Here is a 72,089-nt window from a genome sequence, read left to right on the forward strand (position 1 = left end):
GTATATCGGGTAGAAAACTTGCCTGAGCGACTGGGGGTTACGAATGGCTCGGGACGAGTCTGGTAACCTATAAACAACAAGTAAGTTGGAATTAAACCAAAGTAACTTGTAAATCTATACTCTAACCAACTCAGACTCTAACGCTCGTTTGCGCTTACTGATTCTCTTAAGTCACTCGAGTACCCTCGGCTCCACCATTTTTAATAATTTAACCTTTACGAGTTTTAAGGCGATTCCTTCGCGAGTGTCTTACCAACTGCCTAACACTCTTACCATAATTGTTTCATACATTAATTAACCCTTTTTGGTCTTTAACCTATGTTTCAAAGTAAGGCGAGGGGAAAAGTTTCGTTCGCGAAACGCCGTTACTTGAAACGGTCGTTTCTCCTAAACCGTGCATCGGAATCGAACGAACTACATATCAAAACGAAGCTCGTAACATGAGCTATCTAAACATGGCAGTGGTCATAATCTAGCAGGGGGTTCTCGGGTCCTAATGCTATGCACAAAAACAGTCCAAAGAAAATCGGACGTTACAACGGCTATGTTTACGCGATTTCCCAATTTTTAACCATTCAAAACCAACCACAAACCAACCTCAAATCCAACATACAACCAACATCCATCCTCATCACATCATAACAACCCCAACAAATCCACATTAACCATTTATACTTATTCCTCACATGAACTCAAAGCTTTACTTAGGTTCTTTAACTAATTACCAAGATTTACAACTCCAACAATGCAACAAAACCAACTAATCTCTACAAACTCAACCAAACTTCAACCAATCAAGCATCATGCTTCACATATGCTATATCAAACACATTCAATCCTAATTACTCAAAACTAAAGCTAGGGTTTGTAGTTTATACCTTCCTTGGAGAGTGGAGAATCAAGAGAATGGCTTGGAATCACCTTTAAAGCCCTTATCCAAGCTTAATCTAAACAAAACTTCAAGAACACAAATTTTAGTTCTTGAAAACACTATTCACCATCTTCTTTCATGATTTATAGAAAAAGATTGGCTTGGAATTAGAAGCTTAAACTTATAGGAAGTATGTAACTATCCATGGGGAAGCTTAGATAATTACCTTGCTAAATAGTAAGTGGAGGAGCTTGGACTTTCATTTTTTAAGAAAACCACCCGAGAGCATGAAGAAGAAGAAGAGAGAATTTTGTGTTTTGGCTTGATTTGCTTTTGGTTGGTTGATTTTTGTTGTTTGTTTTAGTGAATTACCTAGTTGCCCTTGGTTTTGTGTGGTTAAAAAGTCACCACATCTCCTTCCTTTCTTGTCATGCCTATGTCACCTTGCACATGTCATAATGCTCCCACTTGTCCACACCTTGTGGTTTGATGATGTCACAATCCCTGGCTTCTTGTACAAGCTTGTCTCTTGGTCACTTATTTGTTTTACGGTTCGCTTATCTTTCGTTCTCGTTTATCGTTTGAGGGATCATACCCGGGATCTTATTACTTAGGTTCCCTTAACCTTTCTCAATATATTATATTCCTTTTATGATCCTCTCCTATAATCCTTTAATTTAAATCCTTTTTATCCTGTTACCTTTTTCTCAAATCTTTCCGTATCTAGTGTATTTCCGGGAAAAATCAAAGTGTTCGGATTTGGATTCTGACGATCTTTACATACACTTATATCCCATATAAAGTACTAATAAAATCTCAGAATATCCATATCAGAACCCCTACATAGTGTGGCATGAAAAGTTTTCTCATTCAGCAAAAACACTATTCATAAGGGTTTCAAAAATTTCCCAAAAATTGGGGTTATTACATGGTGGGGTGAATGTGGAGTAATAATCATGTTAATTTGGTTTTTATTTGGCCAAAATTGAGTGGATTTGAGATTTTACAAGAGTAACCTTCCAATATAGTTAGGTAGATTTGCATGTAAGGGTAAAGTGGTAATTTGGTTAGTAGAATGAAAGTGAGTGGGGTTGGAAATGTCTTCCTTGCCCCTTAGTTGAATTGGAAGAGTATTTGCATGCAAGGGTAGCCATGTAATTTGCTAATTATAACAAATAAAATTTATAAAGATTTATTTTTATATAATAAAATACAAGTTCAAAAATTATAAAATTTATACCATAAAATAACTTGGATTTTTAGAGACTTTATAAAATCATTTTCAAAATTTGTGAACAAAATACCTTTTAAAAGAAATTTTTTCCAAAGCTTAGAATATTCCTTATAAATCAAAAATAAAGAAATTAAATAAACTCTTGCTTTGAAAAATCATATACTACACAAAGCAAATTTATAATGCAGAAATTTTCACTCACACTAGCGTACAATCATTGAATATATTTTCATTTGACTTTAATATTATACCCAATCCACAAATAATATTACATAAAATGCCGGTCGTAACATGAAAATAACTGTGGTGATCTATGTTATTTTAGATGAACAGTTTCTGTGTCATATTGTACAAATTCTGAGGACAAGTTCTGATTGCATGTTCTGATGATTAAGTTCTGAAGAATCTATATCAGAATTTGTGTGAGGACTGTTGTGAATATGTTGTGTACTTGATGATTACCTAAACAAAATATCTAAGTAGATTTTACTTAGTGAAATAATGTAGCACTCAACGGATAAGAATTATAGTCCCGACGGATAACTCATTATAGTCCCGACGGATGATTAACTTATTATCCATCGAGTGAGTAGCTTATGTAATAATAAGTTTGTAGCACAGTGTTGTATGCACCTTTGTATAGAATCTGGAGTAGCATATAAGTCATGTTGACTTTAACTAGATATGCAGAATAGGTTAATTAACTGTACATAAGCAATGTCTTGTAATTCTGTATAAGTGAAATGAAGTCAAGTGCCAAAATAGCTACCAACGGATGATTAACAAAGCTTCGACGGATGACCAAAATAGCTAACAACGGATGCTTAACAAAGCCTCGACGGATGATCAATTAAGTCATCGACGGATGATCAATTAAGTCATCGACATATGATCTGAAAGTCGACAGATGATCATATCAAGAATCAAACATCATTTGAACAGTGAAAGCTGACACACAGCCGTTGAGTTGGATACAAGTACACTGTGGAAGCCCATTAACTGGGTAATAGAGGACGAAAAGCAGCAAAGATCAAGACTGTTAGATTTTATATTTGTTCAGTTCTTTTGACTTTGTAATCTTGGTAATATATAAACCAAGAGAGTAGCAAATAGAAAAATAACTGAGAGAGCTAAGAAACAACAACAGAGAAATCTTTGTAAGCACTATCTTTAGCATTTCCTGTGTTCTTAGCACTTCTATTTGTGTAAGCAGCTGTGAGCATTTCTGCACACAGAGTCCTCTCGATATATTAAATATATCTCTGGTGGAATTGTTTAAATCCACCAGAAAGTTTTTAAAGACTCTTGTTTTTAATTACTTATGTTTTGATTCATTCAAGTTTACATTCCGTATTGTGCTAATCAAAACAAATATATCCATAATCGAGTTGAACATTTTTATTTCAAGAAAAAGGTTCAAGAATTCCATTCAACCCCCCTTCTGTAATTCTTGCTATATTGTTAAGGGACTAACAATTGGTATCAGAGCAAGCTCTTAATCTACAAAGAGTTTAAAGATCAAAACAATTCAGCAAGATGAACAAGAAAGATGTTGGAGTCAAGATTCATTTTCTTGATAAAGATAATTACCATCATTGGAAGGTAAAGATGCATCTTCATATGCTTTCTCAAGATGAGGCCTATGTGGACTGCATAGAAAGAGGCCCTCATGTTCCAATGAGAGCTGCAACAGGAAATGAACCATCTGTTCCAAAGCCAAGGCATGAATGGTCTGATCCTGATATTGAACAAGTCAGGAAAGATAAAAAGGCCATGAACATTCTGTTCAATGGTGTTGATGCAAACATGTTTGATAACATCATCAACTGCAAGACTGCCAAGGAAGTTTGGGACACAATACAGATAATCTGTGATGGTACTGAGCAAGTAAGAGAAAATAAAATGCAGCTCCTGATTCAGCAATATGAGCATTTTCACAATGAAGAAAGTGAGTCACTCACTGACATTTTTAGTAGATTCCAAAAGCTACTAAATGCTCTTAAATTGCATGGAAGAGTCTATCAGACTAAAGACTCCAATCTGAAATTTCTCAAATCTCTTCCAAAGAAATGGAAACCAATGACAGTCTCATTGAGAAACTCACAAGATTATAAGGAGTTTACTTTGGAGAGACTGTATGGCATTCTGAAGACCTATGAGCTTGAGATAGAGCAGGATGAAAGAATGGAGAGAGGAAAGAAGAAAGGAGGATCCATTGCACTAGTGGCTGAACTGGAAAAGGAGAAGGAAGTGAAGATGGAAGCTGTGGAATCAACTTCAAAGGCCTGTGAAAGCAAGGGTAAAGGGCTAGCTGCAGAAAGTGAAGATTCATTGAGTCAAGATGACATGGAGGACATTGATGAGCACCTAGCATTCCTTTCAAGAAGATTTGCCAAGCTCAAGTTCAAGAAGAACTTTGGAGCTGCCAAGCCAAATAGAAACATGGTGGATAAATCAAAATTCAAGTGTTTCAAATGTGGCTTGGCAGGGCATTTTGCAAATGAGTGTAGAAAGTCAGATTCCAGTAAGAAAAGATTTGAGTCTGTGGATTATAAGCAAAAATACTTTGATCTACTCAAACAGAAGGAAAGGGCTTTTATTACACAAGAGAATGACTGGGCAACTGATGGTTTGGATGAAGATGAGGATGTCAGCTATGTCAATCTAGCCCTTATGGCCAAGTCTGATGAAACAGAGACAAGTTCCTCAAGCAATCAGGTAATCACTAAAACCTTGCACCTTTATCTAAAGCTGAGTGTAATGATGCAATAAATGACATGTCTACAGAATTGTATCATTTGTGTGTTACACTTAAGTCCCTCACTAAAGAAAATTCTAAAATCAAAGAAAACAACTTGTTTTTGAGTGAGAGGAATAATGTGCTTGAGTCTCAGTTTGTTGAGTTTGAGAAACTAAAAATTGAGTGTAGAATTGCCAAGGAGGAATTAACTGAGTCCTTGAAAAAGGAAGAAATTTTAAAGAAGCAGCTCGATCGTGAACATGAGGTGATTAAAGCATGGAAAATATCCAGAGATGTTCATGCTCAAATCACCAAGGTTCAAGGAATTGAGTCTTTTTGTGATGAAGCCTGGAAAAAGAATAAGGAGAAACTAGAACCTATTTTGGTAGATGGATTGCTGACAGATGTAGACTCGACGGATGATGAGAACTATCCGTCGGATAAAAAAAGCGTTATCCGTCGAATGATAAAAATCCTCATCCGTCGGCTGTAAGCAAACCCATTAGCAAAGCCAAATTAACCAAGCTAAATGAAAAGTATGGGTCTGTTTCCAAGAACTTTGTTTCAGGAGAGTCAAGTCAAGCCAAGAAAGGGAAGAAGGCTAATGTTGGTCACATGACTGTCAAACAGTTAAGTGACAGACTTGAGAAGATAGAGGTAAAAACAGAGACTAAAAGGAAAAACAATAGGAATGGTAAAGTAGGGATTAACAAACATAATAACTACACACCTGACAAATATGCTCCTAGAAAAATCTGTGTCAAATGTGGTAGTGTAAATCATTTGTCTGTTAAATGCAAATCTGCCATACCTACTCCCATATCTGTTCAGCCTCAATTCTCTAACATGAATGCCATGCCTCCCATGCCTGTTAATGCTATGCCTACATAGAACATGAATGCACAGTTTGCTAATATGCCATTTGCACCTAATCCATATTATGCTGCATATAATATGCCTCAAATGCCATTTAGCATGCCTTACTGGAATAACATGTTTGCACCAAGCATGCCATTTCCTGTTAGCCATAACATGCATGATAATTTTGTTGCATCTAGTGGTTTCAAAGGCCCAACCCAAATGACTAAGGAAGAATCTGAAATTCCTAAGTCAAATGAGTTAAGACCTAAGAAACAGAAGAAGAAAGCTAACAAGGCAAGACCCAAGGAAACTTGGGTACCAAAATCAACTTGATTTGATTTTGATGTGTGCAGGGAAACAGAAGGAATCTTTGGTACTTGGATAGTGGTTGTTCAAGACACATGACTGGTGATTCTACCCTGCTCACAGAGTTTGAAGATAGAGCTGGCCCAAGTATCACTTTTGGAGATGACAGCAAAGGTTATACTGTGGGATATGGCTTGATTTCAAAGGACAATGCCATCATTGAAGAGGTTGCCTTAGTGGATGGTCTCAAACACAATCTGTTGAGTATCAGCCAGCTTTGTGATAAAGGCAACTCAGTAACCTTCAACAAAGAAACTTGTGTTGTGATTAATAATCAAAACAACAAAGTGGTTCTCACTGGTGTGAGAAGAGGAAATGTGTATCTAGCTGACTTCAACTCAACTAAAGCAGAATCTGTAACTTGTCTTCTCAGTAAAGCAAGTCAAGATGAAAGTTGGCTATGGCACAAGAAGCTATCCCATTTGAAGTTCAAGACCATGAATGAGCTGGTAAAGAAAGAGCTAGTTAGAGGCATTCCTATGGTGGAGTTTACAAAGGATGGACTGTGTGATGCCTGCCAAAAAGGGAAGCAGATTAAAGCATCATTCAGGAAGAAACTTGATTCAGCAATTGAAGAGCCTCTACAACTGCTTCACATGGATTTGTTTGGACCAGTCAATATATTGTCAATCTCAAAGAAAAGATTTTGCCTAGTAATTGTAGATGATTTCTCAAAGTTCTCTTGGACCTATTTCCTAAAGTCCAAGGATGAAGCTAGTGAAATCATCATCAATCACATAAGGCAAGTTAACAATCATCCTGATTTCAAAGTTAGAAGAATCAGGAGTGATAATGGAACTGAGTTTAAGAACTATGTCATGAGAGCATTTTGTGAGGAAAATGGAATCTTGCATGAGTTCTCAGCAACAAGAACTCCACAACAGAATGGAGTAGTGGAAAGAAAGAATAGATCTCTTATTGAAGCTGCAAGGACAATGCTTGAAGAATCAAAACTACCAACATACTTCTGGGCTGAAGCTGTAAACACTGCATGCTACACTCAGAACATCTCTCTGATTAATCAAGCAAGATGCATGACACCTTATCAATTGTTCAAGAACAAGAAGCCAACTCTGAACTTTCTTCATGTCTTTGGCTGTAAATGCTATATTCTGAGAAATCAAACTGATCAAAATGGGAAGTTTGATGATAAAGCAGATTAAGGAATTTTTGTTGGATATGCTGTTGGTAAAGCATATAGAGTCTACAATCTAAGAACCAACATTGTTGTTGAATCTATACATGTTGTGTTTGATGCAGAATAAGCTTGAATTAAACACTACTGAAAAGTCTGCGGATATTTCAAGTTATAGAGGCATGGTTGGCTCACTTCTGTACTTAACAGCTAGTAGGCCAGATATAATGTTTGCTACATGTTTGTGTGCTAGATTTCAGGCTGATCCTAGAGAGTCTCATTTGATAGCTATTAAGAGAATCTTCAGATATCTCAAAGGAACACCAAACCTTGGCATTTGGTATCCTAGAGATTCTGGCTTTGATCTAACTGGTTATTTAGATGCAGATTATGCAGGTTGTAGAATTGATAGAAAAAGCACAACAGGAACCTGTCAATTCTTAGGAGACAAGCTTGTGTCCTGGTTCAGTAAAAAGAAAAATTCAGTTTCTACTTCTACAGCTGAAGCTGAATATATTGCTGCTGGTAGTTGCTGTGCACAGATTTTATGGATGAAAAATCAATTGCTAGACTATGGTTTGCAAGTTGAAAGGATTCCTATTTTCCGTGACAACACAAGTGCAATTGCCATCACTGAAAATCCAGTGCAATATTCAAGGACAAAGCATATAGACATCAAGTACCATTTCATAAGGGAACATGTAATGAATGGTACTATAGAGTTACATTTTGTTCCAAGTGAGAAGCAACTTGCAGATATTTTTACCAAGCCACTGGATGAATCCACCTTTTCTAGGTTGGTAAGTGAGTTATGTATGCTTAATTACTCTTGAATTTATCTGAATTATTTTGCAAGTTGAAAAGTAGCCAGAAATTTAACTGATTTTTAGTTTTGGATGAAAATTTTGGCTAAGTCAAAATTTGCATCTCGACGGATGACCATTATCCATCGAGTTGAGTCATCCGTCGATATACAAATTGTAAATAAAAATCAATTACTTTTCTGGAGTATTTTAAAGCTCGATGGATATCAACTTATCCTCATCCGTCGAAGTGTCTAAATCTTAACCGTTAATTCCCTGAACATTATCCATCGAGTATACTTACAGTTTGTAAGCATTACACGACGGATAATGGGTGAAATTTTTACAGTTGATTTTAAAACGGCTATTTTAGACAATTTCTATTGGGTAATTTACTTCTCTTTATTATTTTTATCAGTTGATTTTGAGTAAAGTATAAAAGCTTATTTCATTCTAATCATTTTCTTTTATCATTCTCAAATTCAACTGTGTTACTTCATTCTCTCTCAAGCAAAAATCCTCTTTCTCTTCAAGCTTTTCTTCTCTAACAATGGCACCCGTAGTTAAGATCATGTCACAGACTGGGTTCATCTATGAGAAGAACAACTTCACTGCCTTGGTCAATAAGGGGATTCAACAATCTGAAGACTATCATAAGATGATGGACTTCGTGAATAACTGCAAGTTAAGTTTTGTCATGCTGGAATCACCCACAATTTATTATGAAGTTGTTGAGGAGATGTGGACAAAAGCAATCTATAACTCTACTGACAAAACCATCACTCTAACCATCAAAGGTAATGATTTCTATATCAATAGTGATGTCATAAAAGCATGTTTCAAGATTCCTGATGATAATGTAACTGCACCACACACTGACACTGATATTGTAAATATGCTCAATTCCATTCATTATGCACTTCCTACTGCAAAACTAAGTGAAATTAGAAGACTAGGTCTTAGGAAGGAATGGAGTTACTTGTGTGATGTAGTAACTAAAGTCTTTTCTGGAAAAATCAGTAATTTTGATTCTGTGAACATTTCCATGCTTAACATGCTATACATGCTAGTTACAGACAAATATTACAATTTCAGTGACCTTGTTGTGTATGAGTTAGGTTTTAAACTAGGTGACTTAGCCAAAAGAGGAAAGAATATATACTATGCTAGATTTTTTATGCTTTTGGCTAACCATCTTTGTCAAGAGATTGAACTTGAGAACCCAAACAACAAATTAGCTTGTTGGGTTCAAGAGAGAAGAATCATTGCAGACTTGAACAGAGCCAACCATCACAAGGATGTGCCAATGTTCTATTTTTCTGTAATGCTGACACCTCAGGTAAGTGAGGTAAGTTCATCCAGACCCTCAACTATTCCAATCTCTTCTATTTCTATGACTTCAGGCATAGCTATGGCAACTGTGACAATGACCAAACAGTTGCCTGCCAAAGCTGCCAAAACAACTGCAATTTCAAAATCCAAATCAAAGAAAACCCCCTCTGGTATCTCTCAAAAGGCACTAGTTCAAAAATCTACCAAAGCCAAAGAGGGGAGTGTGAAGGAGGGTAAGATAGGTGAGGGAAGGGGTGAACATCAAAGAAACCCCAAGGATAAGGTTGGAGAGTTGAGTGAATCCCAGCCTAGCCACACTGCAGTTTCCCAACAAACTGTAGTGCTTAAAAAGGACAAAAGCTCACTTCTAGCTGCATCCTCCCAAAAGGATGTGGCTATTGAACAAAGCTCTCATCCAAGAGCACAGGCCAAGAGGGTTAGGGACACAAGCTCACACCAAACTTACACTAGAAAGAAGAAATCCAAAACAACTGGGAATGCACAGGGCACACACTTAGTGCAAACTGGTGCTAAAGACACAGTCCCTGCACCTTCTCAAATTCAGATTGATGTGGCTCCAATAAATGTGGAGTCACAGCCAAAATCTCTCATAATAGAAGCCACAGAAACACAATACTCACCAACTAACTCACTGGAAGTGGACATGATAAATACTTCAATTCCTGATTCCCCTTCTTTAACTCTGTTGGGGAAGCCAAAATCTAGTGCAAGTGAGCATCATCTTTTAGATGATTTGTTGGCTCACTTGCCAATTCTTTCTGATTCTATTGTGACATCTGTGCCTCAAATAACTTCAATTAACACAGAGTCAACAATAGTTTCTCTTCCCACCTCATTCATTTCTACTCTCTCGATGGATATTGCTCATCCGTTGAGTAGTGATTGTATCCCGACGGATAAGCTTAACAGCAGTTATCCGTCGGATAGCTTTACCACTCACCCGACGGATATCACTTATCCGTCGAGTGTCTCTGCACAACTTCAAACTTCAATAATTTCAAGTGCAGAAGATTTGGTGGTAATATAATCACTCTTAGGACTGAGAGAGGAGAGTGCATTGAGTGAGAGGCTGGGTTGCTCCCAGGCAAAAGGAGAGGAAAAGAGTGAATCTCAGCAATCCATTCATTCATGATTGGAAAAAGTGAGTGAGAGGAGTCCCACCTTAGTAGGTGAAGGTGAGGGTGTGAGGGTGGGGAGCCAGGGTGAGACCCTGATGCAACAAAAGAGAGAATATGAGAGAAAGGCAGGTACTGGAGAAATAAGGATGGAACCAGCCATTGCTAGTGAGTCAATGATTGTGGATGATGCTGAAAAGGAAAGACAATTTCAGCAACATTACAAAGCTGTAATTGATAACATTTCCTTGGATGCTGACACTTTTACTCACCCTGTTTCAGCCTATCAACTGTTGGCTGCTCAGGGCAATGTGGAGGCAGAGCAGACTTTGAATTTAGTGCACACCACAGAATCTCTTCAAAGAGATAAAGCTGCTGTGAACAGAATGCCTTCTCAAGCTGGAGAGCCATCTGAAGAATTTGGAGTAAATTCTGATGATGATGACTCTGGTTCTTTGGATGGAAGCATGAACTTAGGGGGAGCTGAAGGCCCAAGTTCTGCTTTCAGTTTACCTAAATGGGCATGGGCAAAGGAATTTTCACCAGGGCAATTTGAGGTGTCTTTGGTGAAACAAGTAATAGCTATTCTGCAGGCCCTTCAGGAAGCTTCAGATGCTGGTACCAAGGCTGTTCTTCAAGCTCACCTAGACTCTTTACATTTAATGAAGATCCAACACTCAAGACAGAATCTTAGTGTGGATGAATTGAAAAAGGAGATGGCTGACTTAAAGACATATAACTCTGAGAAGCTTGATTCAATAATGCCATATGGTACCATGCATGATCTATTACTAAGATTGAGGAGAGAATCAGATTCTGACAAGAAGATAGCCAAGCTGGAGAACAGAGTTCAGGTTATTGAGAATTCAGTGGCTCTACTTCTTCAAAATCAACAGACTCAGACAAATCTTCTTATGCAACTGGCTAAAGCACAAGGCCTAACTCCTCCACTTGATGATAACAAAAAGGGGGAGAGAGAATCAAGTAAGGGGGAGAAAGGACTAACTGAGGGGGAGAAACTTCTAGTTCAAATCAGCAAAGTAATTGTACCTTCAATTACTATCTCCAAGCCACCAGTTGCAGATGGTATAGATCTTATAAATGCAGCAACAACAAATTTGAAAGATGTTGATAAAGGAGAGTTGACTCTGATCAACTGGAAAAAGATTGACGAGGAAATACAGAAAAAGTTTCAATTAGTCAAGGAGCCAGATCAGTCAGCCATCCATCACTCTCATGTCAAGCCAATCAATGTGAATGAGATGAGCATGAACTATTTGGAGAAAGGACAATCTTCCTGCATCAAGACTACAAAGGCTGAGATAATTCTTAAACCAAGGGCAAAATATCCAAATTATCTTTGAAGAACCCTATGGATTCTGTGTATGAGACACCCAAGCCTGATGATAAGAAGCTTCTGTCAAGATCTATTCTCTTCTACAAAGATCCAGCTGATTCAGCCTCAAGAAAGAGAATTGCAAAGATATTCAGAAATGGGAAGGAAATTTGTGTGGTAGCTGGACATCCACAATTTGCTCATGCAAAGGATGAAGAAAAAGCCAGATTGAAGCAGGAAAAGAGGCAAGTTGCTCTAGATGCAAAGAAGTCTAAATAAAAGAAAGAACAGTTTGCTATCTTGGCCAAGCTACAGGCTGTGAATTCTTCTCAACAAATTCCCTCTCAACCATCTCAAGCTACTGAATCAGAGAAGAAGATTGAAGAACAGAAGAAATCCCCAAGAAAGAAAGAACTGGCTAAAAGAACAAAAAGAAAGTTGGATGTTGTTGACAAGGAATTGGAAGATCAATTTCTAAGGGAATCCACTCAAGCTGAAACTCAAGCATCAAAGCCCTCTGTGGTGTTTGAAGACATAAGGGTGGTGGACCCCTACAGGAACATACATGGAGAGCCTATTGTGCCAAAGGATGAGCCAATAGAGTGGGATAAATTACCAATTCCTGACTTCAACTTGCCAATTCTTACTAAGCCAAGAAGGACAAAATCAAGGGCAGTTAAGAAAGTGAAGCTGTCACCTCTCAAATCCAAGTCAGTAGTCAAAGCCCAACCCAAGGTCAACAGGGGAGACTACTTGTACTTGTGTGACATCAAAGAATTCTCAGATCTAAACCTTTATCTGGAGGAGCTGGATGAGGTAAGTGTAATTGATGCATACAAAAACCTACCTGAAAGGTTGGTGTTCAAGTACAAAGGGGGAAGGGAGATTCAGTGGCCTCTTCACAGGATACTTCAAGAAAGCCAAGCTGTGTTGATCAAAGTCTATTCATCCTTCAAGAAAAACTTTGGGTTCAATGTAACTGCAAGAAGATTAGTATTGAAGAAGATTGAAGAGCTAAGGAGTGTTAGAGCCAAAGATGCACTACCCAAAACTCTTATCATCCCATACATAGGGAGAAGAGTGCATCTAAGGCCCTACTGGCTGATGGAATTCATGGATGACAAGGGTGTGAGAAGATTCTTCAGATTAGAAGACCAATTGAGTATCTCTAGCAATGAGACTCTCTTGGAAATGCAAGAAATGTTAGATCTCTCAGAATCTGATGAATTAGAATTCCACAGATAGCTCCAGAATCAAATTGAAGAAAACAACAGAAAGCTTGGAAGAAGATCCAGACCTTCAAGAATCTAGAAAAATCTGCTCAGACTAGAGGAGCATCTTGAACTGACTGTGAGCCAAACCTTGTACATTTTTGTTTAAATTGAAGCACTTTCAGTTTTATCTACTTATCTTTAAAAATATATGTTTAGGATGTTTTGTTATCATCAAGTATCTCTTAATTTATGGCTACAATTCCAGTAGACATAAATTGGGGGAGATTGTTGTGAATATGTTGTGTACTTGATGATTACCTAAACAAAACATCTAAGTAGATTTTACTTAGTGAAATAATGTAGCACTCGACGGATAAGAATTATAGTCCCGACGGATAACTCATTATAGTCCCGACGGATGATTAACTTATTATCCATCGAGTGAGTAGCTTATGTAATAATAAGTTTGTAGCACAGTGTTTTATGCACCTTTGTATAGAATCTGGAGTAGCATATAAGTCATGTTGACTTTAACTAGATATGTAGAATAGGTTGATTAACTGTATATAAGCAATGTCTTGTAATTCTGTATAAGTGAAATGAAGTCAAGTGCCAAAATAGCTACCAACGGATGATTAACAAAGCTTCGACGGATGACCAAAATAGCTAACAACGGATGCTTAACAAAGCCTCGACGGATGATCAATTAAGTCATCGACGGATGATCAATTAAGTCATCGACATATGATCTGAAAGTCGACAGATGATCATATCAAGAATCAAACATCATTTGAACAGTGAAAGCTGACACACAGCCGTTGAGTTGGATACAAGTACACTGTGGAAGCCCATTAACTGGGTAATAGAGGACGAAAAGCAGCAAAGATCAAGACTGTTAGATTTTATATTTGTTCAGTTCTTTTGACTTTGTAATCTTGATTATATATAAACCAAGAGAGTAGCAAATAGAAAAATAACCGAGAGAGCTAAGAAACAACAATAGAGAAATCTTTGTAAGCACTATCTTTAGCATTTCCTGTGTTCTTAGCAGTTCTATTTGTGTAAGCAGCTGTGAGCATTTCTGCACACAGAGTCCTCTCGATATATTAAATATATCTCTGGTGGAATTGTTTAAATCCACCAGAAAGTTTTTAAAGACTCTTGTTTTTAATTACTTATGTTTTGATTCATTCAAGTTTACATTCCGCATTGTGCTAATCAAAACAAATATATCCATAATCGAGTTGAACATTTTTATTTCAAGAAAAAGGTTCAAGAATTCCATTCAACCCCCCTTCTGTAATTCTTGCTATATTGTTAAGGGACTAACAAGAACTTACTAAGATAGGTATTCATTTTTCGAGTTAAGAAATTATGTTCTGATAACTGTTAAGTTCTGATATAAGTCTAAGTTCTGATATTCAATTCTGATTCTTTACTTGACTTATTTGGGGATAAAATCTAAAAACAGTTTCATCTTAAATCAGACTATGTTTGGGTAGAATATTAACAGTCAATATCATTAGGGAAAGTGGTTCACGACACGTACAGTAATTTTTACTTGTTACTTGTGTGCATTAACCCTGACTTACACTTCCAATGACTGTTTTTCGTCTTCCCATTCTAGGGAGACGAGGTAGAATTAATTCTACCTATCAGCATTGAATTTCTTTACGTCTCCTGGCATTCTTTTGCCTATATAAACAACCACTTCATATCAGACTTAACATCAACTCTTTTATCACAAAACTCATCTCCAATTTCTCCATATCAAAAACACCATGGTCAATTACAATATATTTTTGAACTATGAAACATTCAACATGGAGCTGAGCTGTGAAGCCTGGCAGCAGGAATGGCACGTCACTGCCATTCCTGATGAGATATGGGACTCAGTTCCCCAGGAGGTACTCACCCACCTCCTTTTCTTCTACATGGATTACCATCGCCATCTGGAGCGATTGGAGGGGGAAAGGCTGGAAGCTCTCCGCCAGCAAGAGCGAATCATATGACTTGCTATTCTGTTTGTCGAGAGTAGGAAGAAGAAATGATTTATTTTCTTCTTCCTATTTTTCTTCATCGTCAGCCTTGCCCTGCTTCTTGAGCTAGGACTAAGGCTGTTGATGTTAGGTTTAGCAGCTTAGGACAATCTTGTAAAAGCTCTGATGTAATTTAAATTTCATGAATGTATTCTCTTAATATATTAATGAAATTTCTTTTTTTGCAAGTTCTTGTCTCTGAGATGTTCTGAAATGCATTGATAAATCATGATAAATATTCATATTCCGATGACCATTACAATTTAAATTTAAATTAAGTTCTGATTTTACGTTATCAGTACTTGTTCCCTTGATTTATTTTGGTCATTCTCACTCGATTTTTTCCAGAATATTGGTGTTGTAGTGAAAAATAATTGAAAAAGTGGAAATAGTTTCAATTTTGAATTAAAACTGATTTACCTTGATTAATGGAATTATTGGGTAAGTGGAACGGTTTTTCCTTGAAAAACTGCAAGTGGGTAAATAATGATTACTGTTTTCCCGTGCCCATTAACTATTCATTATTACTGCATGTCTGACAGGTGTCCAACGGTTATATTTTTTTTAAAAAGTATAAGTAAGACAGAGAGAGGATATTCTAATATTTTATTCACTTTTATACTTTAACTCTCTATTTGCTTTTACTCACTTTCTACTCCTGACGTTGGTTTTTCATTTAGACATTTTATCAAACACCTAACAGGCACTCTTAAATCTCGATTATTTTCATGGCACCTAAGGATTTAATGATTGATGGAGCTAAATTTGTTCCAAATAACTATGCTGCAATTCTTGATAATGCTGAAGCTCCGTCTGAGTTGCATTTTGTACAAGATCTTCTTGCACACAGTGAAATCGGGTATGCATTGACCCAACCTTCAACCTTTTCGAGCCAACAAGTTCTGACATTTTGGAGGACTGGAAACTTTGATAATGCTGGTCAAAATGGTACTCCTAGTATTGTTTTTGAAGTGGGTGATTCTACATATGGGGTAACTCCTGGTACAATTCGCAAGGCCCTACATCTACCAGAAGGATGTATTTTTTCAACCCCGGAGGAATCAGCTCTTAAAGAGTTCATGGCTAGTTTGGGGTATGAGCAGAGTTTGGCAAAGCTTGGGAAGTTGAAACGGGCTCATATCAGAAAGGAATGGAGCTTCTTCTTTGACTGCATAACTAAAGCTTTTGGGAATAAATGTTCAAACTTTGATGCTATTCCTATAATGAGTCAGCACATCGGGTATGCTATCATTAACCAAACTCATTTTGATTTTGCAACTGCTGTGATAGGTTTTATTGGGGATAGGATGACAGAAGATAGGAATGTTGTCTACTTTGCTAGATTTTGTCAGCTTATTATTAATCATTGTTGTGCTGATAACCCCCAACCTACCACTGACTTAACTCCATCTTTCAAAATTGCAAAACGAGCCTTTAATGATTTGGTAAATACTGATGTTAAGAAGAAGGTGGTTAGATCCTTACAGATTCCTCAATCTGTAAAACAGATCTTAGTAAATGCTGATCCTGATACCTACAGATCTGTTTATCCTGATGTCCAACCAACCACCACATCTCAAACACCACAACAATCATCAGCACATACCACTCATACTACTCAACCTACCCTCAGACAATATCTCAAATCATATCTCTCCACTTCACAGACAGTTCAACCTTCATCCTCAGCACCTCCTGTGAAGCCTTCATCTTCCAAGGCTAAGAGGACAAAGATAGTTCCCCAAACACCTCAGAAGAGAAGGAGGATTGTTTTGAGAGATAAATCTGACAGTGAGGAACAGGTTTCTACATCAGAACCTATTGTCAAAGAAGCTGAGAAAGCTCCTTCTCAGAAGGATTCTACAATTGGGGGATCTAGGCTTCTCAAAAGGCTCAGAAGAATGACTGTTGATGAAATTCCCAAGGAATCCATATCTTCAAAGAGATACAAGAAACAGAGGGCAAAAAGGCCAGTTTCAGATGATGAAGAAGCAACAGATAAGGAAGGAGATCAGGAATCTCTGATCTCACAAGAACCAGTTTCCGCTAAGGCCCCTGCTTCTCCATTACCTTCAACTAAGGAAGTTTTTACTGAAAAGGCCAACACACCATCTGTGTCTCCTAGGACTGTATCTCCTGTTAATTCAGGCACAAGTACTGATATTGATATTCAGAACTTGGTTGTGCCTGAAGTACTTTACTTAGAAGCTCCAACATCAACTAATCCATCAACAACACCTGTTACTGATGCTCCTCAACCTCCAGAGTTATCTACTACACCTTCTCTGCATCTAGATGCTGATAATCAGAATATAGGTGAGCATCAGGATATGGCTGTTGATCAGAACTTAGAACCAGATCAGCAATTAGAGGATGATCCTGAAGCCTCCATTGCTACTCATACTGTTGTTTTATCGGAAGATACTGATTCGTCAAGTTCTGATGTTGCAAATGCTGGAGATACTGGTGATGCTGCTCTAACTGTAGATGCTGATAAAGCAGGTCCTTCAGGACATGCTCCTCAACAAACTGTTCTTAAATCTGAACTTGTGAAGAAGTTTATTACAAGAGAAACACCAGTGCCTTGGAGTGAAACTCCTGCAGGACAGGAGTGGACTAAGGAATGGAACTCAGTTTCCTGTGTTCCAAATGCAAAGCATCTTGCTGAGCACTTGACTAAAGATGATGAGATGTTAATTACTGATGATTTCAAAACACAGCTTAGAGTCACTACATTGAGTACTAAACATCTACAAGGTCTTCATTCAACTACTCATGCAGAGTTACATAAGATTCAGGAAGAATTCATTAAGCAAAAACAAGTTCAGAAAATTGACAAGAAAAAATTCTTCCAACCTACCTTTGACAGAGTTGCTTATATTGAGAAGACTCGAGAGAAACAACAAGCTCAAATTAATGATATTCTGAAAAATCAAGCTTCTCAGCAATCTCAACTTAATGAAATCCAAGCCTCAGTGGAATTGCTTGTCTCTCTTCTCTTACCTGCTGATGCCAAAAAGGGGGAGAAAGTAATTAAGTCCAAATGCAAAACTGATAAGACACTGAAGGGGAAGGATGATGAAAAGGATGACCAAGGAAACTCTAGAATGGGTAGAGGTCATAGTCAAGGTAGAGGTTTCTCATCAAGAAAAGCTGAAATCAAAAGTCACAGGACAAGTTCTGCTACTGGTAAAAGGATAAGTTCTGATGAACTTTTAGATCTTGATGAAGAAATGTCAAGACAGTTATTTCTTCAGGAAAATCCAGGAATGGACTTGGAGAGTTTAATGGAAGAAGAAGCCAGACTTAAATCAGAAAAAGTCACATCTAAATCTGAAGCTTCTGGTAAAAAGATACTTCCAAAACTTAAAGGCATTGTGATAAAAGAAAGGACAAATACTGAAGCAACATTGGCTAAATCACAACCGCAGATAGATCCAAGATCCAAGGGTAAAGAAAAAGTTGGTGAACCTATCAAGGTTTATGTGCCTCCTGAGAATGAAGAAATCACTGATGAAAAGGATGATCTTGCTCTGACTTCAAGAAAAGTTTTTAAGACAACCTCTGACATGGCTCAAGTTGTTCAGAATCAAGAGACAGTAAGTTCTGATATTTCAAAGAAGCAAGTAACCTCTGACATAGCTCAAGTTAACTTGATATCAGAAGATAAATAAAAAATACTCCTACTAGGATTCACTAAAGCAAAACAGACTCAACCTTTGAAGACTGCTGCAAGTGGTTTTGAAACAAGAGTAGTTATTGGAAAGGAAGCAAGAGATAAAACTGGATTGGGAAGTGCTGATGAAAGAAGAATACAAAACACTACCAATGATCCAACTTCCTTGAGTGAACCAGGTATTGGAGCAACTCCTGAGAGATTGAATCAACTGGAATCTGTACAAATGGTTTACCATACCTACTTGAAAGAACACATCTTGTTGTACTTCATGACAGATGGTAGGGTTTATCATATAAGGCAAAATGCCATTCCATTGAAGTATTTTGAAGAACTGGAGCATGTACTATTCTTACTTCAAGTGAATGACAGATTAACAGAAAGTACTGCAAACTATTTGAAGGATCAGATTCAGAGACAGAAAAGGCTTTATTCTGTTAAGTCTGACAGCACATATCTTCCAAAGTACAGAGATCACAAGGGTGATATAGTTGAAATGAAGCCCAACACTGCTAAGATTATAACTACCTTTCTGGGTTACAGGGCTGTGGAATTCAATCTTGAGTTTGATAAGGCATATTTGATCATACTGGATCAGGATATAAGAAAAGCTAAGATTAATGATCTCAGGGCTGCAATCTTTCAAATTGGTGAAGATACTGCAGAGCTTAAAGATGCTAAAAGGAGGATGATTGATGAACTTAGATATGCTAAGAAATGTTTGTTGAAGAACTATCTCAGAACAACTCCTGACATCAGAGAGATCAGAAGATGAAGCCAAGTCAAGATCTACAACTGATTAAATTCTGATATTTGTACAGACTGAAGCTGTTATCAGAAGTTAAAGATTGGTAAAGCTTTAAGGACTGTAAGTTGTAGTTATCTAGTCTAATTCTCATGCATTTGTACTTAATGTTTTTGACATCATCAAATATCTGTTAAACTTGCATATTATGCTAATTTACAAGTTGGGGGAGATTGTTAGATATATTTGATAATGTCATGGCTAATATGATTTATGTTTAGTTTTCAGATCTTACTTAAACAGGATAAATCAGTACTTACTGGAAGTCAGGACTTAAGGATATCAATACTTATATTATCAGGAGATAATCATCAGAAGATGGATATCAGAACTTAAGTACTGAAGGACGTTCAGATAAGGACAGCAGCTGATTAAAGGAAAGAAGATCGAGATAAACATAAGAAGAGATATGCATGAAGAAGGAATTCTATGAAGAATAGAATACTTGGAAGAAAAGATATCTGATTGATATATTTTAGGAAGCAGAATTATATTCCATATCAATTAGCGATTATCTTGTAACTGTGTAGTATATAAACACAGACATAGGGTTTACACTAAAAGTGTTATCATATTCGAGAAGATTATTCATTGTAACCCTAGCAGCTCTCGTGATATTTGTTCATCACTGAGAGGTAACAATTCCATACTATAACAGAGTTTATTGTTTCAATAAAGTTTGTTTTCTGTTATTTGAGTTATTAAAAGTTCGATTTGATTGTACTTTACACTGTATTCACCCCCTCTACAGTGTGTGTGACCTAACAAGACCGTACCCGGCCTGTCGCTTATGCCGAATCAATTAGATGGACTTACTTCCCGAATGTTGGGTAAGTAATCAATTCATTTATCAAAACAACAACCTCGTTGCGAATATAAAATACACCACAGAGCCGGATCCCTCAATTTTTAAGCGAGTATTTAAATTCGAAAGGAAGATCTTAAATTTGAAAACGAGTTTTGGGATCCTCTCTAACTTTTAAAATCATTTTGAAGACTCGAAAACATTTTTAAGAATGTTTGGAGTAAAGCTGATTTAATGAAATAAATTAGTCCCGATATGTTAGAAATTATCTGAATATTATTTAAATAATATTCACATAAGGATAATCTTTATAAGAATAATTGAAGTAGAAGTTTTAAAACTCATACTTGAAATGAATAATAAATAACCAAAGATATATTTATACGAAAGTACGATCTTTATTTGAATAATCGAAAATAGGTTTGATTATCGAAACATTATTCTTTAATAAAATAAAGAATATTATTTAATAAAAGAAGAGGAGTCATAATTCCTCGAATGAATATTCAAAATAATATTCATTAAATAAAATAAGCGGAGTCATAAGTCCTCGAATGAATATTCAAAAGAATATTCATTAAATAAAATAAAGTTATCGAATAAACCTTATTCAATTAATAGTTTTGAAAAATATATCTATAAATATATAAATATATATATATATATATATATTATACTCGGGAACATCGACTCCTGGTTTAGAAATTGTTCACCTTTGGGTCCCCTATACTAAGGGTATACGCAACTACTGCTTATCTCTAACATAGGTATTATGCAACTTATAAGCATTTGAATCAACAATTAGATATCAAGATTGCGAAACAGGCATGCATATAAATATCATATCACATGCTCCAATATATCGCAAGACTTTGCTAATAATAACCATGCACTTATCACAAGATAATGCATATACATATATACATCACAACAACAGTTATATGAGTAGAAAACTTTCATGAGTGACTGGGGGTGGTAAAAGGCCTAGGGCGAGTCTGGTAACCTATAAACAATATATAAGTTGGAATTACGCTTAAGAAACTAGACTTTAACCAATTAGACTCTAACGTTCGCTTACGGTCGCTTAACGATTCACATAAGTCGCTCGAGTACCCTCGGCTCCACCATTTTTTAATAAATTAACCATTAAAAATTTTAAGGCGATTCTTTCGCGAGTACTCTACCAACTACCTAGTCCACTTTACATAATTGTTTCATACTCCAATTAGTCATTTAAGGGCCTTAACCAAGATTTCAAAGTAAGGCGAGGGGAAATGGTTCGTCCTCGAAACGTCGTTACTTAAAACGGTCGTTTCTCCTAAACCGTACATCGGATTCAAACGAACCACATATCAAAACGAAGCTCGTAACATGAACTATATAAAAATGGCAATAGTAAAATCTTACAGTGAGTTCACGGATACTGAAGTTTAGAACAGAAACAGTCTAAGGTAAATCGGGCATTACGACGACTATGTTTACGTGATTACCAAAGTTTAAACTACTCCAATCAATCCACAAATCAACCCACAACCAACCATACAACCAAACTTCATACAAGTCCTAATAAAGCAGTCCATAACCTCATGTTTTATCCAATTATTCAACCACAACAAGAGCTACTAACTATACTTAAGGTTCATTAACCAATAACCAAGATCTACAACTCAAACTCATTACAAATTCAACCAAACTCTAAATATACATGAATCATGCTTTCATGAACTATAAAAAACAAAACCAAACCTAATATCAAAGTAAAGTTAGGGTTTGGAGGGGGTATACCTTCCTTGGAGTGATTAGAGTAGCTAGGAAGCCTTAAGAAGCCTTGAGATAACTTAGGAATGCTTGGATCTTAAAGGAAATCAAAGAAAATAAAGTTAGTAATCTCGAAAACACTATTCATCATCTTCTTGCTTGATTTATTGGAAGAGATTCATGAATAAATAGAAGCTTAAACTCCTAGGATTGCTTATCTAATCATAAGGGACCTTGGGTAATTACCTTGCAAATTAGCAAGGCTAGAATCTTGATTTTTGGAATTTTTTTCTTTGAAATGATGAAGAAGCCGAGAGTAGATGTTCTTGGGAGAGTATTTTCTTTGTTGAATGTGTTTGTGGTGGAAAATGAAGTGAATGGGATATTTGGATGATTTGTTGGTTGATTAAAGTGAGTGGAGTATGACTAAGCATGACATCATCTTGGTGACTTCATCTTTTGCCACTTGTCATCACTTGGTGGTGGAAGCATCTTCTTATGCTAATCCTTTCTTAATTGTTTGGTTATCATCCTTAATCCTTGCACTAATCTCTCTTGCATTACTTGTCGTTTAATTATTTTACGACTCGTTTATCGTTCGTTCTTGCTAATCGTTTGAGGGATCATATCCGGGATCTTATTACTTGAGTTCCCCTAAAACTTTCTCAATATATTATATTCCTTATATGATCCTTTCTTTTAATCCTCGAATTTAAATCCTTTTAATCATGTTACCTTATACTCTATTCTTTCGGTATCTGGTGGATTTTTCGGGAAAAATCAAAGTGTTCGAATTTGGATTCTGACGATCGTTACATACACTTATATACCATATAGAGTACTAATAAGATCTCAGAATATCAATAAAAAAACTGCTACATAGTGTGGCATGAAAAGTTTTCTTAATCAGCATAATCAGCAAAATCACTATTCATAAGGGTTACAAAAATTTCCAAAAATTGAGGTTATTACAGGTAGTAGGGTATTCTTACAACGAAAGTTGGCGTTTACTAGTTTCGTGTTGTCTGATTAGTTGTCATCACAATTGCATGCTAAGGTTAAGAACAATGAATTTGAATGAAGTAGTAATAAAGTTAGAATCCTATGTTGTCTCATATAAGTAATTCAACCTCAACTCTCTTGGTTAATGTTATTTAGTATAATCTCTTAGTTTAATCAAAACCCAAATTATTATTTGTCTTAGCATTGAACGATAGCCATATCATTGTTGCACAAGTGCATAAAATGAATTTAACCTAAACCATCTGTGGGAACGAACTAGAAAGAATTCTATATTACTTGTGAACGCGTATACTTGCATGTAATTTTAGCGCGTGTTTTCATCCTAACAAGTTATTGCACCGCTGCCGGGGACTCGGTGTTAGTTTTTAGTTTATGTGCTTGACATCAGTGGTCGTTAAAGTTCACTGACTCAGATATTTTACTTACTTGTTGCTTGGTTGTGTTTCAAGTACTCTAGAGAGCGTTTATGCTAACGCGTTCTCGATCTCGAAAGAGAACACTGGATAAAGCGGAGGAAGACGTTGAAGTAGAAGAAGTTTTTGAAGAAGCTGAGAAAGTTAAAAAAGAAAATATTACTGCAATGGGAGAACCAGCAGTGAATCCGAAGGCTTTGATAGATTATTCTCAACCGAAGATCAATGATATTCAGTCTAGCATTGTTAGACCAGCCATCGCGGCTAATACTTTTGAAATCAAGGCTAGCACGATTCGGATGATGCAGAACTCAATCCAGTTTGGGGGTTCTCCAACGGAAGATCCCAACATGCATATTAGAGATTTCATCGAGATCTGTGACACTTTCAAATTCAACAACGTTTCTGAAGATGTTGTTAAGCTGAGGCTTTTCCCATTCTCTCTAAGGGATAAAGCTAAGTGTTGGTTGCATTCTCAACCATCAGGCTCTATTACTACTTGGGAAGATCTTGCTCAAAAGTTTCTTACTAAATTCTTCCATACGGCAAAGACAGCTGTAATCAGAAACGCTCTTACTCAATTTGCGCAGCAATCGGGAGAGTCTTTAGGTGAAGCTTGGGAGCGTTATAAGGAGATGCTTAGGAAGTGTCCTTATCATGGGATGCCTGACTGGATGATTATCAACTGCTTTTATAAAGGCTTGGGAGTACAGTCTAGACCCATGCTAGATGCAGCATCAGGTGGAGCCTTATGGGCTAAGAGCTATGATGAAGCTTATGAGTTGATTGAACTGATGGCTGCTAATGAATACCAGAATCCAACTCAGAGACTACCTCAAGGAAAGGTAGCAGGAATTCTGGAGGTGGATGCAGCTACTGCTATAGCTGCTCAGCTTAAGGCTTTAACGATGAAGGTGGATTCTTTGGCTAATTATGAAGTTAATCAGATAACAAGTGTCTGTGAGCTTTGTGCAGGTGCGCATGAGATTTGTGAAGGCAATGACATTGAGGTCTGGGAAGGTTACAAGCCCCGAAAACTATCAAGTTCCAGAATCTGAAGTTTTGGCTAAAGAAGATGTGCAGAAGGAAGTAGAAGTGGAATCAAGGAAGAAAATTGTGGAACACACTCCTTCTGAGGGTATTACAGGGGCGAAACAGGTCTATTCTCCACCTCCTTTCCCTAAGAGGCTGCAGAAGCAAAAGTTGGATAAGCAGTTTGCTAAGTTTCTAGAAGTGTTCAAGAAACTTCATATCAACATACCTTTTGCTGAAGCTCATGAACCGATGCCTAACTATGTGAAGTTTATGAAAGGTATTCTCTCTCGAAAAGTGAAGCTCGATGACTGAGAGACTGTTGCTCTCACGGAGGAATGCAATGCTGTGCTGCAACAGAAGTTGCCTCCAAAGCTTAAAGATCCTGGAAGCTTCACTATTCCTTGCACCATCGGAAACTTATCGTTCGACAAGTGTTTATGTGATTTGGGAGCTAGCATCAATCTGATGCCTTTGTCTGTCTTCAAGAAGTTGGATTTACCTGATCTAAAGCCTACATATATGTCCTTGCAGTAGGCCGATCGTTCTATTATATATCCATGAGGCATTGTGGAGGATGTTTTGGTCTAGGTGTACAAACTCATCTTTCCTGCTGACTTTGTAGTTCTTGATTTCGAGGAGGATAAAAAGATTCCCATAATCTTGGGAAGACCATTCTTGGCTACTGGCCGAACCTTGATTGATGTACAGAAGGGTGAGCTCACTATGCGAGTATTGGATAAGGATGTGACTTTTAATGTATTCAATGCCATGAAATTCCCTACTGATAATGAGGAGTGCTTAAAAGTGGAATTGATCGATTATGTGTGTTAGGTCAAACAACACTGTAGAAGGGGGTTGAATACAGTGTAGAATACAATCAAATTGATTTAAAGCACAAGTAACAGAAAATAGATGTATTCGATATAATAAACTCTACTATAATGGAACTGTTCTCTCTCAGTGATGAACAAATATCATGAGAGCTGCTAGGTTATAATTGTATGATCTTCTCGATGATCGTAACTCTTTTAGAGTAAACCTATGTCTGTGTTTATATAGACACACAGTTATAAGATAACTTCTAGTTTATATGGAATATAATTCTGTCTCCTAAAATATATCAACCAAATATCTTATATAATTCTTCTAGTCCTCTAACTCTTTTCATGCATATCTTCTTCTTGTATTAGTCTCGATCTTCTTTCTTGTAAATCAACTTCCTTCCTTAACTATTAGTCCTCCAGTACTTAAGTTCTGATATCCATCTTCTGCTATTATCTTCTGATAATCTAAGTCCTAATATCCTTAAGTCCTGACTTCCAGTAAGTCCTAATTCCAGTAAGTATTGATATTTTCTGTTAGTTAAGATCTGAAAACTAAACATGAAACATATTAGACATGACATCTCAAATATATCCAACAATCTCCCCCAACTTGTAATTATGCAAGAATGTACAAGTTAATAGATTTGATGATGTCAAAAACATTTAAGTTCAAATGCAATAAGAGTTTAATAAGACTATTAATTACAACTTACAAAACATCTAGCTTTACCAATCATCACTGAATCAACCTGAATCCATAATGATTCTTAACAAAATCATTTATCAGATTATCTTCAGCTTTCTTCAGAACTTCAGCTAACTGTGCTTTGACCTGCATCAGTTCTTCTTCTTTATTATCACCAATTTGATAAATGGCTGTTCTGAGAGCTTGAATGGATGTTCTTTCAAGTCCATCACCAAGTCTAATAACCTTAGGATGTGAAGAGTTTTCATTATAACATAAACATCTTCCTTTCAGAATAACTTCCACCTTAGCAGAATTCTTCAGCATAGGAATTTCTCTTCCATCACCTTCAGTAATCATTGGACTGTAATGAGAAGTCTTTATACCAGAGATTCTGAATAGATCTCTTATAGCCTTCAAAATGTATTTTGACCATCTTCTCATAACATCAGATTTTACTTCCAGAAGATAGTGAATTTGTTGAAGTTCTCTGATAGACTTCTTTAATACATCAGTATCAGCTAATCTATAAGTCCTTCCATCATTGAGAAATAAGATCAGTTTCTCTTTTAGATTCTCCTTATCATGAGCATCTATCACAACTTGAGCAGACAACACCTTGTCAAGGTGCCTTTGTTTGATTTGTTCATATGGTTTGTCTGTCAATATGAAAGGATCTCTTAGAGTAACCTATACTCCTATTTGAATCTTCTCTTCGTCAGAACCTAATCCAGCTCTATCTCTAGGTTGCTTGGCTTTCAACCCAAATGTAGCAAGTTGATTAATCATGACATTGGATTTTGGTTTAACTGGAGTAGCTTTCTTCCATAATAGCTTCTTCTTATCAGCAATTGTCATTTTATCTAAATCAACTTGAGCATTGTCAGTAGTTGATGTCTTGATAGCTTGATCAGAATTTGCTGTTTCTTCTGTACCTTCCTGTCCTTTATTCTGAGTAACAACTTGAACAGTGTCAGAGGTTGTTTTAGAATCTTCAATTATCTTTCTTCTTTTCAGAATTTGAACCATTTTACACACTGGTTTCATCAGATCTTGAGAATTTTTCAAGTCCAGTGACTTGGTTGGTTCATAAATTTTTCCTTTCCCTTTGTCTTAGGGATCACTCTCAGTCTGTGATCTAGTCTCGAACTTTGAAGTTTCAGAATTTGACTTTCCTTGATCATATTGCCTTTTTCCTTAGGCCTTAGAGGTTTCTTTGCATCAGAAGCTTTAGACTTAGGAATTGTCTTCTCAACAACAAATCTAGCTTCTTCCTCCTTGAGAGTTTCTAAATCCATTCCTAGATTGTGTTTCAGAAATAATCTTCTTGCTATCTCCTCATCAAGGGTCTGGATTTTAGGATCTTTATAATAAACAATAGTCTACTTCCCCTTTAACTTCAGAGTTTGCAAAAACTTCTGAGAATCTTCAGATCCTAACTGAAACAGAATATCAGAACTTGACATCAGACTTTGCTTATCACCACTTGACTTCAATCTTTGAGAATTCACAGCATCAGAACTTGGCTTGTTCTGAATAGAAGATTTTCCTTGAACTTTTCTTTAACCTCTGCTCTTTTCAGAGTTTCCCTGGTCATCACCTTTATCATCCTTTTTCTTTAGTTCTTGAGTAGGTGAGCATTTGGACTTAACTACCTTCTCCCCCTTTTTTGCATCATCAGGAAGTAAGAGAGAAAGAAGAAGTTCAAGTGAAGAATGGATTCATCCAATTGAGCTTTTTGAAAAGCTTGATTAGCCAAAACCTCAGCAATTTGGGCCTGTTGCTTCTCTTGAGTTTTCTCAATGGTTGCAACTTTTTCAGAAATAAGTCTGATATACCTGTTCTTGTCAAGCTTGATTTGTAGATTGAACTTATCATCTTGTTCTCTGAGTGTATCAACCTTTTCATGAGTAGAAGTATGTAGACCTTGGAGATGTTTTGTAGACAGAGCTGTGATCTTGAGTTGTGTCTTGAAATCAGCATTTGTGAGCAACTCATCAGCTTTTGCAATATGCTCTGTCAGAATTTTAGAACATGGAATAAAATCTGATTCATTCCACTTCTTGGTCCACTCAACACCTCTGTGAGTATCCTCCCAAGGAATAGGTGCTTCCTTTTCAACAAATTTCTTCACCAATTCTTCCATGCCCAGAGTAGGTACTGGAGTCTCAACAGAAACACTGTCATCAGAACTTGAGGAAGACTCATTCTGTTCTGATAGCTCAACAGTGTGTGAAGCAACTAGAGAATCAGGGATAACATCATCTAAATTCTGATCAGCAAAATTTATCTCCAGAGCTGGTGTCTTTGATGTAGATGGAGCTTCCAGATAAAGAACTTCAGGTATATTCAAATTATGAATATCTATTTCAGAATTATCAGTTTGTTCTTTAGCATCATCTGTAGCTTTAATAGGAGAGACAGGAGGGGTAACAACTGTGTCATTAGCAGTGTCTTTGGCTTGAGCTGGAAGGGCTTCAATGATAATTGGTTCTTGTGAGATCAGAGATTCCTGATCCCCTTCCTTAGCTTCTTCAGTATCTTCTGATATAGCCTTAGCCAAACACCTCCTAGCCTTCATTTTGTTCAATCTCCTTGCCAATGAAGGAGTTGCTTCAACAACATCAGAATTTACAGATTTCCTTTTCAAAGTATCAGAACTTTGAGCTGCTTTTTCTTTCTGAGAAGTAACATTCTTAGCTTCTACTATCACATGTTCAGATGCATGAACTCGTGCTTCAATTATTTCCTCTTCACTCTCAGACTCATCTCTGAGAATCATCTTCCTTCTCTTTTGTGGAGGTTGAGAAACATAATTTGTCCTCTTAGAAGGTTTAGAAGATGAAGGTCTGGTTGTGTGTGCTGATGGTTGAGAAGTCTGAGGTGTTTGTGTAGAGGTGGTAGGTGCTGATGGTTGAGGTTCTGATGGTTGGACATCAGGATATAGTGCAGTGTATTTAACTGGATCATATATTATTAAGGCTTGTTTGACAGATAAAGGAACTCGGAGGGGTCTTAACACAACCTTCTTATTATGAGTAGATAATAAGTCATTAAAAGCTCTTTTAGCTAGTTTGAATGATGGAATTAATTCAGTAGCTGATTGAGGCTTATTATCACAACAAAAACTAGATATAAGCTGACAGAATCTAGAAAAATAAACAGTATTTCTGTCTTTCTATCATCCTATCCCCAATGAAACCTAAGACATCACTTGCATAATCAAAATCAGTTTGATTAAGGAGAGCATACCCGATTTGTTGACTGAATATGGGAATTGCATCGAAGTTAGAACATTTGTTTGCAAAAGCCTTAGTAATGCAGTGAAAGAAGAAACTCCATTCCCTCCTATGTAAGGTCTCTTCAATTGACCCATCTTTACCAATGTCTTTTTATACCCCAGACTAGCCATCATATTTTGAAGAACTGGCTCCTCAACAGTAGAGTAAACACAGTTCTCAGGCAGATGCAGTGCTTGTCGAACCGTGGCCAATGTCATGACATGCTCGTCCTCCCCTGATGAAAAGATAATGTTTGGGGACCCTTGAGCACCACCATCATCATATACTCCACTTCTCCAGAACTCTAGGACTTGAGTTCCAGAGACTGCATCAGGTTGGGTCAGAGCGTACCCAATATCAGAATTAGCGAGAAAATCCTGAATGAAGTGAAGTTCCGATGGAGCTTCAGCCTTGCTAAGAATGGCGGAGTAGTTGTTAGGAACAAACTTAGCTCCATTGAAAATTACGTCTTTTGGTGCCATCTCTTGAAGAAATTAAGTGAGAAAGAGAGTGTTTGCAAAGTTTTTGTTAAAAGTCCTGAAAGAAAACACTTCAGAGAATATTAAAGAGAGAGAGAGAATAAGAGAGATGAAAAATAGAAAAGTAAATAAAAGATGATAAAATCTGTTAACTCCCATATATATACTCTCTCCACTCAACAGTTATATTTTTGAAGCTTAATATACACTTTACACCTGGCACCGTGTGAACAGTCAATAAACGACTAGAGAGGAGTTAATGGGCACGTAAAATAAGCAATAATTACTGTGCACATGCAGTTTTTCAGTACATACACGTTAACCACTAACCTATAATGATTATGACTGTTTTTATCTCACCCAAATTTATTCTGATTTAAATATGACTGTTTCAGATTTTACCATAAATAAGTCAAGTAAAGAAAAATGCCACGTAAGCATCAAAGGTTCTGTCAGGATTTACTATCAGAACTTAACTTATATCAGATTTTAACAGTCATCAGCTAATGGTTTCTGTACTCAAAGAATGAAAATCTTTTTCTGTGATTCTTCATACAAATACTGACTTGTTTTCTTCAGAGTTTAATCATCAGAACTTCCATCAGAACTTGTCCTCAAAATTTATGCAAATGACACTTAACTGTTTGTCAAAAACAACTTAATCACCACAGTAATTTTCATCATTTATATGGAGTGAAAGTGTGTGCATTCAACAAAATATCAGATAAAGATTAAAGTTTGATCAACTTCAGTACATCTTAGAAATAAGGCATAACTAAGAAAAATGCTTAAAATATGTCATCAGTCATAATGTCTTCTATAGAACAAATTTATACATGAGTCCACCTCAACTGTTTGTGCTCATTTTATGCATCTTTTAAAATTCCTTTTTACAGTGGCTTCTCAGTGTAAGTGAGTCATAACTGCTTATCAGAATTTATGTTGTTATCAGAGTATTTCTCTAGTAATCATAGAGTGTGAAAAGTCACCAAGAATTTTTTTTTGCTTTTCTAATGCATATTACTTAATACCAGCAATGCACTTGGGTCTTCCCTTCCACATTTTTACTCTAGATCTCAAAGGAGTACCTGACTTTTATTCTTTTCTTTTTTTTTTCTTTTGATAAGTGAGGCTTATCAGCACCTAGTTCATTCTTAAGATTTAATGACATCAGAATTTGACAGATAAAAAACAAGAATCTAGTTTATGACTTAGTAATAAGATACACAAAGTAGACTTGACTAAGCTCAATATCAGAATCTGCTTGTGTTAATGAGTTTCCACTTAAACAACTAATTCAAACATGGGATATCTAGTATGTTAAAGACTAATAGGTCAACATCTAGCATAGTTATCCTCATTGGATTGAATAGTCACAGATCATTCAAAACACTTATCAGAGTATATAAATCCACATCAGATAACAATCAGCATTTAATGATTTTTCAAATTAAGCATAGATTACATAAAGATAATAAAATCTGTAAACACTGATCATAAAGTCTGATGCATGAGAACAAAAAGCTTAACATATTTAGAGAAAGAACCTGAAACCATTCCAAGTTCATTTACCAATCTTATAAAGTAGCTTCACATAGTGGTTTTGTGAAGATATCTGCTAGCTGTTGATCTGTTGGAACAAAATGCAATTCCACTGTACCTTCATCCACATGTTCCCTTATGAAATGGTACCTAATGCTGATGTGCTTTGTCATTGAGTGTTGAACTGGATTACCTGTCATAGCAATAGCACTTTGATTATCACAGTAAATAGGGATTTTAGAAAATTCTAACCCATAATCCAGTAACTGATTCTTCATCCAAAGAATCTGTGCACAACAGCTTCCTGCAGCAATATATACTGCTTCTTCAGTTGATGTGGAAATTGACTTTTGTTTCTTGCTAAACCAAGAAATCAATCTGCCTCCAAGAAATTGGTAGCTTCCACTAGTGCTTTTCCTATCTATTTTGCATCCTGCAAAATCTGCATCTGAGTAACCAATTAGCTTAAAATCAGATTCCCTAGGATACCACAATCCTTGATCAGCTGTACCCTAAAGGTACTTAAAAATTCTTTTTATAGCTAATAAGTGAGGTTCTCTTGGATCAGCCTGAAATCTTGCACAAAGACAGGTAGCATACATGATATCAGGTCTACTTGCAGTTAGATAGAGTAAGGAGCCAATCATACCTCTGTAGTTGGTAATATCTACTGATTTACCAGTATCCTTATCTAACTTGGTTGCAGTGGCCATGGGAGTGGATGCAGTTGAACAATCTTGCATTCCAAATTTCTTCAGTAAATTTCTAGTATACTTGGATTGACAGATAAAAGTGCCTTCTTCAGATTGCTTGACTTGAAGACCCAGAAAATAGTTGAGTTCTCCCATCATACTCATTTGATATCTTGACTGCATTAGCTTTGCAAACTTCTCACACAATTTGGAATTAGTAGAACCAAATATGATATCATCAACATATATCTGTACCAAAAATAAGTCCTTTCCATGGTTGAGGTAGAATAGAGTCTTGTCAATTGTGCCTCTGTGAAATCCACTTTCCAGAAGGAATTGAGCTAAAGTCTCATACCATGCTCTTGGAGCTTGCTTAAGGCCATAAAGTGCTTTGTCAAGCCTGTAGACATGATTGGGAAATTTGGGGTCTACAAAGCCTGGAGGTTGTTCAACATATACCTCTTCTTCCAATTCTCCATTGAGAAAATCACTTTTCACATCCATTTGAAAGACTTTAAACTTCTTGTGAGCAGCATAAGCCAAAAAGATCCTTATGGCTTATAATCTAGAAACTGGTGCAAATGTTTCATCATAATCAATACCCTCCTGTTGAGAGTAGCCTTTAGTAACCAGTTGTAATAACCCCAATTTTTGGGAATTTTTGAAACCCTTATGAATAGTGTTTTTGCTGAATGAGAAAACTTTTCATGCCACGCTATGTAGGGGTTCTGTTATTGATCTTATGGGATATTATTAGTACTCTATGTGGTATATAAGTGTATGTAAAGATCGTCAGAATCCAATTCCGAACACTTTGATTTTTCCCGGAAATCCACAATATACGGAGAGAATTGAGTATAAGGTAACAGGATAAAAAGGATTTAAATTAAAGGATTATAAGAGAGGATCATAAAAGGAATATAATATATTGAGAAAGGTTAAGGGAACCTAAGTAATAAGATCCCGGGTATGATCCCTCAAACGATAAACGAGAACGAAAGATAAGCGAACCGTAAAACAAATAAGTGACCAAGAGACAAGCTTGTACAAGAAGCCAGGGATTGTGACATCATCAAACCACAAGGTGTGGACAAGTGGGAGCATAATGACATGTGCAAGGTGACACAAGCATGACATAGGGAAGGAGGAGGTGTGGTTGGTTTATAACCACACAAATAAAAGGTTAATTAAGTCATTAACCAAAAACAACACAAAAATCAACCAACCAAGCAAATCATTTCATTTTCATCAAACAAAACACAAAAATATCATTCTTCCCAAGCTAGCTCTCGGCCCATTTCTTAAAATTTGAAGATCCAAGCTCCACCACTTATTATTTAGCAAGGTAATTATCCTAGCTTCTCCTAGTTAAGTTACATACTTCCTATAAGTTTAAGCTTCTAATTCCAAGCCAATCTTTTTCTATAAATCAAGGAAGAAGATGGTGAATAGTAACCTTCAAGAAATAACTTTAGTTTTCTTGGATTTTTATGAAAGATTAAGGTTATACAAGCAAGGATCAAGGTTCTTTTAGGCATTCAAAGCTCTTGGGTTGTGTTAGGAAGCTTCAAGGAGGTATAAACAACTTTCACCTTTAACTTATAGTTTGAACTTTGAGTTTTGATGAGTTTATGGATGGATTAATGTCTATATAGAAATATCCATGTATGTATAGCAAGATCCATGTATGTTAGATAGTTGGGTTGGATTTGTGGTGATTTTGGATATGAATCTTGGTTAATGGTTAATGAATCTTAAGTTATGGATTAGTAGATCATGTTTGTGGTTGAATAAGTTGGAAAACCTTGAGATTATGGACTGACTTTGCCTTGATATAAGTTGTGTTTGATGTATTGATGATGGTTGGGTGGTTTATAGTGAATTGGTAAAGAATTGGAGTGGTATAAATATTGGTAATCGCGTAAACATAGCCGTCGTAATGTCCGATTTTCTTTGGACTGTTTTTGTGCATAGCATTAGGACCCGAGAACCCCCTGCTAGATTGTGACCACTGCCATGTTTAGATAGCTCATGTTACGAGCTTCGTTTTGATATGTAGTTCGTTCGATTCCGATTTACGGTTTAGGAGAAACGACCGTTTCAAGTAACGGCGTTTCGCGAACGAAACTTTTTCCCTCGCCTTACTTTGAAATGTAGGTTAAAGACCAAAAAGGGTTAATTAATGCATGAAACATTTATGGTAAGTGTTTTAGGCAGTTGGTAAGTCACTCGCGAAGGAATCGCTTTAAAACTCGTAAAGGTTAAATTATTAAAAATGGTGGAGCCGAGGGTACCCGAGTGACTTAAGCGAATCAGTGAGCGCAAAACAAGCGTTAGAGTCTAAGTTAGTTAAAGTATAGATTCACAAGTGACTTTGGTTTAATTCCAACTTACTTGTTGTTTATAGGTTACCAGACTCGTCCCGAGCCATTCGTAACCCCCAGTCGCTCAGGCAAGTTTTCTACCCGTTATAACTGTTGTTGTGATGAATATATGTATATGCATTATCTTGTGATAGATGCATGTTGGTTAATTAGCAATTTTTGCGATATATTGGAGCATGCTGATATGGTATATATATGCATGCCTGTTTCATATTCTTGAAATTTATATCTGTTGGTTCAGTTGATAATACCTATGCTAGAGAATAGCGGTAACTTGCATATACCCTTAGTATAGGGACCCAAAGGTGAAAATATTTTCTAAAAACCGGGAGTCGAGGATCCCGAGTAATCTTGTATATATGGATATGGATATATATATATATATTTATATATATATATATATATGGTTATAGTTTTCCAAACTATTAATCGAATAAGGTTTATTCGATAACTTTAACTTTATTTATTTATTTGAATATTATTTCGAATATTATTCGAGGGCTTATGACTCTTTTATATTATTTATTGAATATTATTTGAATATTCATTTGAGGATGTATGACTCCTTTATTTTATTTAATGAATATTATTTATAATATTCATTCGAGGTATTATGACTCAGCTTATTTTATTTATTGAATATTATTTGAATATTCATTTGAGGATCTATGACTCCGATTATTTGCTGAAATATATTCTTTATTTCATTAGAGAATAAACTGCTAATAATCAAACTTATTTTCGATTATTCAAATAAAGATAATACTTTCATATAAGTATATCTTTGGTTATTTAATACTCGTTTCAAGTATAAGTTTTAAAACTTCTACTTCAATTATTTTTATAAAAGGTTATTCTTTATGGGAATATTATTTAATTAATAATATTCAGATATTTTCTAATATTCTGGGGACTGATTTACTTCATTAAATCAGCCTTACTCCAAACACTCTTTAAAGTGTTTTCGAGTCTTCAAAATGATTTTTAAAAGTCAGAGCGGATCCCAAAACTCATTTTTATATTTAAGATCTTCCTTTTTAAAGGGGATTTAAATACTCGCTCAAAACCTGGGGAATCCGGCTCTGTGGTGTATTTTATATTCGCAACGAGGTTGCAGATTTGGTAAATGATTTGATTACTTGCCCAATGTTCGGGAAGTAAGTCCATTTGATTGAGTCGGCATAAGCGACAGGCCGGGGTACGGTCTATTATTGTGTAAGTGGCTGGGTGGCAGTCCATCAACGCGTGAGGGGCCGGGGTACAGTCTAGCGCGAGGTCCTAATGCGGCCAGGGTGATGACCGGTGAGGAATTCATCCATCTACAGTAGAAAAGGTTACTTATTGGTATCTTTGCCTGATCAGCGAGATATCGGGTTTATGCCAAAATTCTTTTCCTTTCCAAAATTCATTGGATGTTTCAAACTCTGTTCATACTTTACATAACAGAGGTTCCAGGAAATGTTTAAGAGATATATATATGTGGATATATATATATCGGGACTAAATAAAGTATCTCGTAACTTTATTTCATTCAATAATATTTCAAAGATTGAATCTATTCAAATCTTGTCTTGTAGTCTCATCTATGTGATGAACTTTTGAAACTGATTATAACTTGAACGGTGGTAGTTCAAGTAGTATTGGGAAAGATATAAGTATATTGGGGTATTTGCTAACCTCATCTTTTAAACTTATATCTAATTAATAATTGTCTTATGAATGACAAAGATTTTCAGAAAAACGTTGAAACAAGGTTAGATATATGAGATCACCTTGCAACGATATTTTTTTTTATACAGTTATACACTGGGACTTTGTGTATATTATGCATGGAAGAGGACTTCCAATATTTTGAAAAGTATATATGTATATATACTGAATATTTTGCGACTTCATCACATTAAGATATCAAACTTGGTTCATTTCTTTTGACCAAGACTTTCATGAGTATTATGAGTAGGCTCATATATTGTAAATCATTATACATATTATTTTGGTGGGCTTGCTGCTCACCCTTGCTTTATTTCTTCATCACACAACAACAGTTAGGAAAGATGGCCAGACTCCAGCAGACCCAGCGCAAGCGCGTGGGAAGCGTCCCGCGTCTTCCCGTTGATGTTGTAGCTGCTATAGCTGCAGAGGTAGATCTATTGTAGATCAGACCATCTACTTTTGAGAATCAATTATGTATAATTATAACTTGTGGCAGATAATGGCAATTAACTGTAAATTTATCAAGTAATCATTTTGGGTTGTAATAACTTTTAAATTGTGGATTCAAAGACTTGTACTTATTTAAATTTCATCTCTGAGACTATAACGGGTTGTGGTGTATGTTAGTGTGGGGTCACAGCATAAGGTTATTATTATTAATTAAGTGAAGTGATATTGTGGAAAGAAAGACCGTGACGACCCGGGTCCTCGACCCCGGATCTGGGGGTGTTACAGAAATGGTATCAGAGCTAAGCGTTATAAACCTCAGAGATGATGGGACGTTAAGATAATAAGTTAACTAAGATAATAAGAACTCTTGCCAAGTTCATAGTCGGGCTACCTAACGTACCACTGACAGTTAAAACCCTTATGGGAACCCTTATAAATATCGTGATAGGAGCGTAGTTCGTTATCGTATATGGTAGCGGGACTCCGAACCCTGATGTTGAGGAGCAACATCGCGATGATATTTTATTACTAATTGGAGATCGGATTGTGGATCCGATAGAGTGTCCTAATGCAGGACCGGATGATGTTGATATTGAGGATTTAGCGGTTGAGGATGTTGTCCTAGAAGGGATAGTTGTTGAGGAGGATCCCATGGAGGATCCTGACAGGATTGGATAAAGGACCACTGATGAATTGATGACCATGGTTTGGTCGACTACCAGAGGTAGGATTGGCCGGTCACTACCGGAGGTTCGTTCAAGTTGTAAAGATAGTAGCCCCTTTAACGCGGCTTACTCGTAAGACTGAGAAGTTTGAATGGACAGAGAAATGCGAGAACAGCTTTCAAGAACTGAAGCAAAGATTGGTGATGGCCCCTATGCTGGCGTTGCCGGATGGAAAAGGAGATTTTGTGAAGTATAGTGACGCTTCGCACTAGGGCTTAGGGTGCGTGCTTATGCAGCACGGTAAGGTAATCGCGTACATGTCAAGACAATTAAGGTAATATGAAATTCGATATCCCCGCCCATGAGCTTAGGCTCGTGGCAATAGTTTTGCCCTAAAGGTTTGAGGCACTACTTGTATGGAGAGAAGTATGAGATTCACAAACCATAAGTACTCTAGTACATTTTCCCATAGAGAGAGCTCAACATATGCCCGAGGAGGCGGTTAGAGCTAATCAAGAATTATGATTGGGAGATTCTTTATCATTCGGGGAAAGCCAATGTGGTGGCTGATGCCCTTAGTAAGAAGGAGAGACTTAAGAGGTTAATGTCTTTGGGAAAGTTGATAAGAGATTTTGAAAAAAAAAAAAAATGGAAATAGATATGAAGGTAACCGGAGCCGGTACCGAAAAGCTGTTTGAGATTGCAATACAGTCCGAATTATCGGAAAAGAGCATATTGTGCCAGAGAAAGGTGATGAATGAAGGCAGAGAGCCAACAAATAAATATGAGATTAATACCGAGAAAGAGGATAAGGGAATAATGAGGTATTCCTATAGAATTTGGGTTTCGAAAGTTCAAGAGCGTAAGGATGAGAACTTAGATGAGAGCCATAGTTTGAGGAATAAGATTTAGAGCAAACCCTGAACGTGATAGTCAGGGAGGTCGCCATCAAGATAGAAGGAACCCATGACATAATGGAGAGGAAAATGAGGATTTTAAATTAAAAGATGACCCCAATTATGGGGAGTAGGATGAAACATTTCATACTAAGGAAACAGAAAGTCGAGTAAGGAAAGGAGAACCGAGACGGTACTCCTATACGGCAATTCATGGACCTATCTAGAAAGAACTTAGACTATTATCCCCAACCACCACCCTGAGGAGACAGTGCGGTGAGAAATTCTTTCAGGACCTTTAAATCGCTAAGCTCTCAGAGTTCCAAGGAACAAGCTGACCCAGTCGAGGCAAGAGCCTGGGTAAAGGAGATATAGGAATCATTTGAGATTCTAAATGATTGACGAATCACAAAAGACTGTTTTTATCACTTACCCTCCTAAGAGAGAGACCACCCGCCGGTAAAAGGCCAAGGAAGGCACGGAGCAAGAGATTATAATAAACTGATTTAAGTTCAGTCAATTGTTTTCGGGAAAGTAATTCCCAAAGATAAGGAGATAGTGTAAAAGCTTTAGAGCCAGAACAAAGGCAGACGAGTATGATAAATTATGAATCTAAGTTGTAAAAGTTATCAAGATTCGTTCTGAGGACACGAATCCAGAATGACGGGATGTTTGAAATCAATGCTTATGTTGTGTTGGTTCATGAAATAATGATAAGAGAAAGGAAAATAAAAAGAAATTGAAGTGGAAAGGAATATAACGGCAATAGAGTTTGAGGTATGATAAGGGAGTTGGGTATGAGGAAACCCTAACGACTCGTAGCAATAGAAATAGAAAAGTATGCATTCGTCAGGATGAGGGTGATTCAACATAAGTTAAAATTGATGGTTGAGGGCATAAGAGATACATATAGTTTATCCCCTGTAAGTTGGGAGGATTCGAGGAAACCTTGAGATAATTCGAAGGATAAATAATGAGACGCGGATAGACTAAGGGGATAAGGAAGTAAGAAATTAGGAAAAATTGGATGAAGGAAGTGACCTTCAAGAAGGAAATGTAAGACCGGTGGCTTGATACCCAGAAAGGGAGACGCCAGGTATGAAAGATATCCCAACATTGAGATGACTGTTGAGATAAACAAAAAAAGTAAATAAGGAATTATTAAGAAGAAGTTCACGTTGAACACGACCAATATCTTCCAGAACATCCTTGTTATCGTTACCAAATTAGGCAAGACAAGCGGATGACCATTGTTATCTTTTGGAGGCCATATGGATTGACCTCAATTTGAATAAGGATGCTATTATGAAGTGAGGTATAGACTATCGAGATGGGGAATGATTGAATAAGACACCCTTATCAGGGATATATGACTTGATTTATCCATGGAAGGATGCAGGTACCTTTTAAAGGTGGAATTAAGGATAGAACATCGGTAACTTAAAATGAATCCTTGGGGAATGCATAAAGGTTGGCATTTCACCCTTAATAGGGACAGTATGAGTTTTGACAGTATGATTGGGAAAGGGTTAAGGTAGCAACAACCTTTAAGAATCAGTGGAGAAATTTTTCAGAAGTATATAGACAATGGTTCTAGTATTAGTAAATGGTATTTTGATATGCCCTGTATCTAGGGAATACAGGAGGAACGATTGAAGGATAACCTTAGAGGTTTTACAAGGAGAAAGGTAATATTCAAAATTCTCAAGAATAGAAATGTTGATAAAGGAAATATGACGTAATTATAATGATGCCAAGTAGGGCACGTGTTAAACCACGAGAAAGTATGGATCGAACCAGTAAAGGTCGAAATTATTCAGGGCAATTAAGACTTAAGATAAAAGATGTTCTAAGTATGATTGAGAGTCAGTCGTGACAGTGATTAATCTCTAAAGACTGAGGCAATAACTTATGGAAAAATGGTGATATTTTTTTTTACTCATCAGATTTTAAGGAATACATCTTCACAAAAGCAGTGATTGAAATAAGGTAGAAAATTTATTTGGAGGTGGTTAAAATGACATTGACTGTAAGGAAATTTTAATATCAGGAAAGGCCAAAGAGGTGGCCGACACTTTAAAGGTAAGAGGATAATTATAGGCGCTTGTGCCAGAGGAATACAGTGATGATGGTTAAAACTGTGAAGGTTGTATTATGGTTTGGAAGATTGACATTCCTTCTGATGACTGTGCAATACCCAACCGTAATAGTAGTTGGTAAAAGTTTAATTCGTGTAATCGCCAATGAACGGGCTATCTATCTTAGAAGGTCCTATCTTGAGATAAGCCAGGACCATGTTTCAAAAAGGACTAGATGAACCTTTGAGCTAAGTCTTCTATTTAAGGCATATGATTAAGAATGGTATTAACCTGCTATCATTGCTTTGATTGAAACTCTTCTGCAATTTTATCTACTTCATGTCATGAAAGTACGTCAGAGTTTGGAGTGTTCTTCATGAATTGTGATTGGTGGTTATGTTAACTCCTTAGGAGAATTAGATACGAGATGTATGGACTCCGTATGGTTAGCTATTAAGATTTCATGGAAAGTGAATGATGACAGTGGGTCAGTGGTGGACCATAGTAAGGCAGCAATGATTCTGCGAGTAGTGAGCTGATTATAACCGTGAGAGTTGTATTGGAATGGATGTTGAGATTGAATACCACTAATCGGGTAGTGGTAGTGTATAAGTTATCATTGATAGACTAATTAAGTAGAGTATCTACATAGTGAATTATTATTCTTTCTTATCAATAGAGAGTCGTATTATTATACGAGGAAGGTTGCGATGCAAGCATAGAATTCGAGTAACGATGATGTCTAGAATGAGATCCCAGATTCGATTTTCGATATCGAGGGAGTTTCAAAGGTAATTGTGTATAAGCTCGAGGAAGAGCATGGGTCTATAGAATGATGGACGGGATAACGAAAATATTTAGGCACGTGAAATACGATGCTATAATACTTGATGCTGATATAAATACGTTTATGTTTTGTTCTCCTATGACAAACCTCTATAATTCAGAGGTAGGTTCCAAGCCAGATATTTTGTGGCAGTATATATATATTTTTTTTATATATACAATTCTCTTCAGTTCGTTCTTTTCTCTTCTTTTCATTTCATATAAGCTGAGAAGAACAACCCTTCCAGAAGGGGAGGTATTGCCGAATGACTATCTATCTGTGTGATAGAAGCCGAGTAGGATACCAGCTATTGTTTAATTGCTTGTCAAGTACTAAAGGCTGGCCACCTTCTGTACTAACTATGCGATATAACAAGTGTTCATGATCATAGTGATCTCTCAACAAATTCCTTTACTTCTATATGATTAATCAAACTTTGGAAAATAGAAACAACTGAAAAAGGAGTAATAAAGTGGTGGTAGTATGCGGAATGGGAACACATTCGTGATACTAAGGTTGACGTGGTTATTAAAAGGTTATAGAACGCTAGCGAGCAAAAGTATAACCCGTATAATATTAGAAACGGAAGGTAGTAGCGATTACGAACTGGAAAAGAATGGGTATTGAGAAGCAAGAGCTCTAATGATTGGAAGCTATGATGAGAGTCTGTGTAATAGACTTGAAAGAATTTGGAATGATCACTTAATTCGGATTGAGTTATCTTACGACAATAGATCATATGTCATTATCGAGATGTCGCCTTATGAGATCCTTGAAGGAAGACAATGTCGATCTCCCTTATGTTAGGATGAAGTTGTAGAGCGCAAGATGCTCGGACCCGCAGTAGTCCAAAGGACCAAGGATATGATAGATCTAATCAGAGGACGGCTGGTAGTAGCCCAAGATGGACATGATAAGTATGTTGATTTGACACGAAAGGATAAAGAGTACGAAATAGGGGACCTAGTAATGTTATAGGTATCCCTTGGAAAGGATTGATGAGATTCGGAAAGAAAGGAAAGCTAAGTCCACCAATTGTTGGACCCTTGGATATATTAAGACGTTTGGGAAGTTAGCATATGAGCTAGCCCTACCCCCGAACCTGTAGCAAGTTCGTAACGTGTTTCACGTATCAATGTTAAGGAAGTGTAATTCAGATGCCAGATAAATAGAGGCATATGAGCGCATAGATATGCAACCCGACATAACCTATATGGAGCAACCAGGAAGGGTTATAGAGTGAAAAGGAACGAGTGCTTAGGAGAAGGGTTATCAAACTAGTAAGAGTTTGATGGTAGAACCACAATGTGGGAAAATTGACTTGAGAGTTAGAAAGTGCAATACTAAGAAAGTATCCCTATTTATTTCTATCCGATTCCGGGACGGAATCCTTTTAAGGAGGGGAGACTGTAATAACCCCAATTTTTGGGAATTTTTGAAACCCTTATGAATAGTGTTTTTGCTGAATGAGAAAACTTTTCATGCCACGCTATGTAGGGGTTCTGTTATTGATCTTATGGGATATTATTAGTACTCTATGTGGTATATAAGTGTATGTAAAGATCGTCAGAATCCAATTCCGAACACTTTGATTTTTCCCGGAAATCCACAATATACGGAGAGAATTGAGTATAAGGTAACAGGATAAAAAGGATTTAAATTAAAGGATTATAAGAGAGGATCATAAAAGGAATATAATATATTGAGAAAGGTTAAGGGAACCTAAGTAATAAGATCCCGGGTATGATCCCTCAAACGATAAACGAGAACGAAAGATAAGCGAACCGTAAAACAAATAAGTGACCAAGAGACAAGCTTGTACAAGAAGCCAGGGATTGTGACATCATCAAACCACAAGGTGTGGACAAGTGGGAGCATAATGACATGTGCAAGGCGACACAAGCATGACATAGGGAAGGAGGAGGTGTGGTTGGTTTATAACCACACAAATAAAAGGTTAATTAAGTCATTAACCAAAAACAACACAAAAATCAACCAACCAAGCAAATCATTTCATTTTCATCAAACAAAACACAAAAATATCATTCTTCCCAAGCTAGCTCTCGGCCCATTTCTTAAAATTTGAAGATCCAAGCTCCACCACTTATTATTTAGCAAGGTAATTATCCTAGCTTCTCCTAGTTAAGTTACATACTTCCTATAAGTTTAAGCTTCTAATTCCAAGCCAATCTTTTTCTATAAATCAAGGAAGAAGATGGTGAATAGTAACCTTCAAGAAATAACTTTAGTTTTCTTGGATTTTTATGAAAGATTAAGGTTATACAAGCAAGGATCAAGGTTCTTTTAGGCATTCAAAGCTCTTGGGTTGTGTTAGGAAGCTTCAAGGAGGTATAAACAACTTTCACCTTTAACTTATAGTTTGAACTTTGAGTTTTGATGAGTTTATGGATGGATTAATGTCTATATAGAAATATCCATGTATGTATAGCAAGATCCATGTATGTTAGATAGTTGGGTTGGATTTGTGGTGATTTTGGATATGAATCTTGGTTAATGGTTAATGAATCTTAAGTTATGGATTAGTAGATCATGTTTGTGGTTGAATAAGTTGGAAAACCTTGAGATTATGGACTGACTTTGCCTTGATATAAGTTGTGTTTGATGTATTGATGATGGTTGGGTGGTTTATAGTGAATTGGTAAAGAATTGGAGTGGTATAAATATTGGTAATCGCGTAAACATAGCCGTCGTAATGTCCGATTTTCTTTGGACTGTTTTTGTGCATAGCATTAGGACCCGAGAACCCCCTGCTAGATTGTGACCACTGCCATGTTTAGATAGCTCATGTTACGAGCTTCGTTTTGATATGTAGTTCGTTCGATTCCGATTTACGGTTTAGGAGAAACGACCGTTTCAAGTAACGGCGTTTCGCGAACGAAACTTTTTCCCTCGCCTTACTTTGAAATGTAGGTTAAAGACCAAAAAGGGTTAATTAATGCATGAAACATTTATGGTAAGTGTTTTAGGCAGTTGGTAAGTCACTCGCGAAGGAATCGCTTTAAAACTCGTAAAGGTTAAATTATTAAAAATGGTGGAGCCGAGGGTACCCGAGTGACTTAAGCGAATCAGTGAGCGCAAAACAAGCGTTAGAGTCTAAGTTAGTTAAAGTATAGATTCACAAGTGACTTTGGTTTAATTCCAACTTACTTGTTGTTTATAGGTTACCAGACTCGTCCCGAGCCATTCGTAACCCCCAGTCGCTCAGGCAAGTTTTCTACCCGTTATAACTGTTGTTGTGATGAATATATGTATATGCATTATCTTGTGATAGATGCATGTTGGTTAATTAGCAATTTTTGCGATATATTGGAGCATGCTGATATGGTATATATATGCATGCCTGTTTCATATTCTTGAAATTTATATCTGTTGGTTCAGTTGATAATACCTATGCTAGAGAATAGCGGTAACTTGCATATACCCTTAGTATAGGGACCCAAAGGTGAAAATATTTTCTAAAAACCGGGAGTCGAGGATCCCGAGTAATCTTGTATATATGGATATGGATATATATATATATATATTTATATATATATATATATGGTTATAGTTTTCCAAACTATTAATCGAATAAGGTTTATTCGATAACTTTAACTTTATTTATTTATTTGAATATTATTTCGAATATTATTCGAGGGCTTATGACTCTTTTATATTATTTATTGAATATTATTTGAATATTCATTTGAGGATGTATGACTCCTTTATTTTATTTAATGAATATTATTTATAATATTCATTCGAGGTATTATGACTCAGCTTATTTTATTTATTGAATATTATTTGAATATTCATTTGAGGATCTATGACTCCGATTATTTGCTGAAATATATTCTTTATTTCATTAGAGAATAAACTGCTAATAATCAAACTTATTTTCGATTATTCAAATAAAGATAATACTTTCATATAAGTATATCTTTGGTTATTTAATACTCGTTTCAAGTATAAGTTTTAAAACTTCTACTTCAATTATTTTTATAAAAGGTTATTCTTTATGGGAATATTATTTAATTAATAATATTCAGATATTTTCTAATATTCTGGGGACTGATTTACTTCATTAAATCAGCCTTACTCCAAACACTCTTTAAAGTGTTTTCGAGTCTTCAAAATGATTTTTAAAAGTCAGAGCGGATCCCAAAACTCATTTTTATATTTAAGATCTTCCTTTTTAAAGGGGATTTAAATACTCGCTCAAAACCTGGGGAATCCGGCTCTGTGGTGTATTTTATATTCGCAACGAGGTTGCAGATTTGGTAAATGATTTGATTACTTGCCCAATGTTCGGGAAGTAAGTCCATTTGATTGAGTCGGCATAAGCGACAGGCCGGGGTACGGTCTATTATTGTGTAAGTGGCTGGGTGGCAGTCCATCAACGCGTGAGGGGCCGGGGTACGGTCTAGCGCGAGGTCCTAATGCGGCCAGGGTGATGACCGGTGAGGAATTCATCCATCTACAGTAGAAAAGGTTACTTATTGGTATCTTTGCCTGATCAGCGAGATATCGGGTTTATGCCAAAATTCTTTTCCTTTCCAAAATTCATTGGATGTTTCAAACTCTGTTCATACTTTACATAACAGAGGTTCCAGGAAATGTTTAAGAGATATATATATGTGGATATATATATATCGGGACTAAATAAAGTATCTCGTAACTTTATTTCATTCAATAATATTTCAAAGATTGAATCTATTCAAATCTTGTCTTGTAGTCTCATCTATGTGATGAACTTTTGAAACTGATTATAACTTGAACGGTGGTAGTTCAAGTAGTATTGGGAAAGATATAAGTATATTGGGGTATTTGGTAACCTCATCTTTTAAACTTATATCTAATTAATAATTGTCTTATGAATGACAAAGATTTTCAGAAAAACGTTGAAACAAGGTTAGATATATGAGATCACCTTGCAACAATATTTTTTTTATACAGTTATACACTGGGACTTTGTGTATATTATGCATGGAAGAGGACTTCCAATATTTTGAAAAGTATATATGTATATATACTGAATATTTTGCGACTTCATCGCATTAAGATATCAAACTTGGTTCATTTCTTTTGACCAAGACTTTCATGAGTATTATGAGTAGGCTCATATATTGTAAATCATTATACATATTATTTTGGTGGGCTTGCTGCTCACCCTTGCTTTATTTCTTCATCACACAACAACAGTTAGGAAAGATGGCCAGACTCCAGCAGACCCAGCGCAAGCGCGTGGGAAGCGTCCCGCGTCTTCCCGTTGATGTTGTAGCTGCTATAGCTGCAGAGGTAGATCTATTGTAGATCAGACCATCTACTTTTGAGAATCAATTATGTATAATTATAACTTGTGGCAGATAATGGCAATTAACTGTAAATTTATCAAGTAATCATTTTGGGTTGTAATAACTTTTAAATTGTGGATTCAAAGACTTGTACTTATTTAAATTTCATCTCTGAGACTATAACGGGTTGTGGTGTATGTTAGTGTGGGGTCACAGCATAAGGTTATTATTATTAATTAAGTGAAGTGATATTGTGGAAAGAAAGACCGTGACGACCCGGGTCCTCGACCCCGGATCTGGGGGTGTTACACCAGTCTTGCTTTATTCCTTGTAATTATGACATCACTGTCAGTTTTGTTTCTCAACACCCATTTTGTACCAACGACTGATCTGTTCTTTGGTCTTGGCACTAGGTTCCACACTTTATTTCTTTCAAATATATTTAAATCTTCCCGCATTGCTTGCTCCAATCAGCATCTTGAAGAGCTTCTTCCACTTTCTTTGGTTCAGTCTGAGATAGAAAAGAATGATAGAGACATTCATTTGAAGTTGCAGTTCTAGTTCTGACACCTGCTTCAGGATCTCCAATGATTAAATCAGGTGTATTGCTTTAGTCCACTTCCTTGCAGATGGAAGTTGATCTCTAGAACTGGATCCTATCCCATGATCCATGCTGTCTCCATCAACATTTTCTAATGCTCCCCCTATAGTTATGCTCTCCGAGACTTCAGAATTTGAATTTGATTTTTCTAGAGTTGAAGAATGAGAGCTTCCAGAATTATCAGAATTTGGCTCATTAGAACTAGATGAATCAGAACTTAAAGAGCCAGTGACAGGTTCTGATGCTTCTCGAGAGTCTTGAGATGTGGTTCAACTTGCTCCCCCTGGACAGGTGCATTTTCCTTTATAGTTGTTACCACAGATTCAATGACATCAGAACTTAAACCATCAGAACTTACAGGATTAGGATTTAAGTCATCAGAATTTCCAGAATCAGAATTTAAATCTTCATTCTCAAATCTCAGCTGATCATGATCATCGAAATCTTTAAGTCCAGTAATCTTCTTATCATCAAAAGAGACATTGATAAATTCTATGACAACTCTTGTTCTCAAATTGTAGACTCTGAAGGCTTTTGTAGAAAGTGGATATCCAACAAAAATTCCTTCATCAGCTTTTAGATCAAATTTGGACAGTTGTTCAGGATGAGTCTTAAGAACAAAACACTTGCAACCAAATACATGAAAGTATTTCAGATTTGGCTTCTTCTTCTTCACCATCTCATATGGTGTTTTTCCATGCTTGTTTATAAGTGTAGCATTTTGTGTAAAACAAGCAGTCTGCACAGCTTCAACCCAAAAATAGGTTGGTAGCTTTGCTTCATCAAGCATTGTTCATGAAACTTCAATGAGTCCTGTTCTTTCTTTCTACAATTCCATTTTGCTGTGGAGTTCCAGGTGCAGAAAATTCCTGTTTGTTTCCATGATCTTTGCAGAACTCTTCCATAATTGAATTCTTGAACTCAGTGCCATTATCACTCCTAATGATTTTAACAGAATCTTTGAGCAATTTATCCAGCTGTCTGACATGGTCAGTTAGGGTAGATGCAGTTTCAGTCTTCTTGTGCAAGAAGTACACCCAAGTGTACCTTGTGAACTCATCCACTATAACCATAGCAATTTTTTCTTTGCAATATACATGACATTGACTGGACCAAATAGATCAACATGCAGTAGGTGATAAGGCTCAAGAATTGATGACTCAGTTTTGCTCTTGAAAGAAGATTTTCTTTGTTTTGCATTCTGACATGAATCACAAAGGCCATCAGGAGCAAATACTGTTTTTGGCAGACCTCTCACAAGATCTTTCTTTATAAGCTCATTTATATTGTTGAAATTTAAATGAGAGAGTTTCTTGTGCCGATTCTAGCTTTCTTCAATTGATGCTCTACTCAACAGACAGATTGCAGAACCATCAGTACTTGTTGAAAGTCTGGCTTCATAAATGTTACCATGCCTGTATCCTTTCAGAACCTCTTTTCCTGTTGAATTACTTATAACTTCACAATGTTCTTCAAAGAAATCCACATGATAACCTCTGCCACAGATTTGACTTATACTCAACAGATTGTGTTTAAGTCCTGAGACAAGAGCTACTTTTTCAATGATGACATTCCCAAGATTGATCTTGCCATATCCCAGAATTTTTCCAATGTTGCCATCTCCATAAGAAACTTCTGGGCCAGCTTTTTCCATAAAATCTGATAGCAGGGCTTTATTTCCAGTCATATGTCCTGAACATCCACTGTCCAGAACTAGGATGTTCTTCCTGTTACCCTGCAATTACAAAGACCACTAATGATTAGTTTTAAGGACCCAGACTTGCTTGGATCTTTTGGCCTTTTTAAGTTTGTTAACATTTGCAGCAGATTTAACATCAGAGTTTATGCTAACATTTTTCTTATCAGTATTAACAATATCAGACTTGGCATCATACTTTACACTAGAAGGAATATAAGCAACTTTCTTCAAAGAAGGTTTTATTTGATAATAATCATAGTACAAACTATGATATTCCTTACAAGTATAAATGGAATGCCATGTACTACCACAATGAAAATAAGGATTTTGTGGCTTAAACCTAACAGACTGACTCTTAACTCCTGACTTAGAAGGTAAGGAGTTTATATTCTTATTCTTCCTGCAAAAAGAAGCCAGATGGTTAGAGTTTCCACAGTTATAGGATTTCTTTCTAGGAGCATTAGGAACGGGCATATAATTATTGCTTTTATTCACTCATTCCTTTCCATTCCTATTTTTCTTAGCTGCCTTTACCTTGTTTACATTGGTAATCTCTTTCAGCTTATGTTTAAGTTGCTTTTTCGTCATTAAGCTATGTTAACTTTAGTTGGTTTATCCTGTTCTAATTTGTCAGAAGTTGACTCTGCTATCACTTCTGTCTCAATATCTTTCATCTTTTCAGAATCAGACTTAACAGTTTTAGCTATAAATTTAACAGGATTTACCTTTGGCTTAATAGTCTGTTTAACAATAATTTATTGTGTATATGTTGTGTACTTGATGATTTTGTGAACAAAACACCTTAGTAGATCTTACTTAGTGAAATAAAGTAGCACTCGACGGATAAGATTTATAGTCCCGACGGATGACTCATTATAGTCCCGACGGATGATAACTTATTATCCATCGAGTGAGTAACTTATGTAACAATAAGTCTGTAGCACATTTCTGCATTCACCATTTTATAGATTCTGTAAGTAGTATTCAAGTCATGTTGACTTTAACTAGATATGCAGAATAGGTTGATTAATTGTACATAGATGATGTCTTGTAATTCAGCATAAATGAAATGAAGTCAAGTGCCAGTTTGCTACCCGATGGATAACCTACAATGAAGTCAACGGATGATCAAATAGACAACCCGACGGATGATCAATAACTCGACGGATGATCATGAACCCGACGGATAAAGAATTCAAATATCTGTTGGCAGTGATAACACAGTCACATACGTTGAGTGGATGCAAATGGAGTGTGGTAGCCTATTCAGCTGGGTTTTCGAGAACAAAGAAGCATTGCCATTTCTATGCTATTATGAAGATATTCAAAGATGCTGGAATAGAGTAATGAAGTAGCATTGTAATAGACTAGATAGTTTTTGTTTTATTATCTTGTCTTATTACTTTATAATCTTGGTGATATATAAACCAAGTAGTAGCAACTAAGACACTATCGATCTAAGCAAAAAAATAGAGAAACATTTGTAAGCAGGATTCTTAGCATTTCTCTGTAGTCTTAGAATTTCAATTGTTGTAAGCAGCTGTGAGCATTTCTACACACAGGGTTCTCTCGATATATAATATATATCTCTGGTGGAATCATTCAAATCCACCAGAAAGTTTTTAAAGACTCTAGTTTTTAATTACTTGTGTTTTGATTCACTTAAGTTTTTATTCCGCATTGTGCTAATCAATACACTTATATTTATATTTGAGTTAGAACATTTTATTTCAAGAAAAAGTTTCAAGAATTCCATTCAACCCCCCTTCTGTAATTCTTGTCATATTGTTAAGGGACTAACATAATTGGCTTAACTTGTTCAGTTCCATTTTCACTTTTCTCATCTCCATAACCTAAGCCCTCTTTCTAGTTTCCACTACTTAGTATATCCTGAGTTGCTCTGCCAGAGTTAGTCCAAGTCCTGATAATCTCTCTCTCTTTTTCTAACTCAGTTTTTGGAGATTTATTCATTTTTAGCACTTTATCTCTAACATAGAAAGCATCATCTCTATCCTTCTGAGTTTCATGGAACATAACTAACTCTTTTTCTAAATAATCATTCCTCTTTTTATAAGCAAGATTTTCAGAAGTAAAGTTTGATCTCTATAGCTAATAAACATGGTTCTAAGATATAATCTCAACTCAGTAATATCATCAATATGAAAGGCATAAGTTGTTTGAGGTATCTTTAACTCAGCAACATCAGAACTGCTATCAGCATTTGCCAGCAAAGCATAGTTCTCCTCATCTTCAGAATCTGAAGTGTCTGTCCAGCTTTTCTTCTTTGTGACAAGAGCCTTGCCTTTGTCAGTCTTTCGTTTCTTGCAGTCAGGAGATATGTGGCCTTTCTTACCACAGTTGTAGCATTTGATATTTGATTAATCTCCTCTGTCAGACTTTCCTCCTTTGCCTTCAGATTTTCTAAAGCCCTTCTTATCAGAACTTCTACCATTCCTGGAAAACTTCTTTCCTCTTCTGAATTTCCTGTAGGCTATCTTTGTGATACCCTTCACCTTAAGAGCACACAGCTTCATCATCTCTTCATCAGCATCTACTTCAGGTAGACTTTCAATTTCTGAATCATCATCATCAGAACTTGATGATTCTGAATCAGAATTTATGATGAGAGCCTTTCCTTTTCCTTTCTTTGAGACAACCACATTGGGGGATTCCTCCTCAGCATTAAGAGCAACTGTTCTTGACTTTCTCCCATGTCTCTTGCTTCTTTGATCCATCTCAAGTTCATAAGTCTTGAGCATTCCATAAATTTTATCAAGAGTAGTTTCATCAAGAGCATAGTTGTCTCTTATAATAGTAGCTTTCAAATCCCAACTTTCAGGATGAGCTAAAAGGAATTTTAGATTTGAATCTTCAATGTCATATTCCTTGTCCACCAGTTACAGATCATTCAAGAGTTTGACAAACCTGTCATATAAGTCAGTTAATGATCAATAACCCGACGGATGATCAATAACCCGACGGATAAAGAATTCAAATATCTGTTGACAGTGACAACACAGTCACAAGTGCCGAGTGGATGCAAATGGAGTGTGGTAGCCTATTCAACTGGGTTTTCGAGAACAAAGAAGCATTGCCATTTCCTTGCTATTATGAAGATATTCAAAGATGCTGGAATAGAGTAATGAAGTAGCATTGTAATAGACTAGATAGTTTTTGTTTTATTATCTTATCTTATTACTTTGTAATCTTGGTGATATATAAACCAAGTAGTAGCAATTAAGACACTATCGATCTAAGCAAAAAAATAGAGAAACATTTGTAAGCAGGATTCCTAGCATTTCTCTGTAGTCTTAGAAGTTCAATTGTTGTAAGCAGCTGTGAGCATTTCTGTACACAGGGTTCTCTCGATAAATAATATATATCTCTGGTGGAATCATTCAAATCCACCAGAAAGTTTTTAAAGACTCTAGTTTTTAATTACTTGTGTTTTGATTCACTTAAGTTTTATTCTGCATTATGCTAATTAATACACTTATATTTATATTTGAGTTAGAACATTTTATTTCAAGAAAAAGTTTCAAGAATTCCATTCAACCCCCCTTATGTAATTCTTGTCATATTGTTAAGGGACTAACAATTGGTATCAGAGCAAGCTCTTAACTTACAAAGAGTTTAAAGATAAAAAAATATAGCAAGATGAACAAGAAGGATGTTGGAGTCAAGATCCCTTTTATGGATAAAGATAATTACCATCATTGGAAGGTAAAGATGCATCTTTATTTGCTTTCTCAAGATGAGGCCTATGTTGACTGCATAGAAAGAGGCCCTCATGTTCTAATGAGAGAAACAACAAGAAACGAGCCATCAGTCCCCAGGCCAAGGCATGAATGGTCTGATCCTGACATTGAACAAGTCAGGAAGGATAAAAAGGCCATGAACATCCTATTTAATTGAGTTGATGGAGATATATTTGACAACATTATCAACTGCAAAACTGCCAAGGATGTTTGGGATAGAATACAGATAATCTGTGATGGCACTGAGCAAGTTAGAGAAAATAAGATGCAGCTCTTGATTCAGCAATATGAGCATTTTCACAATGAAGAAAGTGAGTCTCTCACTGACATTTTTAGTAGGTTTCAAAAACTACTAAATGCTCTAAAGTTGCATGGAAGGGTCTATCAGACAAAAGACTCTAATATGAAATTCCTTAGATCTCTTCCAAAGGAATGGAAACTAATGACAATCTCATTAAGTAACTCACAAGATTATAAGGAGTTTACTTTGGAGAGACTGTATGGCATCCTGAAAACCTATGAGCTTGAAATAGAGCAGGATAAAAGGATGGATAGAGGAAAGAAGAAAGGAGGATCCATTGCACTAGTTGCTGAGTTGGAAAAGGAGAAGGAAGTGAAGATGGAAGCTGTTGAATCAACTTCAAGGGTATGTGAGAACAAGGGCAATGGGCTTGCAGCAGAAAGTGAAGATTCTTTGAGCCAAGATGACATGGAAGACATTGATGAACACCTAGCATTTCTTTCCAGGAGATTTGCCAAGCTCAAGTTCAAGAAGAACATTGGAGCAGCCAAGCCAAATAGAAACATGGTGGATAAATCAAAATTCAAATGTTTCAAATGTGGCTTGGCAGGGCATTTTGCCAGTGAGTGTAGGAAGTCAGATTCCAGTAAGAAAAAGTTTGAGCCAGGGGATTATAAGCAAAAATACTTTGAGATGCTCAAACAAAAGGAAAGGACTTTCATAACACAATAAAATGACTGGGCAGCAGATGGTCTGGATGAAGATGAAGATGTCGGCTATGTAAATCTCGCCCTAATGGCCAAGTCTGATGAGACAGAAACAAGTTCTTCAAGTAATCAGGTAATTACTACAAACCTTGCACATTTATCTAAAGCTGAGTGTAATGATGCCATAAATGACATGTCTACAGAGCTATATCATTTGCGTGTTACACTTAAGTCTCTTACTAAAGAAAATGCTAAAATCAAAGAATTTTTTTTTTGAGTGAGAGAAATAATGTGCTTGAGTCTCAGTTTATTGATTTTGAAAAATTAAGAATTGAGTGTAAAATTGCCAAGGAGGAATTAACTGAGTCCTTGAAGAAAGAGGAAATTGTAAAGAAGCAGCTCGAGCGTGAACAAGAGGTGATTAAAGCATGGAAAACATCCAGGGATGTCCATGCTCAAATCACCAAAGTTCAAGGAATTGAGTCTTTCTGTGATGCAGCCTGGAAAAAGAACAAAGAGAAACTAGAACCAAATTTGGTAGATGGAGTGCTTACAGATGTAGACTCGACAGATGATGAGGATCATCCGTCGGATAATAAAAAGGGTTATCCGTCGAATGATGAAAATCCTCATCCGTCAGCTGTGAGCAAGCCTATCAGTAAAGCCAAACTTGTTAAGCTGAATGAGAAGTATGGATCTGTTTCCAAGAACTTTGTTTTAAGAGAATCGAGTCAAGTTAAGAAAGGGAAAAAGGCTAATATTGGTCACATGACTGTCAAACAGTTAAGTGACAGACTTGAAAAGATTGAGGTAAACACAGAGACTAAAAAGAAAAACAATAGGAACGGTAAAGTAGGGATTAACAAACACAATAACTACACACCTGATAAATATGCTCCTAGAAAAATCTGTGTCAAGTGTGGTAGTGTAAATCATTTGTCTGTTAACTGCAAATATGCCATGCCTACTTCCATGTCTGTGCAACCTCAATTTCCTAACATGAATGCTATGCCTCCCATGCCTATGAATGCTATATCTGCACAGAATATGAATGCTCAGTTTGCTAACATGCCGTTTGCACCTAATCCTTATTATGCTGCATTTAGTATGCCATAAATGCCATTTAGCATGCCATACTGGAATAACATGTTTACTAATAGCATGTCATTCCCTGTTAATAATAATATGCATGATAATTCTGTTGTAATGAATGGTTTCAAAGGCCAAACTCAAATTACCAAGGATGAATCTGATATCCCTAAGTCAAATGAGATAAAGCCTAAGAAACAGAAAAAGAAAGCTAACAAGGCAGGACCCAAGGAAACTTGGGTACCAAAATCAACTTGATTTGATTTTGATGTGTGCAGGGAAACAGAAAGAATCTTTGGTACTTGGATAGTGGTTGTTCAAGACACATGACTGGTGATTCTACCCTGCTCACAGAGTTTAAGGAGAGAGCTGCCCAAGTATTACTTTTGGAGATGACAGCAAGGGTTATACTGTGGGATATGGCTTGATTTCAAAGGACAATGTCATCATTGAGGAGGTTGCCTTAGTGGATGGTCTCAAACACAACTTGTTGAGTATCATCCAGCTTTGTGATAAAGGCAACTCAGTAACCTTCAATTCAGAAGCTTGTGTTGTGATTAATAAAAGAAGCAACCAAGTGGTTCTTACCGGTGTGAGAAAAGTGAGAAAAGGAAATGTGTACCTAGCTGATTTTAACTCATCAAATGCAGAATCTGTAACTTGTCTTCTCAGTAAAGCAAGTCAGGATGAAAGTTGGATATGGCACAAGAAGTTATCCCATTTAAACTTCAAGACCATGAATGAGCTAGTGAAGAAAGAACTGGTTAGAGGCATTCCTCTAGTGGAGTTTTCTAAGGATGGACTGTGTGATGCCTGCCAAAAGGGGAAACAGATTAAAGCATCATTCAGGAAGAAACTTGATTCAACAATTGAAGAGCCTTTGTAACTACTTCACATGGATTTGTTTGGACCAGTCAATGTATTGTCCATCTCAAGGAAAAGATTTTGCCTAGTAATTGTAGATGATTTCTCAAAGTTCTCTTGGACATATTTCCTAAAGTCTAAAGATGAGGCTAGTGAAATCATCATCAATCACATAAGGCAAGTCAATAATCATCCTGATTTCAAGGTTAGAAGAATCAGGAGTGACAATGGAACTGAGTTCAAGAATTCTGTCATGAGAGCATTTTGTGAGGAAAATGGGGTTCTGCATGAGTTTTCAGTAGCAAGGACTCCACAACATAATGAAGTAGTAAAAAGGAAGAACAGATCACTTATTGAAGCTACAAGGACAATGCTTGAAGAATCTAAACTGCCAACATATTTCTGGGCTGAAGCTGTAAATACTGCATGCTACACTCAGAATATTTCTCTGGTTAATCAAGCTAGATGCATGACTCCCTATCAATTATTCAAGAACGAGAAGTCAACTCTAAATTTTCTTCATGTCTTTGGCTGCAAGTGCTATATTCTGAGAAATCAAACTGATCAAAATGGGAAGTTTGATGCTAAAGCAGATGAAGGAATTTTTGTTGAGTATGCTGTTAGTAAAGCATATAGAGTCTACAATCTAAGAACCAACATTGTTGTGGAATCAATATATGTTGTGTTTCATGATAAAAAGATTGAAGGAATGAAAGATGGAGATTACCATGAGAGCCTCAAATTCGACAATGTGGAGATGGTTAGCGATGACAGTGATGATAAAAGTGATCAAGAAACAGTTTCTAATGATAATGCAGATAAATCTACTACCAATGAAGCACAAAACTCAACATCTGTCGAGTTGCATAATGCTTCATCCGTCGGGAGGCAATCTGCGTTATCCGTCGGGAGACAACCAGCTTCATCCGTCGGTACTCAAAATTCACTATCCGTCGGGTTATCAAAAGGAGCAGGAAGTCAAGATAGATCACCTATAGAAAGTTCCCCTTTCTCAAATCAAAGATCCACAAACTCAAGGGGAGTTTCTAACAATCAAAACTCAATCACACATGAAGACAACAATGAGGTTTCTTCATCTAGAGCTAATCTACCTCAACAAAGGAAATGGACAAAAGATCACCCCTTTGAGCTTATCATTGGTGATGTTTCTTCTAGAGTTCAAACAAGAAGAGCAATTTAGGAAGAATGTCTATACAGCAGCTTTCTTTCCAAGGAAGAACCAAAGAAGGTAGAAGAAGCTTTGTTGGATCCTGATTGGATTTTAGCTATGCAGGAGGAGCTAAACCAATTTAAAAGGAATAATGTATAGAAGCTGGTGCCCAAGCCTAAAGGAAAGAATCCAATAGACACCAAATGGGTATTCAGAAACAAGATGGATGAAAATGGCATAGTAGTCAGGAACAAAGCTAGATTGGTTGCTAAGGGATATTGTCAACAAAAAGGTATAGCTTTTGATGAAACATTTGCTCCTCTTGCAAGACTTGAAGCCATCAGAATCTTCTTAGCCTATGTAGCCCATGCCAATTTCAAGGTCTATCAAATGGATGTCAAAAGTGCCTTTCTGAATTGAGATTTGGAGGAAGAAGTCTATGTTAGTCAACCTCCTGATTTTGAAGATCCAAATTTTCCAGAACATGTCTATTATCTTTTGAAAGCACTTTATGGACTGAAGTAAGCACCTAGAGCCTGGTATGACACTTTATCAAAGTTCCTTTTGGAAAATCACTTCACAAAAGGTACTGTAGACAAAACTTTATTTTTCAGAAATGTTAATGGCTCTAGTATACTTGTTCAAATTTTTGTAGATGATATTATTTTTGGCTCTACAGATGAGAAACTTTGCAAAAACTTTGCCAAATTGATGCAAAGTAAGTATGAAATGAGTATGATGGGAGAACTAACATAATTTCTTGGCTTACAAGTTAAGCAAGTTAGTGATGGAATATTCATTAGTCAAACTAAATATATTTTTGATCTTTTAAAGAAGTTTGATCTAATGGATTGCACATCTGCAAAAACTCCCATGGCCACTGCAACTAAGCTTGAATTAAACACTACTGAAAAGTCTGTGGATATTTCAAGTTATAGAGGCATGGTTGGCTCACTTCTGTACTTAACAGCTAGTAGGCCAGATATAATGTTTGCTACAGCTAGATTTCAGGCTGATCCTAGAGAATCTCACTTAATAGCTATTAAGAGAATTTTCAGATATCTCAAGGGAACACCAAATCTTGGCATTTGGTACCCTAGAGATTCTGGTTATGATCTAACTGGTTATTCAGATGCAGATTATGCAGGTTGTAGAATTGATAGAAAAAGTACAACAGGAACCTGTCAATTTCTTGGAAACAAGCTTGTGTCCTGGTTCAGTAAAAACCAAAATTCAGTTTCTACTTCTACAGCTGAAGCTAAATATATTACTGCTGGTAGTTGCTGTGCACATATATTATGGATAAAAAATCAACTGATAGACCATGGTTTGTAAGTTGAAAGGATTCCTATTTTCTGTGATAACACAAGTGCAATTGCTATCACTGAAAATCCAGTACAACATTCAAGGACAAAGCAGATAGATATCAAGTACCATTTCATAAGGAAACATGTAATGAATGGTACTGTGGAACTACATTTTGTTCCAAGTAAGAAGCAGCTTACAGTTATCTTTACCAAGCCACCAGATGAATCATCCTTCTCAAGGTTGGTAAGTGAGTTAGGTATGCTTAATTACTCTTAAATCTATCTGAGTTAATTTGCAAGTTGAAATGCAGCCAGAAACTTAATTGATTTTTCAGTCTAGGATAAAAATTTTGGCTAAGTCAAAATTTACATCTCGACGGATGATCTTTATCCACCGAGTTTGATCATCCGTCGATATATTATTTGCTAACAAAAATCAATTATGTTTCTGGAATATTTTATGTCTCGATGGATAACAGTTTATCCTCATCCGTCGAATTGTCTTAATCTCAGCCGTTAATTCCCTGTACATTATCCATCGAGTATACTTACAGTTTGTAAGCATAACACGACAGATAATGGGTGGAATTTTTACAGTTTATTTTTAAACGGCTATTTTAGGCAATTTCTATTGGTTACTTTATTTTACTTTATTATTTTTATCAGTTATTTTTGAGATAGTATAAAAGCTTATTTCATTACAATTGTTTTTTCTTTTATCATTCTCAATTCAACTACTCTAATTTCATTCTCTCTCAAAGCACTTACTCTCTTTCTCTTCAAGCTTTTATTCTCTAACAATGGCACCTGTTGTAAAGATTATGTCTCAAACTGGGTTCATTTATGAGAAGAACAATTTCACCGCACTAGTAAACAAGGGTATTCAGCAATCTGGAGATTATCACAAGATGATGGACTTTGTGAAAACTTGCAAGATCAACTATGCCATGCTGGAATCACCCACAATCTTCTGTGAAGTTGTTGAAGAGATGTGGACCACTGCTACCTACAACTCTACAGATAAGACCATCACTCTAACCATTAAAGGTAAAGAATTATGTATCAATAGTGATGTGATAAAAGCATATTGCAAAATTCCTGATAACAATGTGTCTTCATCACACACTGACACTGATATAATCAATATGCTTAATTCCATGCACTATGCACTTCCGACTTCTAAACTGAGTGATATTAGGAGAATGGGTCTTAGAAAAGAGTGGAGTTTCTTGTGTGATGTAGTTACAAAGGTTTTCTCAGGAAAGGTCAGTAATTTTGATTCAGTGAATATTTCCATGCTTAACATGCTCTACATGCTAGTTACAGATAAATTCTACAATTTCAGTGACCTTGTCTTGTTTGAGTTAGGTTTTAAATTAGGAGAGTTAAATAAAAGAGGTAAGAATGTGTATTATGCTAGATTTCTTATATTATTTAGCTAACCACCTCTGTGAAGAGATTGTGCTTGAGAACCCTAACAACAAACTAGATTGTTGGGTTCAAGAGAGAAGGCTCATTGCAGATTTGAACCAGGCCAATCATCACAAGGATGTGCCAATGTTCTATTTTCCTGTAATGCAAGCACCTCAGGTAAGTGAGGTAAGTTCACCTATCCCTACAACTATTCCAACCTCCACAATTTCTTTGAGTTCAAGTGTGGCTATGGCAACTGTGTCAATGACCAAACAGTTGCCTACCAAAGATGCCAAACCTACAATTATTTCAAAATCCAAATTAAAGTAAGCCCCCTCTAGTATCTCCCAAAAGATGCCAGTTGAAAAATCTACTAAAGCCAAAGAGGGGAGTGTGAAGGAGGGTAAGTTAGGTGAGGGAAGGGGTGAACATAAAAGAAACCCCAAGAATAAGGTTGGAGAGTTGAGTGAGTCCCATCCTAGCCACACTACAGTTTCCCAACAAACTGCAGTGCTTAAAGAGGATAAAAGCTCACTTTTAGCTACATCCTCCCAAAAGGATGTAGTTATTGAACAAAGCTCTCAACCAAGAGCACATGCCAAGAGAGTTAGGGGCACAAGCTCACCCCAAACTTATGCCAGAAACAAGAAATTCAAAACCTTTGGGGATGCACAGGGTACACACACTGTGCAAACTGGTGCTAAAGACACAGTCACTGCACCTTCACAAATTCAGTTTGATGTGGCTCCAATAAATGTGGAGTCACAGCCAAAATCTCTAGTTATAGAAGCACCTCGAACACCAAACTCACCAACAACTCTGGATGTGGGTATGATAAACACATCAATTCCTAATTCCCCTTCTTTAACTCTATTGGGGAAGCCAAAATCTAGTGCAAGTGAGAATCATCTGTTAGATGATTTGTTGGCTCACTTGCCAATTCTTTCAGCAACTGTTATGTCATCTGTGCCTAAAATATCTTCAATCAGTACATAGTCAACAATAGTTTCAATTCCCAGCTCATTCATTTCTACTCTCTCGACGGATATTGCTCATCCGTCGAGTAGTGTTTGTATCCCGACAGATAAGCCTAACAGCAGTTATCCGTTGGATAGAAAAACTACTCACTCGATGGATATCACTCATCCGTTGAGTATCTCTGCACAATTTCAAACTTCAATTATTTCCAGTGCAGAAGATTTAGTGGTTGTACAATCACTCTTAGGATTGAGAGAGAAGAGTGTTTTGAGTGAGAGTCTGGGTTGCTCCCAGGAAAAAGAGAGGAAATGAGTGATAATCTGCAATCCATTTCTTCAGGATTGGCAAAAGAGAGTGAGAGGAGTCCCACCTTAGTAGGTGAAGGTGAGGGTGTGAGGGTGGGGAGCCAGGGTGAGACCCTGATGCAACAAAAGAGAGAAAATGAGAGAAATGCAGGTACCGGAGCAATAAGGATGAATGTCATTGCTAGTGAGTTAATGAATATCCAGGAAGCAGACAGGGAAGGACTATCTCAACATCCTAAAGCTGTTATAGATACCACTTCCCTTGATGCTGAGGCATTTACTCACCCTGTTCCAGCTTATCAACTTCTAGCTGAACAGGGCAATGACAATGCAGAAAGGATGCTGAATTTGGTGTATACCATACAGTCTATAATGAGAGCTAAGGATGCCATCACAGCTTTGCCTTCTACAGCTGGTGATGTGGACTATGAGACTGGTGGTTCAGCTGATTTATTTGAAGATGGGAGTGGGGATAGTGAAGATGAAGCAATGGACATAGGGGGAGAAGTAGGCTCAAGTTCAAGGTCAGGTATGCCATCATGGGCACTCTCAAAGCACTGTGATGAGCATTACTTCAATATAACCCTGATCCAGTTAATCAATCAGACAAATACTGCCCTTCAAACCACTACCAATGCTAGCACCAAGAAGCTCCTTCAGGCACATCTAGCCTCCCTGCAACTTCAACAAATCCAGGGCTTCCAGCATGCTAGGGATGTGAACACCATGAAGGGTGATATTGAGGAGATGAAGAAGGCCCTTTCAGACATGATAGATTCTAAACTTCCAGAAGCTACAATGCTTGACATCAAGAGGCAATTAAGGAAAAATTCTGATCTATCAATCAAGATAGATGCCTTGGACACAAGAATGTCAGTCATGGAAGCATCTTTAACTACCATTCATCTCCATCAAGCCCAACAGACTGATCTACTTCAAAAATTGGTGGCTGTTCAAACCCCCTCCTCTACTCAAATTGATGATAACAAAAAGGGGGAGAAAGGACCAAGTGAGGGGGAGAGGCTTCAAATTCAAATCAACAAAGTAATTGTGCCTTCAATTACTATCTCAAAGCCATCAGTTACAGATAGTATAGATCTGATCAATGTAGCAGCAGCCAATATAAGAGCAGCTGATAAGGAGAAGTTGAGTTTAGTCAACTGGGAGAAGATTGATGAGGAAATATAGAAGAAGTTTGAACTTGTCAAGGAGCCAGTTAAGTCAGCCATCCATCACTCTCAAGTCAAGGAAATTAGTGTGAATGAGATGAGCATGAATTATCTGGAAAAAGGACAGCCTTCCTGCATCAAATCTCCAAAGGCTGAAACAATTCTGAAACCAAAGGTAAACTACTCAAAATCATCATTGAAGAATCCTTTGGACACTGTGTATGAGACACCTAAGCCTGATGAGAAGAAGCTTCTATCAAGGTCAATTGCTTTATACAAAGATCCAACTGATTCAGCTTCTAAAAGGAGAATTGCCAAGATTTTCAAAAATGGGAAAGAAATTTGTGTGGTGGCTGGACATCCTCAATTTGCTCAAGCAAAGAGAGAAGAAAAGGCTAGATTGAAGCAGGAAAAGAAGCAAGCTGCTCTGGATGCTAAAAAGACTAAACAAAAGAAAGAGCAGATTGTTATCTTGGCCAAGCTACATGCTGTAAATTCATCACAACAAATTCCTTCTCAACCATCTGAAGCTATTGAATCAAAGAAGCAAGTTGAACAACAGAAGAAATCTCCAAGAAAGAAGGAATTGGCTAAAAGAACTAAAAGGAAACTGGATATTGTTGACAAGGAATTGGAAGATCAATTTCCTAAGGAATCCACACCATCTACAACTTAAGCATCAAAGTCCTCTATGGTATTTGAAGATATCAGGGTGGTGGATCCCTACAGGAATATTCATGGTAAACCTATTGTGCCCAAGGATGAGCCAATAGAATGGGAGAACATACCAATTCCTGACTTCAATCTACCAATCCTTAGCAAGCCAAAAAGAACAAAGTCAAGAGCAGTCAAGAAAGTGAAGATGTCACCTGTCAAATCCAAATCTCAAGTCAAAGCTCAATCTAAAGTCCGTAAGGGAGACTATCTGTACTTGTGTGACATCAAAGAATTTTCTGATCTAAACCTCTATCTGGATAAACTAGATGAAGTAAGAGGAATTGATGCATACAGAAACCTACCTGAAAGGTTAGTGTTCAAGTATAAAGGAGGAAAGGAGATTTAGTGGCCTCTTCACAGGATCCTTCAAGAAAGCCATGTTGTACTGATTAAAGTTTATTCATCCTTCAAGAAGAACTTTGGGTTGAACATTACTGTAAGAAGATTGGTATTGAAGAAGATTGAAGAACTAAGGAGTGTTAGAGCTAAAGATGCACTCCCAAAGACTCTAATCATCCCTTACACAGGGAGAAGAGTGCATCTAAGGCCCTACTGGTTGATGGAGTTCATAGATGACAAAGGTGTGAGAAGATTCTTCAGATTAGAAGACCAATTGAGCATCTCTAGCAATGAGACTCTTTTGAAAATACAAGGAAGCTAAATCTCTCAGAATCTGATGAACTGGAATTCCACAAGCAGCTCCAAAATCAAATTGAGGAAAATAACAGAAAGCTTGGAAAGAGATCCAGACCTTCAAGAAACTAGACAAATCTGCTCAGGCTAGAGGAGCATCTTGAAAAATGACCGTGAGCAAAACTTTGTACATTTTTGTTAATTGAAGCACTTTTCAGTAATATCTACTTTCTCTTAAAGTTATATTTTTAGGGTATTTTGTTATCATCAAGTATCTCTTAATTTATGGCTATAATTCCAGTAGACATAAATTGGGGAAGATTGTTGTGTATATGTTGTGTACTTGATGATTTCATGAACAAAACACCTTAGTAGATCTTACTTAGTGAAGTAATGTAGCACTCGACGGATAAGATTTATAGTCCCGACGGATGACTCATTATAGTCCCGACGGATGATAACTTATTATCCATCGAGTGAGTAGCTTATGTAACAATAAGTCTGTAGCACATTTCTGCATTCACCATTTTATAAATTCTGTAAGTAGTATTCAAGTCATGTTGACTTTAACTAGATATGCAGAATAGGTTGATTAATTGTACATAGATGATGTCTTGTAATTCTGCATAAATGAAATGAAGTCAAGTGCCAGTTTGCTACCCGACGGATAACCTACAATGAAGTCGACGGATGATCAAATAGACAACCCGACGGATGATCAATAACTCGACGGATGATCATGAACCCGACAGATAAAGAATTCAAATATCTGTTGACAGTGACAACACAGTCACATGCGTCGAGTGGATGTAAATGGAGTGTGGTAGCCTATTCAACTGGGTTTTCGAGAACAAAGAAGCGTTGCCATTTCCATGTTATTATGAAGATATTCAAAGATGCTGGAATAGAGTAATAAAGTAGTATTGTAATAGACTAGATAGTTTTTGTTTTATTATCTTGTCTTATTACTTTGTAATCTTGGTGATATATAAACCAAGTAGTAGCAACTAAGACACTATCGATCTAAGCAAAAAAATAGAGAAACATTTGTAAGCAGGATTCTTAGCATTTCTCTGTAGTCTTAGAAGTTCAATTGTTGTAAGCAGCTGTGAGCATTTCTGCACACAGGGTTCTCTCGATATATAATATATATCTCTGTTGGAATCATTTAAATCCACCAGAAAGTTTTTAAAGACTCTAGTTTTTAATTACTTGTATTTTGATTCACTTAAGTTTTTATTCCGTATTGTGCTAATCAATACACTTATAATTATATTTGAGTTAGAACATTTTATTTCAAGAAAAAGTTTCAAGAATTCCATTCAACCCCCCTTCTGTAATTCTTGTCATATTGTTAAGGGACTAACATAATTAGCTTAACTTGTTCAGTTCCGTTTTCACTTTTCTCATATCCATAACCTAAGCCCTCTTTCCAGTTTCCACTACTTAATATATCCTGAGTTGCTCTGCCAGAGTTAGTCCAAGTCCTGATAATCTCTCTCTCCTTTTCTAACTCAGTTTTTAGAGATTTATTCATTTTTAGCACTTCATCTCTAACATAGAAAGCATCATCTCTATCCTTCTGAGTTTGATGGAACATAACTAACTCTTTTTCTAAATAATCATTCCTCTTTTTAAAAGCAAGATTTTCAGAAGTTAATCTTTCACATGTTAGAGTTTGATCTCTATAGCTAATAAATATGGTTCTAAGATATAATCTTAATTCAGTAATATCATCAATATGAAAGGCATAAGTTGTTTGAGGTATCTTTTACTCAGCAGCATCAGAACTGCTATCAGCATTTGCCATCAAAGCATAGTTCTCCTCATCTTCAGAATTTGAATTGTCTGTCCAGCTTTTCTTCTTTGTGACAAGAGCCTTTCCTTTGTCACTCTTTCCTTTTTTGTAGTCAGGAGATATGTGGCCTTTCTCACCACAGTTGTAGCATTTGATATTTGAGTAATCTCCTCTGTCAGACTTTCCTCCTTTGCCTTCATATTTTCTAAAGCCCTTCTTATCAGAACTTCTACCATTCCTGGAAAACTTTTTTCCTCTTCTGAATTTCCTGTAGGCTATATTTGTGATACCCTTCACCTTAAGAGCACACAACTTCATCATCTCTTCATCAGCATCTACTTCAGGTAGACTTTCAGTTTCTGAATCATCATCATCAGAACTTGATGATTCTGAATCAAACTTTATGATGAGAGCCTTTCCTTTTCCTTTCTTTGAGACAGCCACTTTGGGGGATTCCTCCTCAGCATTAAGAGCAACTATTCTTGACTTTCTCCCATGTCTCTTGCTTCTTTGATCCATCTCAAGTTCATAAGTCTTGAGCATTCCATAAATTTCATCAAGAGTAGTTTCATCAAGAGCATAGTTGTCTCTTATAATAGTAGCTTTCAAATCTCAACTTTCAGGAAGAGCTAAAAGGAATTTTAGATTTGAATCTTCAATGTCATATTCCCTGTCCACCAGTGACAGATCATTCAAGAGTTTGACAAACCTGTCATATAAGTCAGTTAATGACTCATCACTTTTTGAGTCAAAGTGCTCATACTCTTGAGTGAGTATAGTCCTCCTGTTTTTCTTGATTGCATCAGTTCCCTGACACCTTATTTCCAAAGCATCCCATATCTCCTTTGCAGTCTTGCATTGAATTACCCTATTTGACATGACATTATCAATAGCACTATGCAGCAAATGCCTTACCTTTGCATCCTTGGCAATAGATGAGATATCTTCAGCTGTGTATTCACTTTTCTCCTTTGGTATGGTCTTTGTTGCCTGATCTGCAACTACAACAGAGAGCTTGGTTGGCTTATGCGGTCCTTCATAAATTCTGTCAAGGTATTCTGGATCTGTAGCTTCCAGAAACATAGCCATCTTCACTTTCCATATGGGATACTCAGAAGGTCTCAACATGGGAACCCTGATAGTCTCATATCGACTATGGGTTTGAGTCTTTGGAGTTTCTTCAGTTTTGGTGGGCTTGGTTGGATTTTCTGCTTCTTCAGTCATGATTATTTTGGATCTTTACTGTATGTATGTTAACAGAGATGCTCTGATACCACTTGTTAGGTCACACAACACTGTAGAAGGGGGTTGAATACAGTGTAGAATACAATCAAATCAATTTAAAGCACATATAGCAGAAAATAGATGTATTCGATATAATAAACTCTATTACAATGGAACTGTTCTCTCTCAGTGATGAACAAATATCACGAGAGCTGCTAGGTTACAAATGTATGATCTTCTCGATAAGCGTAACTATTTTAGAGTAAACCTATGTCTGTTTTTATATAGACACACAGTTACAAGATAACTTTTAGTTGATATGGAATATAATTTTGTCTCCTAAAATATATCAACCAGATATCTTATATAATTCTTTTAGTCCTCTAACTCTTTCCATGCATATCTTCTTCTTGTATTAGTCTCGATCTGCTTTCCTGTAAATCAGCTTCCTTCCTTAACTGTTAGTCCTCTAGTAGTTAAGTTCTGATATCCATCTTCTGATGTTATCTTCTGATAATCTAAGTCCTGATATCCTTAAGTCTTGACTTCCAGTAAGTCCTGATTCCAGTAAGTACTGATATTTCCTGTTAGTTTAGATCTGAAAACTAAACATGAAACATATTAGACAGGACATCTCAAATATATCCAACAATGTGGTTACTTCAGAACTTGTTCAAATGCTAAGGTCTGATGCCTTAGAGAAGGCCTTGATGAGAAATTCAGATAGTGAAGATGATGAAGGTGATGAGCAGTTACAGTATTTGAATGCTTCTCCTTGGAAGCGAAGGATGGATATGCCTTTTAAATCTCTTGGAATGTCAGAACTCAAAAATGCTAAGGGGCGTCTCAATCTATCTATTGAGGAAGCTCCTACACTCGAGCTTAAACCTTTGCCTGAACACTTGAGGTATACTTTTTTAGGTGATGCATCTACTTTTTCTGTTATTATTGCATCTGACATTTCAGGTAGTGATGAGGAAAAGCTCTTGAGAATTCTGAGAGAGTTCAAATCGGTGATTGGATGGACTATAGCAGATATCAAGTGAATCAACCCTTCTTATTGCATGCATAAAATTCTGCTAGAGGAATGAAGTAAGCCGACTGTTGAGCAAAAGAGAAGGCTAAATCCAATCATAAAGAAGGTCATAAAGAAGGAAATTCTCAAATGGCTAGATGCAAAGATCATCTATCCTATTTCTGACAGTTCTTGAGTGAGCCCAGTTCAGTGTGTGCCGAAAAAATGAGGCATCATCGTGGTCGCTAATGAAAAGAATGAGCTCATTCCTACTCGAACAGTCACAGGGTGGAGAGTTTGCATGGATTACAGGAAGCTGAACAAGGGCACGAGGAAGGATCACTTCCCTCTTCCTTTTATTGATCAGATGTTTGACAGGTTGGCTGGGCATGAATACTATTGTCTTCTGGATGGCTATTCGGGTTATAATAAGATTTGCATCGCTCCAGAAGATCAGGAAAAGACTACCTTCACTGTCCATTTGGTACGTTTACCTTCAGAAGAGTTTCTTTTGGGTTATGCGGTGCACCTACCATATTTCATAGATGCATGATGGTCATTTTCTCTGACATGACTGGTCAGAATGTGGAGGTGTTCATGGATGATTTTTCTGTGTTTGGGGAGTCTTTCGACGAGTGCTTGCAAAATCTTGGCGCAGTTCTTAAAAGGTATGTTGAGACCAATCTGATTCTCAATTGGGAGAAATGTCATTTTATGGTGCAACAGGGCTTCATTTATGGGCACAAGGTCTCTAGTAAAGGTCTTGAGGTGGACAAAGCCAAGGTGGGGGTCATTGAAAACCTTCCTCCACCAATTTCTGTTAAGGGGATTCACAGTCTTCTTGGTCATGTGGGTTTCTATCAACGATTCATTAAGGACTTCTCTAAAATCTCTAAACCATTATATAATCTATTAGAGAAAGATGTACCTTTCAAGTTTGATGATGAGTTTCTAGCTACTTTTGAGAGCTTAAAAAAGAGTTTGATCACGACACCTGTCATAACTGCACCTGATTGGAATGAGCCTTTTGAAATGATGTGCGATGCAAGTGACTATGCAGTTGGAGCAGTTCTTGGGCAAAGGAAGAACAATATATTTCATGTCATCTACTATGCTAGTAAGACCCTCAATGGTGCTCAACTGAACTATACTACTACTGAGAAGGAACTCTTAGCCATTGTCTGCGGTTTTGAGAAGTTTCGATCTTATTTGCTTGGGACGAAGGCACTACTAGAATTTTGTCAATAGACATCGTTCCTTAGACATCGGTTGCTCAGTGACCGATGTTAAAGTTATATTTAGACATCGGTTATTTTAAAACCGATGTTACTGCTTATTTTAGACATCGGTCCAGTAAATAACCGTTGTCTATAGTTATTTTTCAAAAATGAAAAAGGTTAGTTAGACATCGGTTTTTTATGTAACCGATGTCTTTGTTTTATAGACATCGGTTATATTTTACAACCGTTGTCGATGGTTAACTTAAAAAAATTAAAAAAACGCGGAAACTTTCCCCCTTTATTCCCCAAATATTCCCCCCTTAACAAAAAAAAACCCGTTTCCCCTAATTCTTTTTCCTGTCTCTCTCTCACTCTCACTCTCTATGCTCTCTCTCACTCTCACCCTCTCTGCTCTCTCTCTCTCTGAGCTCACTCTGCTCTCTCTGGTTCTCTTTCCCTCTCTTTTCAATCTCTCTGCTTCTCCTCTTTCTTTCTCTTCCATCTCCCTCACACACACACCATATCAGTTTACAGTAAGTATATAGGGTTTTAATTAAACATCAAATTGAAGAACACCATCAATTAATCAAACTCCATCTACGAGAAACCCTAATTTCTGAACAGGTATGTATGTTCATTTAGGTTTGTATGTTCGATTAGGTTAAATTTGTTCAATTAGGTTTGTTCATAAATTTTAATGGGTTTTTTCCTTTTTTGAACAGGTTTTGAGATTCATTGATCTTCATAAGGGTTGTACTCTAATTTTCTATTTTTTCTTGAGTTGTTTTAAATATGCATGTATATATATTTACATAAATCTGCATTTTTTTGAACATAAATTAGGATTGTGTTCTTGTGTACATATATTTAGGTTTTCCTAAATATACCAATTAGGTTTGATATTTACATGTGTTTTTTTGGTTGAAATCTTTCGATTTTTGTCCGTTTAAAGTTTTAAGTAATAGTATGTTTTTACATTCGAATTTGTCCATTTGCAGATTATCTCATCAAGTCTCGAAATTTGACAGTTCCTGCACATTTTACTTCAAGAAGGAGGTTAGAAATTCTTATTCGTTTGCCTTTTCCCTTTTATATGTATACATTATTTAGGAAGGGATTCACCAGTAACTGATCTGTCATTATTTATGTATACATTATTTGCTTTGGATTATTGTTTATGTATCAGATTTAGTGTATCGTTCTTTTTTAATAGATGAGATGCCATGAATGTACTAGTTGTCATTTGTGTAAAATCTTTCAATTTTTTAAGGGCATGTTTGTTATTAATTCGTGCGTGAATATGTGCACCTGTCTTGATTATGCTAGTTAACAATGTTGACTTTCTTAGTTTTGTTTAGTATGAATTAATTAAGCGATGCATAACTTGTGATAAATATATACCACTAATTCTTAGTATGAAGTATGTATTTTAGCTGCATAATGAGGATAAAACATAAAACATAGTATATTTATTAAAAATTAATAAATATTTATAACTAATAACCAAGAAATATAGTATAGTAGAATTATGAGTATATAATGAATATAAATGATATATAAACTTACTCTAATATTTTGATGTTGAAATGACCATCAGGTGGTTAGGTTGATGTTCATATATTTTCAATTATGGATAAGTCGTGGATATCGAAATATAGGGATTCTTTAGAATTTGAAATTGGCGTCGAAGAATTCTTGATTTTCGCTGAAGAAAACAGTAAAGATCCTAAAAGAATTCCTTGTCCATGTGGTCGATGTGTTAATTTTAAAAAATTCTCCACCAAAATCATAAGGGGACATATCATTGATCATGATTTTAGTTTGGGGTATGTTGATTGGATTTGGCATGAAGATAAATCTACTAGGAGTACTAGGTCATCTATAGGTAGTACATGTCCTGCTTCGGACCAACCTACAGTGTTAGATATATTTGATAATGTCATGGCTAATATGATTTATATTTAGTTTTCAGATCTTACTTAACAGGACAAATCAGTACTTAACTGGGAATCGGTACTTATACTGGAAGTCAGGACTTAAGGATATCAGTACTTATATTATCAGGAGATAATCATCAGAAGTTGGATATCAGAACTTAAGTGCTGAAGGACGATTAGATAAGGGAAGTAGCTGATTAAAGGAAAGAAGATCGAGATAAACATAAGAAGAGATATGCATAAAAAAGGAGTTCCGTGAAGAATGGAATACTTGGAAGAAAAGATATCTGATTGATGTATTTTAGGAAGCAGAATTATATTCCATATCAATTAGCGAATGTCTTGTAACTGTGTAGTATATAAACACAGACATAGGGTTTATACTATAAGTGTTATCATTATTCGAGAAGATTATTCATTGTAACCCTAGCAGCTCTCGTGATATTTGTTCATCACTGAGAGGTAACAGTTCCATACTGTAACAGAGTTTATTATTTCAATAAAGTTTATTTTCTGTTACTTACGATATTAAAGTTCGATTTGATTGTATTATACATTATATTCACCCCCTCTACAATGAGTGTGACCTAACAAGTGGTATCAGAGCCTATCTGTTAACACACATACAATTAAAGATCCAAACACAATCATGTCTGACACAGAAACTCTAACTAAGCCTACCAAAACTGAAGAACCTTCAAAGACACAAATTCAAAGTCGGTATGAAACCATCAGAGTTCCCATACTGAGACCATCTGAATATGCTATATGAAAGGTGAGGATGACCATATTTCTGGAAGCTACAGATCCAGAATATCTTGATAGAATCAAGGAAGGGCCTCACAAACCAACCAAGCTCGCTGTTGCAGTTGCAGGTGAAGCAGCAAAAACCGTACCAAAGGAAAAGAGTGATTATACTGCTGAAGATATCGCATCAATTGCTAAGGATGCTAAGGTACGCCACTTACTGCATAGTGCCATTGATAATGTAATGTCAAATAGGGTAATTAACTGCAAGACTACTAAGGAGATATGGGATGCTCTGGAAACAAGGTGTCAGGGAACCGACACAATTAAGAAGAACAGGAAGACAATACTCACTCAAGAGTATGAACACTTTGATTCAAAGGCTAATGAATCATTGACTGATTTATATGATAGATTTGTCAAACTCTTGAATGATCTGTCACTGGTTAATAAGGAGTATGATCTTGAAAATACAAACCTTAAATTCCTGTTAGCTCTTCCTGAATGTTGGGATTTGAAGGCAACAACAATAAGAGACAACTACATTCTTGGTGAAACAACTCTTGATGAAATCTATGGAATGATCAAGACTCATGAACTTGAGATGGAACAAAGAAGCAAGAGGAAAGGAGGAAAGTCAAGAATAGTTGATCTTAAGGCTGAAGAAGAATCCCCCAAAGCAGCTTCCTCAAGGAAAGACAAGGGTAAAGCTCTTTTTACAAAGTCTGATACTGAGTAATCAAGTTCTGAAACTGATGATGACTCAGATTCTGAAAGCTTGCCTGAGACTGATGCTGATGAGGAGATGATGAAGCTGTGTGCTCTTATGGTGAAAGGAATCACAAAGATTGCATACAGAAAGTTCAGGAAGGGAAAGAAGTTTTCCAGGAAAGGCACAAGTTCTGATAAGAAGAATTTTAGAAGATCTGAAGGCAGAGGAGGAAAGTCTGATAGAGTAGATTATACCAATGTTAAATGCTATAACTGTGGTGAGAAAGGCCACATATCTCCTGATTGTAAGAAAGTGAAGGGTGACGAAGGCAAGGCTCTTTTCACAAAGCAGAAAAGCTGGACAGACACCTCAGACTCTGAAAGTGAGGAGAAC

General features: G+C 36.5%; 1 non-coding gene across 1 annotated transcript; it reads right to left on the reverse strand.

Moving 5' to 3' along the window:
* Nucleotides 1-24,104: 24,104 nt before the first annotated feature.
* On the reverse strand, nt 24,105-24,211 carry LOC141681182 (small nucleolar RNA R71). Its single transcript, XR_012558624.1, has one exon. It is a non-coding gene; the product is annotated as a small nucleolar RNA R71 (small nucleolar RNA).
* Nucleotides 24,212-72,089: the final 47,878 nt, after the last annotated feature.

The sequence above is a fragment of the Apium graveolens genome, chromosome 8, assembly GCF_009905375.1.
Source record: "Apium graveolens cultivar Ventura chromosome 8, ASM990537v1, whole genome shotgun sequence".
Classification (NCBI taxonomy): Eukaryota; Viridiplantae; Streptophyta; class Magnoliopsida; order Apiales; family Apiaceae; genus Apium; species Apium graveolens.